At 41.7% G+C, this 72,089-nt stretch overlaps 1 protein-coding gene across 1 annotated transcript; it reads right to left on the minus strand.

Moving 5' to 3' along the window:
* Window positions 1–20,557: 20,557 nt before the first annotated feature.
* Window positions 20,558–23,329, minus strand: LOC115153539 (zinc finger protein 503). Its single transcript, XM_029699084.1, has 2 exons — window positions 22,780–23,329; window positions 20,558–22,166 (listed from the first exon to the last, which is right to left on the minus strand). Exons 1-2 carry the CDS (start codon window positions 23,032–23,034, stop codon window positions 20,724–20,726), a joined length of 1,698 nt encoding a protein of 565 aa, XP_029554944.1. The 5' UTR covers window positions 23,035–23,329; the 3' UTR covers window positions 20,558–20,723.
* Between the last annotated feature and the right edge of the window lie 48,760 nt (window positions 23,330–72,089).

A 72,089-nucleotide genomic window follows, 5' to 3' on the forward strand; every position in this document is an offset into this window, starting at 1 on the left:
TATCAGATTGCTTACAGTATACCTATCCCCAGGCACTGCCTTGCCTGGTTGCCAAGTTCTAAGTTTCAATAAGTTTGAGAGGTTGTACTGTAATGGATTCTATAGGGAGGCTGTCAAGGATAAATATTTGAGTCGTAATAGTCATACTTTTGCTGAAAGAGACGCCTCTTGCAAACTTCTGAAGATCAAATGAATGAGTATGATATACCATTACAACAGTAGATCACTATGTATTGTTTTGTGCCTGCTACTTGAGGGGTTGGTTCATTACGTAAGCCGGTCAGAATTTCGAGCAATAGGGGGGGGGGGGACATTATTTGGCATGACAGGCCCTCTATTTCATGTTCAGTTACAGTTAATGGACATTCAGAATATTGAGTTTACAATGGCATACATCAAGCTTACTAAGACTTACCCTTAAGTGGCAATACTAGACGCTATTATTACACAATACTGTGTTATAGAGTGGTTTTATGCCCTCCATAGTACATAACTTATGACATATACTTAGGGGAATTAAATAGATAAGTAGTCATATACTAAAGTGAGAGGGTGCGCCATACTATTTACTGGTTAAGGATGAATAAAAGGCCACACAGGAGAAATCAGTGGAAGTGTTTGGGTGTAGAAATCCAATATGTGCATTAGAACATTCATCAGCATGATACAGGGTTATTGTTCATGTTCACGTGGTCACATGTACCTGGGGCGGTAGGTAGCCTAGTGGTTAGAGCGTTGAGCCAGTAACCGAAAGGTTGCTGGATTGAATCCCGAGCTGCACAAGGTAAAAATCTGTCGTTCTGCCCCTGAACAAGGCAGTTAACCCACTGTTCCCCGGTAGGCCGTCATTGTGAATAAGAATTGATTCTTAACTGACTTGCCTAGTTAAATAAAAAAAATATGTTGACTAGTTTCTTGAGGTTGGTTGATGTCATATCTCTTTCGATTTTGGATAATGGGACAATACTTAGCGATCAGAATATTTGATGTGGACTTTCATACATACACACTAAAAAAGCCAACTTAACCAATTGCTTAAACAGCATTTTTATGTGAGTTGACTGGACTTCAAAAGGACAAGAATTTTAGCTAGTGTGTTAAAGTTTGTTTACTCAACAAACTGCTTGAAGAGAGCTGAATTTGAAAAAGCTTATTAAGTAAGATTACAAATTCATCTTTGCCTTAGGGAGGCAACACTGTATTTTGGTTCAGCTATATGCCCAAATGTTGAGCAAACTCTCTATCCTATTGTTGAGCAAACTCACTTTCCCAAACTCACTACTCACTATCCTATTGCAGCTTGGTTGCCTTACATTTTTGTAAAAAAAGATTTACAGTGCGGTAGGCCTACACTTTTAACTTATAGGCCAACAAAACTGAAGGTACACTTTGTAACACCAAAACTAGTGGCAACTGAGCTGCCACCAACACGAAGGAGATGAAACCTTAAGATGTTGTGAAACATGACTTGGTGTGTTGTAACCCCACTTAATCAAGTGACTGGGAGCCCTACTGGAAAAGGTTGAAAACACTATTTTGGTGTTTCGAGTTCTGTTTAGTGAAGGTTTAGATGCAGTTGAAGTCGGACGTTTACATACACTTAGGTTAGAGTAATTAAAACTTGTTTTTCAAACATTCCACAATTTTCTTGTTAACAAACTGTAGTTTTGGCAAGTCGGTTAGGACATCTACTTTGTGCATGACACAAGTAATTTTTCCAACAATTGTTTACAGACAGATTATTTCACTTATAATTAAATGTATCACAATTCCAGTGGGTCATAAGTTTACATACACTAAGTTGACTGTGCCTTTAAACAGCTTGGAAAATTCCAGAAAATGATGGCTTTAGAAGCTTCTGATAGGCTAATTGACATAATTTGAGTCAATTGGAGGTGTACCTGTGGATGTATTTCAAGGCCTACCTTCAAACTCAGTGGCTCTTTGCTTGACATGGGAAAATCTAAAGAAATCAGCCAAGACCTCATAAAAAGAATTGTAAACCTCCACAAGTCTGGTTCATCTTTGGGAGCAATTTCCAAACGCCTGAAGGTACCACGTTCATCTGTACAAACAATAGTATGCAAGTATAAACACCATGGGACCACGCAGCCATCATACCGCTCAGGAAGGAGACGCGTTCTGTCTCCTAGAGATGAACGTACTTTGGTGCGAAAAGTGCAAATCAATCCCAGAACAACAGCAAAGGACCTTGTGAAGATGCTGGAGGAAACGGGTACAAAAGTATCTATATCCACAGTAAAACGAGTCCTATATCGACATAACCTGAAAGGCCGCTCAGCAAGGAAGAAGCCACTGCTCCAAAATCGCCATAAAAAAGCCAGACTATAGTTTGCAACTGCACATGGGGACAAAGATCGTACTTTTGGAGAAATGTCCTCTGGTCTGATGAAACAAAAATAGAATTGTTTGGCCATAATGACCATTGTTATGTTTGGAGGAAAAAGGGGGAGGCTTGCAAGCCGAAGAACATCATCCCAACCGTGAAGCACGGGAGTGGCAGGATCATGTTGTGGGGGTGCTTTGCTGTAGGACGGACTGGTGCACTTCACAAAATAGATGGCATCATGAGGCAGGAAAATTATGTGGATATATTGAAGCAACAGCTCAAGACATCAGTTAGGAAGTTAAAGCTTGGTCACAAAGGGGTCTTTCAAATGGACAATAACCCAAAGCATACTTCCAAAATTGTGGCAAAATGGCTTAAGGACAACAAAGTCAAGGTATTGGAGTGGCCATCACAAAGCCCTGACCTCAATCCTATAGAAAATGTCTGGGCAGAACTGAAAAAGTGTGTGCGAGCAAGGAGGCCGACAAACCTGACTCAGTTACAGCAGCTCTGTCAGGAGGAATGGGCCAAAATTCACCCAACTTATTGTGGGAAGCTTGTGGAAGGCAACCCGAAACGTTTGACCCAAGTTAAACAATTTAAAGGCAATGCTACCAAATACTAATTGAGTGTATGTAAACTTCTGACCTACTGGGAATGTGATGAAATAAATAAAAGCTGAAAAAAATCATTCTCTCTACTATTATTCTGACGTTTCACATTCTTATATAAAGTGGTGATCCTAACAGAACTAAGACAGGGAATTTTTACTAGGATTAAATGTCAGGAATTGTGAAAAACTGAGTTTAAATGTATTTGGCTAAGGTGTATGTAAACGTCCGACTTCAACTGTATCTTCTCTTTTGATGACGTTTCCTATCTCTAATGCTTCTAAACACTTTTATGGTGTTTCAAATCCTGTCTAGTGCAGAATTACAGTGCCTTAGAAAGTATTCACATCCCTTTACTTTTTCTACATTTTGTTGTTACAAAGTGAGATTAAAATGTATTTAAATGTCATTTTTTCGTCAACTGTCTACACAAAATACTCTAATGTCAAATTGCAAGAATAATTTGTTAAAGAAATCATGAAAAATAAAACACTAATGTATCTTGATTCAACCCCCTGAGTCAATACATATTGGAATCATCTTTGGCAGCAATTACAGCTGTGAGTCTTTCTGGGTAACTCCCTAAGAGCTTTCCATGCCTGGATTGTGCAACATTTGCCCATTATTCTTTTCAAAAGGAACATTCATTGTCTTCTTTGGTAGCAACTCCAGTGTAGATTTGGCCTTGTGTTTTAGGTTGTTGTCCTATTGAAAGGTGAATTCATCTCCCATTGTCTGTTGGAAAGCATACTGAATCCTCTGCAATATTGCCAGCACTTAGGTCTATTCCGTTTATTTTTTATCCTGAAAAACTCCCCAGTCCTTAATGATTAGAAGCATACCCATAACATGATGCAGCCACCACTGTGCTTGAAAATATGGAGAGTGGTACTCAGTCATGTGTGTACTGTATTTTCCCAAAACATAACACTTTGTATTTGGGACGAAAAGTGAATTGCTTTGCCACCTTTTTTACAGAATTACTTTAGTAACATGTATTTGTAAAAATTTCAAAAAACATAATTCCACTTTGCCATTATGGGGTATTGTGTGTAGGCCAGTGACACAAAATCTGAATGTAATCAATTTCAAGATCACTTCTTCTGGGGTATTTTAATGTTTAAGATTGGTTTATGTATCTGATCATTTGCCAGTTTAACCCATTCTGGCAGGCATTGTTGAGTATAGTACTCAAACCACCAGCAGTGACTAGAGGTTTTACAATAAGCATTGCAGAATATTGTATTTGCCTCTACGATTAAAAGTTGGAAATGGGGGAATGGGTCGTATCATCATTGAATGTCATTTTGCCTGACGTTTTGATATCCGTTCATCATGATCCATTACACCTCATGGCACAACAAGCAGCTTAATGCTAATATAGATTATATTTTTCTTTCACCAAACATGCATAAATCATATGCATGTGTGTAAAATAATCATTAAGTCTAAAAATGTTACACGCAATGCTCTGAAAACGGATAGGAAGTGCAAGGAGATTAAAACCAGACTTCCAATGAGTTCAATCACTACATTATCTCTCTCTTTGGTTATCCTCATAGAATATACATGTTGAGCAACATATTAAGTAGGATTTATTATGTCTTTTTTTTGCTAAAATGAAATTAACAAATCATTGAAACAACTTGCATTCATTTGTATTAAGTATTTATTGGTTGTTGCTTTTTAAGTCAATTTCAATTCACCACAGAATAATTTATTTACAGTGTGTTTGAGTGTGTAAAATTTCAATTAAATGTACTATCTTTCTCCCCCAGAAGTCAGGGTACAATTCCTGTTTCCTACTTTCACTCCTTGTCTGTCTCCTCCTGTTTCTAATCTGTCTAAATAAAGCATTTAATAAATGAAGGTGGAATTCCACAAAAAATATTATCCCGATGCCCTTCTCAACAATTAATAATTAGGCTATAAATCATTTGCATTTCTTAACCATTTGATTATATGAGATGCTTTTTACATGCACTCAAACCCCCAAAACTGTTTTCACATCACACTCTTAAAACATCTACAGGTCTTTTTTTTAAATGTAACCTTTATTTAACTAGGCAAGCCAGTTAAGAACAAATTCTTATCTACAATAACGGCCTACCCCGGCCAAACCCGGATGACGCTGGGCCTATTGTGCGCCGCCCTATGGGACTCCCAATTACTTACATTGGGTTTACATTCAAACACCCTCCAAACACCAGATCTCATCTTAGGTACACTACTGTTCATGGTTTCATTACACAATCATGGTGTTTTGTGTCTTTCTATTTTTACAGTGTAGTATATTAAGTGATATAAGTGAATTCGGTGTTATAAGTGAATTCTTGCTTCTCAAAACCATGTCTTTATAAAATATGTGAAGATTTACTGAGAAGATAAACAAAACATGGCCTCTGATCTAGTCTCACAAATATGGTGTGCTCTAAAAACCAGCAAGTCATCCAGTCAGCCTTGGGTTGGGGTTGTGATCTCTGCTGGTTTCGCTACATCTGTTCAGGAACATACTCTGTTAATATATTAGCTGTGACTTGCACTGTGAGAGCAGGGCAGGTGTTTTCAGCTGAAGCCAGGAAACATCAAAGGCAGATTGGGCTCTAAACCTTCCAGTTCATGCAATTGAATTAAAATGTATGAGTCACCAGCAGCTTTCGCTGATAATAAAACACACATAATGTCTGTTGTCAGTCTGGCTGCATGAGGTGCAGGTGGGGAGGGATATATCATATGATGTGCCCCAAATGGCACCCTATTACCTACATAGTGTACTTCTTTTGACCAGAACCCTATCGGCTTGTAGGGAATAGGGTGCCATTTGCTTAGTGGTGTAGTTGCAACAAGCTGGAAATGTAACTGATTGCAGATGGGGGAGATAATAAATGAAATAGCTTGTCATATAATATCTTGATGAAAAACCGGCAGTATAGAAGATAGAATACACACTTGTAAATCAAATCAAATTGTATTTGTCACATGTGGAAAAAAAGGTTTAAGTAAAAAATAGATGAGTAGAAAATAGAAAAGAAAAGTAACAAATAATTAAAGAGCAGCAGTAACATAACAAGCGAGCCTATATACAGGGGGTACGGGGTACCGGTACAGAGTCAATGTGCGGGGTCACCGGTTAGTTGAGGTAATTGAGGTAATATTCACATGTAGGTAGAGTTAAAGTGACTATGCATAGATTATAAACAGAGAGTAGCAGCAGCGTTAAAGAGGGGACTGGGTAGCCATTTGATTAGCTGTTCAGGAGTCTTATGGCTTGGGGGTAGAAGCTATTTAGGAGCCTCTTGGACCTAGACTTGGTGCTCCGGTACCGCTTGCCATGCGGTAGCAGAGAGAACAGTCTATGACTAAGCTGGCTGGAGTCTTTGGCAATTGTTAGGGCCTTCCTCTGACACCGCCTGATATAGAGGTCCTGGATGGCAGGAAGCTTGTCCCGTTGATGTACTGGGCTGTACATACTACCCTCTGTAGTTCCTTGCGGTCGGAGGCCGAGCAGTTTCCATACCAGGCAGTGATGCAACTAGTCAGGATGCTCTCAATGGTGTCGCTGTAGAACCTTTTGAGGATATTTTCAGTCTCCTGAGGGGAAAAATCATAGTGGATAAGGGGGACTTGTGAATATTGGGATATTGGAAGAGTTATAAAACTGCTACAAAAAAAGCCGTCAAAAGCTCAAACTTACTTATGTGGCTGGTAAAAACAAAGTGACACACACACACACACACACCTGTACCCAAATCTGTTCTGGTGGGAAAATGTATTTCAGTCGTATTGTTGCTGATCTCAGCCTCTGGGTTTTTAACCAGGGCAGTAGAATTCCCACTCAGGCCATAGCAAAAATTCAGGGATACTCTACACTGAGCCATAGCCAGCCAACCACTCCCTTCAGCTCCACCACTGGACTTACTTTACATTTTTCTTCTCTCTTTTGTGTCTTGTTCTTTCCCATGTGAGCCCAGACAGCTTTACGTTATAATACGCAGCAATCTGTCTTTATAATATCCAGCAATCTGTCTTTAAAAGCCATCTGGTTTTAATTTCCTGCAAAGTACAAGATGGTGGGAGTGAGAGAGAGAGAGAGAGGTTTTTAAAACGAGCATAGTTTGAACTTGGGGGCTAATGTAGTGAGTGGGGACTCTGTCACTCACATTATTGCATGTTAATGACTCAGGGAAGGCAGTCTGTAAGCAGCCAGTGATTTATGGACGTCCAGTGAACTCTGGCAGGCAAAAGCCAATCCCAGAGTTCAGAACTGTCACAGGGACAACAGCAGGACCCTTTTGTTTTGGCTGGCTGCAGACCAGACCTGGTGGGTTCAAATACTATTAGAAATAATGTCCAATACTTTAACTGGGTTTAATTGAGCTTACCTGGCATAATGGAACCAATAAGAATAGTTGCAAGAGGACAAACCCTGCCCACCTGGCACTTTGGGCAAGCTCCCACAATCGCTCAAAGTATATGAACGATTTCAAATAGTATGTGAACCCAGGTTTGCTGCATACTTTCATGGCAAAGTATTTCGCACGGTAATTAGCTCTGTCCTAATTTAGTCTGCAGTCCCAGAGGGTTAGGAAAGTCATTCATCATCCTCACTACCTCTAATTATTCAGCTTCAGTTTCAGGTAGAGATGTTGTAATCTAGTCAGTCACTGGCTCGGTCGACTTGGTGTATTTTCCTTTTCCAATGAGTTGAAGTGGAGATACGTTCTTGGCTTGGGAGTCTGCTATTTGTCCCCGGCACTTGTCATATATCACATACCTTTTTGCAAGTGTTTAGGCTAAGTAGGGAAATGTCATTTCACATTACTCATTAGTGTAACTAAAGAGTTGGGAGTGAATGTAGTGTTGAAAAGGTCAGATTGCAGCTTGCAGTTTGGGAGGTCAGGTACGTTTGGTTCAACTGGCCGTGGAAATTAAGAGCACTTGATTCTAAAAACAAAAGCAGAGAAATAAAATAAAGCAAGATTGTCTAGTTAAACAGTTGTTGTATTTATGGAAGGCATATTGTATCAGATTTCGGGCCACAACAAAAAAAGCTAAGTTAGGTATAAACAAGCTATTAATGTTGAGGTCATGAGCAAAAATTCATTCAAGAACCAGAGAATTTTACATCCTATTTTAGCAAGAAAATACATCAGGTGAATGATAGTGGCTAGTAGAAGTAATCAACATTTTAAAATGAATATATTTGGCACACAGTTCCATTATTTTGACCACCCCAGAGTTCATTGGAAGAGGAAGTGTAAACTCTAACACAGCCTATTAGCTAGAAAGGTAATGGTATCTTGGTGTTCATTTGAAGCTAGTTTCGTATGGATCTGAGAGACAATTTTGCCATTTTAAAGCTAATTTCCTCCAATTCTATGCATTTTGCCATGACTAATGCTGTGTTCCTCTGCTCAAACATTAGAACAAAAGCAATCAGCATTTGCCCTGAATGCCCGGTTCAGGGCACATGCCCTGACTGTCTAGATTTTATTAGATTTTTAGCTCTCAAATATGGTATTATAAAAATATTATATAGTTCAATATTTTTTTCTGCATGCTTTCTATCTGGTTTTGGTCATTTAAGTTGACACTGAAACAGTTTTTCCATCCCGCCTATTCATTTTCTATACAGAAAAAAACATGTAATTAGCTCCAATGGCTGCAATTCCCTCCGTGTTAAAGGGATAGTTTGAACTTTTGTCAATTAAGCCCTTTTTTACTTCCTCAGAGTCGGATGAACAGGAACAGCGAGCATGCTAACTGTTTCTGTGAGGGGAGAAGGACCGCCCCTTCTCATTGAAGCCATGGAGGTTCAAAGCCGACCTCGGTACTGCAAGCATTGTTTGCAGAAAACAGGATCCCCCATTATAGTGAATGGAAAAACTGCAATCTACTGTATGTGTAAAAATATATATATTTTTTTAGAGACAATCATGGTACCAATAATGGCTTCTAATACACCAGATGTATGTCCTTGAAACTATTATTTAAAAATTGCACGCAGAAGTTATAAGGATAATTTAGTTGCTAATGGCAGTCTGCAGTACCCCGGTCGGCCTTCAACTTGACTTACTCAATGAGAGGGGGCAGCACTGAACTAGCCTGCATTGTCACTTCCTGGAGTAGCTCAAACTGCCAAGTATGGATAACTATGTACGTTTAGTGTGTCTGAAAGCGGGCGTTGCAACGTAAGTGGGAAGATCAACATAAGTGAGTGTATGGGAACATAACAGTTAATTGGGCAGATTGGTTGCCACTCAAGACTGTTTTACGTGGCTGCTTGCTTGAAGCATTTTTGCTAAGCCATTTAGTCAAGTTAGGATAATTAACGTGGGAGGTTGGAAAATGAAGGTGGCAGGTTAGGAGAATTAACTTGACAGGTTAGGATAATTAACCGGGCAGATTAGGAGAACTAACCTAGAAGGTTAGGAGAATGAGGTTAACGTTAGGAGAATGGTTAGGCTTAGCTAAAGTGCTACAAGAAAGCAGCAAACAGCCACGCAAAACGATCTTGAGTGGCAACCAATCTTCCCAATTAGCTGTTAGGTTTCCATACACCCACTTATGTTGATCCTCCCACTTATTTGCCAACACCCACTTTCAGACACACTCTGTGTATGAAGTTACCCATTACTCCAAACTGTGCATGTTATGTCTCCATCAGATGCTATACAAACTTAATTTGGCTTCAATGCGCTATTAAGTATTCACATGGGAATGAATGGTGTCACGTGATCGATGGCTTTGTCCATTCATACAGTATATACAGTCATTGGTTCCTGTAGACTGCCAGTCATTGCGCTCACGCTAGTTAGCGTTGAATCGTGGAACTATCTCTAACTTCCTTCACAATGGACGCAGAGACATATAAATTATATCCATGGTGGTATTCTGTTGTAGCTAGCAATATTAATAAAAATAATACTTTTTCACATTAAAAAAAAATTATAATTTGCACACCCCCTGCAGTACCCCAGTTTGAAAACCCCTGCTGTAAGACATGGTAACCATGGCACAGTAAGAAGTAAGTAAGAAGGCTGAAGACTTGGAGATCTCAGACCTTGTGAGACCTTGTGACACCTTGTGAGACCTCGTAAGACCTTGTGAGACCTTGTGGCACCCTGTGAGACCTTGTGGCACCCTGTGAGACCTTGTGACACCATGTGAGACCTCGTAAGACCTTGTGACACCCTGTAAAACCTCGTAAGACCTTATAAGACCTTGTGACACCTTGTGAGACCTCAAAAGACCTTGTGACACCCTGTGAGACCTCATAAGACCTCGTGACACCCCGTGAGACCTCGTAAGACCTTGTGAGACCGTGTGACACCCTGTGAGAACTCGTAAGACCTTGTGACACCCTGTGAGACCTCTTAAGACCTTTTGAGACCGTGTGACACCCTGTGAGACCTCGTAAGACCTTGTGACACCCTGTGAGACCTCGTAAGACCTTGTGACACCCTGTGTGACTTTGTAAGACCTTGTGACACCCTGTGAGACCTCGTAAGACCTTGGTAGAATAGTATTAAAGCCGATGGCATGTTGAACCATGCCCTTCTGTGAGTCAGTAAGTTGAAGCCACTGGAATATATAGCTTCCAAATGACTGCAGGGCATCATTAATGCACATATGTGTGCAGGCTGCTGCGTTTTAAAGACACACTGGATACAAATGCATTTTTTTGTGGTTGACAAACTTCTGCTTGTTAGCCTACTGAAGATGATCATTACTACACCACTTTACTTAGAGACTGCAGGGACATGTATAATGCTTTATAACTACTTAGAGCCTGCAGCGACATGTATAATGCTTTATAACTACTTAGAGCCAGCAGGGTCATGTATAATGCTTTATAACTACTTAGAGCCTGCAGGGTCATGTATAATGCTTTATAACTACTTAGAGCCTGCAGGGACATGTATAATGCTTTATAACTACTTAGAGCCTGCAGAGACATGTATAATGCTTTATAACTTCTATTAGCATGTGTTCGAGCCTTCTATTTGAACACATATATATATATCAGCAGAGTTTCCACAATACATAGAGAGAGAGAGAGGTTAATGGGAGTATCCGAGGGGACTAATTGTCAAGGTTATGTCTGGGAAGATGATTGATATTGGGCCAGGCTGTTTTTGTCAGCCTGTCAGGTGGCTGGAATGTTTAATGTTCTCATTATTGGTCGCTCTGTTGTGTATATTTCTCTGTCAGCGCCGTGTGGACCCATCTGAACTGCCAAGGCACTTCAAAGGCCTGCAGGTCATCCGTCTTCTTCCTGACGCCCGCAATGTTCAGCCTCAGCTGAGTGCCAGTGATTTGTTATGACTCCAGAGCCGCAGCTGACAGACAGGACAGTTCTCCTATATAAAAAAAGCACAGGAGCCATTTCCCTTTTGTCGTGCAGTGCGGTGGGTGAAAACATCACTGTGGATACATCTCCGGCGTAATGGGTGACAACTGACACAGTAGGCTGACACCTGACAGTTGTGTTGTCTTACTCATTTTCTGGAGACCGACTGGATGACTTGAGATGTTCTCATTTTTTTTACTCACTCCCTTGTGACACTCAGTGTAGACTTTGGTTATGGTGTCACGTGTGTCTGAAATGGCACCCTATTCTCTGTAGTGCATTCGTTTTGACGAGCCCTATTCCCTATATGCCTTGGTCAAAGGTAGTGCACTATACAGGGAATAGGGTGTCAAAAGCATATACAGGTCACCAATTGTTCTTAAGTGCCAGGGGGAATGTTTGTCGGTGAAGAAGGATCACTATGCTCAGACAAATGTACATGACATATTCATCAACAAGGACCTGAGTACAGTGTGCAATCTAAGAGGTGACTGAGCAGAGCACACTATGGCGATGCAGATAGCATTAGCCACGTACGTACGTACATACATACATACATACATACATACATACATACATACATACATACATACATACATACATACATACATACATACATACATACATACATACATACATACATACATACATACATACATACAGAGAGAGAGGAAAAGATTGATTGTTTTCTGTTGATCTGTTTTTGGAACATGGGAAAATAGTACATTTGTCTAAATGATGTGCTTTGTGGTGCAGATGGACATTTCTGAAAGCTGAAAAAGATTAAAGTGAATCACTGGTCCTTATACCTAATCACAAGCTGTAGATTATTCTGTCCATTGACCCAAATGGTAAGGCTTGATTCTGCAGCTCCTCCTGTATATAATAATGTGTGTGCTTATATTTTTGCTGTTTCTCACATGAACAAGTTTGTAGGCATTTTTTCATATCCCAACTCCCCCTGAGACACCCTCAGAGAGTGTGGTCATAGCCAGGGTCAGCCATTTTCAATGGCGACCCTGGGGCAATTAGGATTAAGTACATTGCTCAAGGGCACATTGACAGATGCTATTTCACCTTGTCGGCTCAGGGATTCGAACTAGCGCCCTTTCCGTTACTGGCCCAATGCTCTAACCTCTGACTGCTGCTGCCCCAGATAATTATATTTTACTTAGGTAAGTGAGATGTCCATCACCCATGATGGTCTTCCAGCTGGCATTATGCATGTTGTACCACTCTAATGACATAGCAACATTTTTTATCCTATACATTAATATGGAATATTTTAGTTTCCTACTGTTTCCATCATTGTCAATGCATGGCAAAACAATATTTTCACCTGGCAGGAAAGTAAAAAGTACAAACTTGCACAAACGTCCACAGCTAATTTCTTCCCATAGGTCAAGGCTATATTTCAGGCACTAAAGCCATCACTTTGGGCTAGGCACAGCAAGTTCGATAGCGACTTGATTAAGTTAGCCCGTCAACATGACTGCAAACACGGCAGTATGTTAGTTATAATTATAGGATGGAGGTAGGTGATAAAGTGTGGAAGAATGTCATTTGTCTGTTATGATTGAAATTCAACTAGATTTTGAATTTTGAAGCTGATTCAAAATTCCAAAGGCACTCAAACATCTGAGCTATCTTTGTTTCTGGTCCATGGTAATAATTGAATAAGAAACCTGCACACTGCTCTTGATAGTATCGCTGATCTTAATTAAGCTTTATGTATCGGCCTCGTCAGCACTGTTGTAGGTGAAAAACCCCCTGAGACAGTTTTGTACAGTACACATAAATGTTAAAGAATTCAACTAATTGCCTTGTCCCATATACAGTGCCTTCGGTAAGTATTCAGACCCCTTGACTTTTTCCACATTTTGTCAGGTTACAGCCTTCTTCTAAAATGTATTAAAAATATATATATTCCTCATTAATCTACACACAATAGCCCATAATGACAAAGCAGAAACAGGTTATTATAAATTCTTGCTAATTTATAAAAAATAAAAAACAGATATATGACATTTACATAAGTATTCAGACCCTTTCCTCAGTACTTTGTTGAAGCAGCTATTACAGACTCAATTCTTTTGGGTTTTGATTCTACAAGCTTTTCACACCTGTACTTGGGGAATTTCTCCCATTCTTCTCTGCAGATCCTCTCAAGCTCTGCCAGGTTGGATGTGAAGCGTTGCTGCACAGCTATTTTCAGGTCTCTTCAGAGATGTTAGATTGGGTTCAAGTCCGGGCTCTGGTTAGGCCACTCAAGGACATTCAGAGACTTGTCCTGAAGCCACTCCTGCATTGTCTTGGCTGTGTGTTTAGGGTTGTTGTCCTGTTGGAAGTTTGAACCTTCACCCCAGTCTGAGGTCTTGAGCTCTCTGGAGCAGGTTTTCATCAAGGATCTCTCTGTACTTTGCTTCGTTCATCTTTGCCTCGATCCTGACTAGTCTCCCAGTCCCTGCCACTGAAAAACATCCCCACAGCATGATGCTTCCACCAGCATGCTTCACACTAGGGATGGTGCCAGGTTTCCTCCAGGTGTGACGCTTGACATTCAGACCAAAGTGTTCAATCTTGGTTTCATCACAGCTTGTTTCTCAGGGTCTGAGAGTCTTTTGGTGCCTTTCGTAAAACTCCATTTGGGCTGTCATGTGCCTTTTACTGAGGAGTGGCTTCCGTCTGGCCAACTCTACCATAAAGGCCTGATTGGTCGAGTCCTTCAGTGATGGTTGTCCTTCTGGAAGGTTCTCCCTCTCCCCAGAGGAACTCTAGAGCTCTGTCAGAGTGACCATCGGGTTCTTGGTCACCTCCCTGACCAAGGCCCTTCTCCCCCGATTGCTCAGTTTGGCTGGGCGGACAGCTCTAGGAAGAGTCTTGGTGGTTCCAAACTTCTTCCATTTAAGAATGATGGAGGCCACTGTGTTCTTGGGGACCTTCAATGCTGCAGAAATGTTATGGTACCCTTCCCCAGATCTGTGCCTCGACACAATCCTGTCTCGGAGCTCTACGGACAATTCCTTCGACCTCATGAAAATACGTTGCACCTGAGCTCAATTTAGAGTCTCATAGCAAAGGGGCTGAATACTTATGTAAATAAGGTATTTTTATTTTTTATAAATTTGCAAATATTTCTAAAAAGCTGTTTTCGCTGTTATTATGGGGTATTGTGTGTAGATTGCTGAGGATATTTTTTTGTTATCCATTTTAGAATAAGGCTGTAACAAAACAAAATGTGGAAAAAGTCAAGGGGTCTGAATACTTTCTGAAGGCACTGTAACTATGTTTAAAAGTGCTGGAAACTCTTTAAAAAAAAGCAGAAGAACACATGCCTGCCAGGCCAGTATCTCAGAAACACCCTACATGAACATGCCAAGCCTAATTTTAAATCAACAGCGGGGTAGGACCTTTGGCTGCAGTTTCCAAACCCGAGATCACGAACAGTGCAGGAGCACAATGCCAGTATGTCATATATTTAAATACTGTTAAATTACAGCCTGTTTACAGTTCCTGAAAAGACCATTCATCTTACTCAACGTTGGTCTGCTTCTTACACATTTGTCAGTAAGAGCTTCCACATGCCAAGGTTTCTGCAGGCGGGAGGGAGGAAAGAGTCCAGGTTATCAGGAAAGATTTTCATAGCGTGTCTTCACTCAGTCTGTAGTTAATTAGTGGGCCTCTACACAATAAGGCCATAACTCATTAATCATGGCCCTAGCACCAGTCAGCTCGCTGAGACCTGGGAGATGTCCCAAATGGCCCCCTTATTTCCTATATAGTGCACTACTTTTGGGCCCATAGGGTTCTTGGCAAAAGCAGTGGACTATGTACGAAATAGGGTGCCATTTGGAACGCAACCCCAAGACAAGGGGGAGGGAGACAAAAGTTAGCTGTCTCTAGACCCCAAAAACTGAAATCTTGACCTGGAAGCCAGTTCCACTGCTTTTTTTAATTGTTCCCTACTAATCACGGACTGATTTAAACGTAGGACACCAGGTGGGTGCCATTAATTATCAGGTAGAACAGAAAACCAGTAGGCTCCGGACCTTGTAGGCTAAGTGTTGAATACCCCTGCTCTATACGCTATGATTGTTGGTCTTCAGTTGATATGAGCCCTGGTTGCATGACTGGGCTGCCAGTAGACTAGAGTATAAATTAGTGGGCCATGTTGAGTGTTGACAGACAAGGGCCCACTTTTCCACTCACTGTTGCACTTTCCTTTCTGGGGTTTCTGTGTTGACAGATTTTCTTCTGCAAGGGAAATATTCTACTTTGTGCTTTACTTAAGCCAAAATACACGCATGCACGCACGCACGCACACAGACACGCACACACTGCCTTATTCACTACCGAATAATGTGTACAGTATTATCTTGAAGGTAGTCAGCAAAATTACGATGCATGAGTAGCACCGCAGATTTTGCGATGCGCAAGATACAGGACTTCACTCTCACAAAGTACCTGCACATGTGCACTTGTTCGCTTCACACTTTTACAACAGGACCAAAAACAGAAACGAAGTTTAGCCTTGCGCACCAACACTCTTAGTTGTTGAGGAAATTGACCCAACCACTATGCTATTTACTATGTGCATCTATGTCATATCGCTGACCTTTAATATATGATATGCTATGCATGTAATATCAATCAACTGCTATGGATTTTGGATGAATATACAGTACATGTCTCACTAAGAATAGAATAGAAGAATAGAATAGAACCATTTTATTCTATAGAATTGAATATGAAGGAGACAGCAGCATGCCATTGATCCAGAGTGATCTGTTTGATGTAAAACACAGGTTTAACTTCGCTGTTTTGAGGTTGGCTAGAGTCCCAAATGCCAACCTATTCCCTACGTAGTGCACTACTTTTAACCAGAGCCCTATGGGCCCTGGTCAAAAGTGCACTATATAGGGAATAGGGCACAATTTAGGACACAACTAATTCACTCTGCCCTGTCAGAATCAGGAAGTGATAAAGGGGTGATTAATATGGCTCTTGTTTGGAGAGCTAAAGTCATTCTCCAGCTAAAATAAACCAGCACTTCTCTCAAGATGATTGAATACACACTTCTTAGTGAGTTGATTGAACATGCAAAAGGCAATCTATTTCCTATGCCTTTGTAAACAGTGACCCAGCACGCAGTGAAGCAGTGAGCAGTGAACAGCCATCTTTCCAGGACCATCAGTGTACATAACCATTGTGTAAGGTTTATCCAAGCAGGCCAGCCAAACCGCCACTGAAGTTTAGGTAAAAACAGGGTTTCTCTTGATTAGGTCATTTATACAGAGGACTATAGGATTGTAAGAATGTGTCTCAAATGGTACCCTATTCACTATATAGTGCACTACTTTTGACCAGAGCCCTATGGGCCCTGGTCAAAGTAGTGCTTTATGTAAAAAATAGCAGGGTGCCATTTGGGACGCACACAATACAAAATCCCAAATCCCAACCGCATAAAAGTAATTGTGCCAAGAAAATGTGTCCGGAGTCCAATAATGTTGTATTGGAAGTTTCAATCATTATTTTTATTAGACAGGTTACTTAAAGCATTTGTGGATAACAGCAGAATGTAGCTTTATACATGAATGATATCATGAATGATCCCATGAATGACCCCATGAATGATCCCATGAATGATCCCATGAATCTCACAGCAAGTACCCTATCCCCCCGATAAAAAAAACCCAACAACATTAAAAAAAAACAGGCATGCATCCTAAATGACACCCTAGTCCCTTTATAGTGCACTACTTTTGCACTAAAGTAGTGCACTATAAAAGGAATAGGGTGCCATTTGGGATGCATCCAGAATTAAAATATTTTCATCAAACTGTTTAAGGTGTCACCAGAGCCTTTCAAACGGCATTACCTTAGTAGTGTTTATGACGTCCCAATGCCTTCAACAATAACATCTAACAGACATTGACTACACTACACACCCACAACCACATGGTGTGCAGCTGTGCAGCACAAATGATGGTCATGCCCATAGCATACAGCCCGGCCTGGCCTGGCCCTTACACCATTCTTAATGTCAGCATTTGTCTGTGACCCGTCATGGTACACTGCTATGTTCTCTGGGCCAAAAGGCAAAACGGACAGAAATCTTCCTAGCATTGAAGTTCAAAGCAAAACAGGCGGTAGGTTGGAGAGTGATTAAGCAAGGCAGGAAACCATCTAGTCTCTCATGTACAGACTATATTTCACTTTGAGAACATGTGGAAAAGCAGATTCTGTCATTTCAGTGCGATTGAGAGGACCATGACCCAATGGTAGGTAGGATGGGATGTGAGAGAAAAGAGTGGAGGTGAGGAAAGGTCATTCAGTACATTCTATGGGGAAGACTATGGGAGAATCTCAACTGCATACTCCTCGTGTCCTCTCTCCTCGCCTCCTTCTCAAAACCCATTGGAGGAGAAGGTCAGAGAAGAGGGACCTCTGGCTTTCTCATCCAATGGGTTTCGATGAGGCAAGGAGAGAAGACAAGAGGGGTATGCAGTTGAGATTCCCCCAATGTATTGAGCAGAGATGTTCAGGGTTATCCCTAAGTTTCTGGACCAGACCCTTTACTTTGCTCAGGACAGACATATGATATTATATATATATATATATATATAATATATATAATACATAAAAATCTGATTTTCTTTTGAACAGTTTATGTATGTATTTGTATATGTTATAGGTCTTGGAACTGCTTCTCCCATCATACAGTTCAACCTCAAAACGTCCCCAAAACCAGGAAGTCCCGAAAGCCAGGAAGTCCCCAAAACGTGAAAAGATACATGATCAACACGAGTGACATAATGTAAAAAAAAATGTTTTTCTCCATATCACATTGATGTGCCATTTGTATGAGGCCCCGCATATCGTCAGAACGGTCTGGTTGGGATGGTGAGTTGTGGGCTAGAAGCGTCATTAACATGCATTATGGGAGAGAGCGATGGTAAAGAATGAATCTGTTGAAAAGATGCCGTCGATTTTATGTATATGACATGTGACCATTACTGATGTTGATTTTATCTCTTGGGAGTAGCTGTGATTTACTTTGGGATGGGTAATGACATCGTTTGCTTGATTCTGTAGATGTGGCTAAGGAGATGATTAAATGTGTTAGGCCTTGCTTCATTTCATGCTATCTGCGTTATACACCTTCATTACTGCAATCATAAAAGCTGTAGAAATGTCCCACATTGGATGACATCATAAATCATTGTCTATCACAGCTGCCATTTATTTCACTTTGCCATTTTGTTCTTTCATAATACAATATGGTGTAATCCATTATCTCATAATTTGGCAATGTTTAAATGAAGGAATGCAGTGTTGCAAGAGATTTAATGTATGTGTTTATATTGACACGCACACACACACACAATTATATATAACAGGTGTAATGTTGCCTGATGCATCATACAAGTGGAAGTAGGTGCACTGCCTTGTTGCCTGATGTGTGCGTGTGTATAGGCCTACTGTACATACAGAGGCTTCAGCAGCGGAGCCGTCCGTTTCTTCAGGAGCAGGATGGAGACGTTTTGGTTTTCCAGATTATACAATCATCAAACAAGTGGAACCTCTTCGCTCCCAGTGTGTTATGTAATAGACAAAACAATCCTCTCAACCCAGTATAGGCCTACTCTTGATGTGACTTATTAATGTGTATGATATGAGAATTATCAGGCAGATATACAATCTTTAATCCCGCTCATTTTGGTTTATTATGTCATCTTGTGTGCCTCGGGTATTTCGTCTGTGCAAGAATTGTATCGAAAATACATGCGTATTTATGGAGCGGTCCATCTGATTTAAGATGTTGTAGTCTCAATAATTTGATTGACATTTAATAACTGTAGGTTGAAAATATAAACGTGTGCTGTCTTGACATATGGTATGGAGCAATGCGGCAACGTATCTTCCAGAACGCGTTTGGTTTTCTTTAGAACAAGCTGATGAAATATAGACCTAACGTTTAAACGCAATAGAATAAAGACAACCTAAAACATAGCATTTCAAGTAAATCAAAAATAGTATGACTCCACGAGAAATGAGTTGATTTAGTCAGTGAAATAGTCAATGTGCAGAGAAAGACGTTGGCTATTAAACCCTATAACCTACACAATAACCGAAATATTTTACCCTGACCAAAATTATAGGCCTAATTGTTTCATAGCAAACTTATAGATGTATCCCATAACCTCTTCTCCTTTATGATAAACTCTCTGCTCAGACAAATAGGGCTAATTTTATCTGAGAACAAGACGCAAAACAATAATTCATGTTGTTTGGCTTGTCACTTTTGAGATGTAATGTTATTTCCCAATGTGCTGGTGATATTGCATGTTTTATAACTGCACAAGCGGATAACTTCCTTATTCTGATGTAATCAGACTGACACCATCATTCGTTCGAAGGTAGGCAAAATATGATCTGTGAAAAACAGTGCTGAATTTCATAATGGCGTGTTCAAATGAATATCAGAGTTAGATTATTACTGCATGAATATCAGAGTTAGATTATTACTGCCTAAATTACTCCAACGATAAATTACTCTAATGCTAATCGGGTGGCGAAATACATCTGTGTCAGATGATAGTAGGCTGCAATTTGGCTTAGCTATTTAAAACGTTTAGCAAATATATTTTGCAGTCTTAAAGGTATCGAAATGTGATTCAAATGTTACTCAAGTGTATACGGCACAGACTTCAAATGGAAATAGGCCTACACCGGTCTTAAATGCCATTCCCCAAATTAAATGGCGTCGATTCTTTAACAGACCAATTATGCTCATGTCTCACATATTCAAGTGTTTATCATTATAAGTAAAGTATTACTGTATATCGAATTATTTATTCCATAAACAACCTACCAGATTCATAAGCCTTAATTTAGCTTGTCGAATTAATAATGAAATGTATGAAGAAATATGAGAGAGCCCAATTTGCCATCAAAATTAACTAAACATGTAATTCTAAGGTTTAGGCCAAAGTTGAAAAGTTATTTGCGATGTGTGGTAGCCGGTAGACCTACATAGGCCCACCAGACTCCAAAATAGGCTACGGCTTTCCAATAAAAATAGAATGAATAGGCCTTTTGTATGTAGGAAACATAAAACTCTCACAATGAGCATTTTAAAAACAACATACGTCTTCTAATTTCAATATAACATCTCAAATGACACGATCCAATATAGCCTGTATCTTAATTGTAAAAAAAGAATGCACCTTGAGCCTCTTACAAATTATATTATAATTATTTTTATTTTTGTCACGCTTGGAGCTATCGCAAATAAATACACTGAGCCCACGGATCCCGTCCTGCATGAAATACAACCAATATAAAAGTCATTTAGGCCTAAAATCTCCTTATAAATGTATAGTTATTATGTGTCTGTCTGTATCTTCTACTGGTATCCTAACGCCGATGCGGTGGTGAGTCTCTGTCCATACAAGGCATAGGGAGAATAATATGGACCTGTGGCAGCGGGCATCTGAACCGACGCCCCGGGGGGCAGGGGGCTCTTTGAATAGGGGTGATAGCGCGTGCTCAATCCCAGAGGGTGATGCGGGCTCCTGAGGGTGAGCGTTCCAGGGCTGCCCGGGGCCGCATTTGGAGGCATGTGCATATGGCAAGCCATGGCGGCCGCGGCAGCGTTGGCTAGCGATGATGAACCCGGGTATCCTGATATCAACTTCTCCGTCCCCGCAAAAGCAGTGTGAGTCCTTAGGTGATTGAGAAGCTCTTCTGAGCAAGAAAACCGTTTGTCGCAAGGTCCGTTAGCCGACACCCAATTACAGACGTGTGGCAGAGGGTCATTTGGGAGCATAAAGCCATAAGGGTATAACGGGTGTCCAGCAAAAGATGGCGGCGAGGAATGCACGCCGTGCAAAGGGTGAGTTGGGTACATGAGAGGGTATCCTGACTTCAGAGCCGAGGACTCATGGCACTGCGAGGCACTGGAAGCACCGGATAAGTGGCTTGCGCAGTGGTAACTCAGGCAGTACGGGTCTCTACACAGGCTAGCAGACATTAGGGACGGAGGAGAAGCCCTGGACAAGGGGCTCCCAGCCTTATTGCACTGAAGTTGGCTGGCAGCGGCAAACTGAGCGCTAAGTAGTTGACTGCTAGATTTCGTCGGGTCTAAAGTCATTCCGTGAGGGAGAAAGTGTTGGGGATAGCCTGCGTATGCACCTGCTAAACTTCCAGGGTAGGACATGCCAGCAGGCGGTAGAGGGAAAACGGTGTGCCCAGGTTTATAGGGGGAGACTGGCGCTACGAGTCCTCCTGAACCCAGAAGTTGAACAGATGATGCAGAGGAGACAGATGTGAGTGAGTCTGATGTGATAGCCTTTGATCCAGAGGTGGTCTCCTGGTGTTGGCTAGCCTCACCGTTAATCCCAGATATCCGGCTGTGACTACCGCTGCCGTTTCCCTCCATTGTACTGTTTTTATTGCTATCAGATTCCTTATTCTTTTCCTCCTTGTCTCCCTGCTTCCCCTCAGATGGCAGCGGAGACACAGAGTGGCAGGAGCTGGGGCTGCCTGTCCTGGGGGTAAACGGCTGGCAGGTGGCGCTAGGCACTCGGAAACTAGCTTTATCTCCACTCAGACTACCACTGCTGGACGAGGAGTCCTTGTTCTTCTCCGATGATTTGGAGTAGGGCTTGAAGCTAGATTTGTCTTCATTTCCAATGTCACTCATTTTTAGTGGTCCGGATTTGGTCTCTTTGTCACTAGATCCATTTGAGGTTACAGATGAGAGTTTGGAAGAGGACGGAGGATCTGGTTTGCCGATTTGTGAGCAGGTCTGTGCCAAGAGAGCCAACGGACTTTTCTTGGCATCCAGCTGCAAAATAAGATAACATCATATTTGTTATTCAAGTTTTCACTGCAATGTTTTTTTCATGGGGTGTTTCAAAACCAAGCAATATGTTCCTGTTTACACAGTGTGTTATGTGCCCTTGGAGAACTCCGTTAATTACGCACGAGTTTAACGCATTGCGTATACGGTTATTATAGCCATATATCTGGCTATAATAGAACCAGCAAGGGTTCTATGATTGTTTCATATATGGCACCCCATAAGGTTCTATATAGAACCGACATTTGTTCCATATACAACCCTATATGGAACCAATTTTGGTTCAGCGAAGAAGAACCCCTTGGGTTTTGATCAAAGGGTTAGAATCTTTAGGGGTGCCATATATGAAGCAATCAATAGAACACTCCTGGGTTCTATCCAGAACCTTTTTTTCTAAGAATGAATTTCAATTTACAATAACTATATGATAATAAACGTATATAGATACAACTCAAATGTCCTAATAGTACCATTTTTTTAAAATCTGAAAACATAGACAGAAAAACGTTCATTCAAAAGTAATAACTGCCCAAAATCACACTTTTACAATCCCTATTTTATCCCGTCCCCTGTAGCCTGTGGCCAGCGTAGTGCTTACCTCGATGGGACTGATAGGAGTTGATGGCAAAGGTTGAAGGTACTCCGGGTGCAAAATGTGTCCTCCCCGTGCGGTAAGCATTTTCAAAATCTTTATGGGTATACGATTAGCCTGCCGTAAAGGGTTTGAGGGAGAGACGAGGTGAAGAAATGGATTGTTTATTCTCGGTGCGCCCTTCTCCCCTGAATAACTGTTCTCCCACACCGGAATCGCGGTACTATTTCTCAGGACAGAAAATGCGGGCGATGTGATCATGACCCAATTCTCATTGAAATGGAAGAAAAACAGCCTACATTTGTTCTTTAGGAATAAAAATCTAATCAAAGTAACATGGCATTCTATAGCACCACAGTTCGAAATAAAACCAATAAATAGATCAACTTTTTATAATCCTTATTAGAAGCGGAGAAGATCAGAACATATCCCGTTCATATCGCAGCAGGAGTGAATGTGTGGCTCAGATGCATCCTTCCTCAATGTCGCTGTGTGTGAGTGTGGCAGTGACAGTAGCACGTCTGTGCGCTTGCTCTCTCTACGTCGGAAGTAGCCTATACTCTCCTCCCTTCATCAGCATCTGAATTAGTCTCGAGATTAAAGCCTTTGCTGCCTTCCAATCAAATGAGCCCCTGAAGTGATTGGAGGGTCAATGGAATGTGACGTCATCTCAAATGGGTGTACTGTATTATTTTGCCAACTCGATGGAGCTTATTTTATTGTTGTGTTTTATATGCGCGTTTGCACATTTACATGTAGGGAGTGTATGGGAGGACTATTATGGGTGAAATAGACTGTTTTCATAGGATATCCTGGGAGTGACTTAAACCATGGACATATGAGTCTGTAGTTTTATGGCAAGTTGTGTTGTAAACATGTTATGCATGTAATGTAGATGTAATGTAGATGTAACATTTAATATTATTTTAGGCAAAAGTCTAGCACAATTTGCACTAATGTAATTTGATTGTCCTAAAACATATAGTCTATCTAGGTTATAGGATTTGCCAACACATAGATATGCTTATAAAACATTGAAGATAAATACTTGGGGCTTTTCAGTATGGTTAGTTATTCTCCATTCAAACACTTGCTGACACCAGTGTGCTGTGGCACTACAGTGGAATGTGCATGTCCCACATTGTCAATATAATTTACTACCCCCCCACCCCCTCCCAACACCTCTTTCAAACATACTCTCTGTCTTCTGTCCATTTCGCCCTACACTAGTTATATGTCAGTTGTCTAAATTCAGGTAATCTGCAGCAGTAGCAGTCACAGTGGACGAGGAAGAGAGGAGATAGAGGGTATACACCTTTAGGGAACCCTTTCTCGATCTGTGGAGTACTGTTTTATATTGGTTCTTTGAATATCCCTTTGTATAACCATTTGTATGGCTATTTATTAGAATGTTAGAACCAGAGGGTTCTTCATTACGCTGTTACAACCAGAGGGTTCTTCATTACACTGTTACAACCAGAGGGTTCTTCATTACACTGTTACAACCAGAGGGTTCTTCATTACGCTGTTACAACCAGAGGGTTCTTCATTACACTGTTACAACCAGAGGGTTCTTCACTACACTGTTACAACCAGAGGGTTCTTCATTACACTGTTACAACCAGAGGGTTCTTCATTACACTGTTACAACCAGAGGGTTCTTCATTACACTGTTACAACCAGAGGGTTCTTCATTACGCTGTTACAACCAGAGGGTTCTTCATTACACTGTTACAACCAGAGGGTTCTTCATTACACTGTTACAACCAGAGGGTTCTTCATTACACTGTTACAACCAGAGGGTTCTTCATTACACTGTTACAACCAGAGGGTTCTTCATTACACTGTTACAACCAGAGGGTTCTTCATTACACTGTTACAACCAGAGGGTTCTTCATTACACTGTTACAACCAGAGGGTTCTTCATTACACTGTTACAACCAGAGGGTTCTTCATTACACTGTTACAACCAGAGGGTTCTTCATTACGCTGTTACAACCAGAGGGTTCTTCATTACACTGTTACAACCAGAGGGTTCTTCATTACACTGTTACAACCAGAGGGTTCTTCATTACACTGTTACAACCAGAGGGTTCTTCATTACACTGTTACAACCAGAGGGTTCTTCATTACACTGTTACAACCAGAGGGTTCTTCATTACACTGTTACAACCAGAGGGTTCTTCATTACACTGTTACAACCAGAGGGTTCTTCATTACGCTGTTACAACCAGAGGGTTCTTCATTACACTGTTACAACCAGAGGGTTCTTCATTACACTGTTACAACCAGAGGGTACACTGTTACAACCAGAGGGTACACTGTTACAACCAGAGGGTTCTTCATTACACTGTAACAACCAGAGGGTTCTTCATTACGCTGTTACAACCAGAGGGTTCTTCATTACACTGTTACAACCAGAGGGTTCTTCATTACACTGTTACAACCAGAGGGTTCTTCATTACACTGTTACAACCAGAGGGTTCTTCATTACACTGTTACAACCAGAGGGTTCTTCATTACACTGTTACAACCAGAGGGTTCTTCATTACACTGTTACAACCAGAGGGTTCTTCATTACACTGTTACAACCAGAGGGTTCTTCATTACGCTGTTACAACCAGAGGGTTCTTCATTACACTGTTACAACCAGAGGTTTCTTCATTACGCTGTTACAACCAGAGGGTGCTTCATTACGCTGTTACAACCAGAGGGTTCTTCATTACGCTGTTACAACCAGAGGGTTCTTCATTACACTGTTACAACCAGAGGGTTCTTCATTACACTGTTACAACCAGAGGGTTCTTCATTACGCTGTTACAACCAGAGGGTTCTTCATTACGCTGTTACAACCAGAGGGTTCTTCATTACACTGTTACAACCAGAGGGTACACTGTTACAACCAGAGGGTTCTTCATTACACTGTAACAACCAGAGGGTTCTTCATTACGCTGTTACAACCAGAGGGTTCTTCATTACACTGTTACAACCAGAGGGTTCTTCATTACACTGTTACAACCAGAGGGTTCTTCATTACACTGTTACAACCAGAGGGTTCTTCATTACACTGTTACAACCAGAGGGTTCTTCATTACACTGTTACAACCAGAGGGTTCTTCATTACACTGTTACAACCAGAGGGTTCTTCATTACACTGTTACAACCAGAGGGTTCTTCATTACACTGTTACAACCAGAGGGTTCTTCATTACACTGTTACAACCAGAGGGTTCTTCATTACGCTGTTACAACCAGAGGGTTCTTCATTACACTGTTACAACCAGAGGTTTCTTCATTACACTGTTACAACCAGAGGGTGCTTCATTACGCTGTTACAACCAGAGGGTTCTTCATTACGCTGTTACAACCAGAGGGTTCTTCATTACACTGTTACAACCAGAGGGTTCTTCATTACACTGTTACAACCAGAGGGTTCTTCATTACGCTGTTACAACCAGAGGGTTCTTCATTACGCTGTTACAACCAGAGGGTTCTTCATTACACTGTTACAACCAGAGGGTTCTTCATTACACTGTTACAACCAGAGGGTTCTTCACTACACTGTTACAACCAGAGGGTTCTTCATTACACTGTTACAACCAGAGGTTTCTTCATTACACTGTTACAACCAGAGGGTTCTTCATTACGCTGTTACAACCAGAGGGTTCTTCATTACACTGTTACAACCAGAGGGTTCTTCATTACACTGTTACAATCAGAGGGTTCTTCATTACACTGTTACAACCAGAGGGTACACTGTTACAACCAGAGGGTTCTTCATTACGCTGTTACAACCAGAGGGTTCTTCATTACACTGTTACAACCAGAGGGTTCTTCATTACACTGTTACAACCAGAGGGTTCTTCATTACACTGTTACAACCAGAGGGTTCTTCATTACACTGTTACAACCAGAGGGTTCTTCATTACGCTGTTACAACCAGAGGGTTCTTCATTACACTGTTACAACCAGAGGGTTCTTCATTACGCTGTTACAACCAGAGGGTTCTTCATTACACTGTTACAACCAGAGGGTTCTTCATTACGCTGTTACAACCAGAGGGTTCTTCATTACACTGTTACAACCAGAGGGTACACTGTTACAACCAGAGGGTTCTTCATTACGCTGTTACAACCAGAGGGTTCTTCATTACGCTGTTACAACCAGAGGGTTCTTCATTACACTGTTACAACCAGAGGGTTCTTCATTACACTGTTACAACCAGAGGGTTCTTCATTACACTGTTACAAGCAGAGGGTTCTTCATTACACTGTTACAAGCAGAGGGTTTTTCATTACACTGTTACAACCAGAGGGTTCTTCTTTACACTGTTACAACCAGAGGGTTCTTCATTACACTGTTACAACCAGAGGGTTGTTCATTACGCTGTTACAACCAGAGGGTTCTTCATTACACTGTTACAACCAGAGGGTTGTTCATTACGCTGTTACAACCAGAGGGTTCTTCATTACACTGTTACAACCAGAGGGTTCTTCATTACACTGTTAAACATTTCCCAGCTACTGGTTGCAGGGAAAATACGGTAAATAAGTTACAATATGTTTAGAGCTGGATTAAGGTATTATTGCTTTAAGGGATAGTATGCTGCTCCATTCTCACTACTTGGGAGTCAACCTCTCATGGGATTTGAAGTCACAACCTATTGGTTGCCAGGGACCTGACTTTCCTACTACACCACCAAGTCTGTTAATATGATAGAGATTGTTAATAGATTAGAACCAATAGACATTCTGCCATTTATCCCTATGAGGGAACCCTTCTGAGAGAACCCTTTGATTTTTTTAGAACCCCCTCACAAGGAATCCTTGTGGGGTTCTCTGTTTTGTCCCTCTAGGGCAACCCAATTGGGTTCTACACAAAACCCTCTCATGAAGAACCCTCTGGTTCCAGGGTTTTGTCATCTGTCCCTATAGAGAAACCCTTTTGGATGCTACATAGAACCCTTTGATTTGTCCCTGTAGGGGAACCCTTTTGAGAACCATATAGAACCCTCTCATGAAAAAAAACTCTAGTTCCAGGTAGAACCAATGATAAGTTCTACAGCTATACTTATAGGATACTTCAGATGTGTTTATAGCAAACACTGTTAGGTAATCACATGGTACTGGTCAGTAACTTAAAGGATAAATGTGTGCAAAATTTAGTATAAAGGTATTTTTTCTACCCAATATATTAAATATTAAGGTACAATCATTACTGTACTTTGAAATGTAGGTGGGGGCAATGTGCTGGTGGGGGCTCATTAGCATATTTGGGGCATGGTCTAAAATATATTGTATTTGTGCCAACCGTTAATGGAAGTGCTGTACCAGTTTAAGTCGTTTTATTGTTATATTGATGAAGACTGACCACCGCATTTGTCCACTCCCAGTTCTACAGTCGTTGTAAGAGCTTGTGACAATCAAGAACTGCACTGTTAAAGGTTACTGTGCATTTTCCAGGAAATTCCTGTTTATTTTCCAATAATTTACTCTCAGCTTGTGGTTATTGTAAGATTTACTGTAACTTACTGTGGCTGATATCTGTCATGCTCACTGGTCTGATTGTGTGGCAGGAAGGTCAGTTTCCTGCAAACTAAGAGATTGAGGCCAGGTGCGGCTGAGTCCCAAGTGTGTTCACCACAAAGAATGCTTAGTAGTTGTCAACTAATGCTAAGCTATATCTTGTAATCAAAAAAGTTAATTGAAAGTACAGTAATTTACGGCCAGCTAGTTGCAAGTAAGTTAATAGCAGTTAACCTTTGACAACATGACCACTTGGTACACCACTTCCACTGACAGTTGGCACTGCAACCAGTAGCCTGTAGTGTACTGTACAATTACAGGAACCTTTTAACAGTGTAGCATTTCATGGCAGAAAAGGAAAACATGGCAGAGAGGGAAATAACCGGATGGTCCTTCACAACCATCACAGCAGTAAAGGACCCTTCCTGATATGCAAAACAAAATGTGTTACACATATCACCCTCACCCCTGACAAAGAACCCCTCAAGAACCTTTTTTATTTTTTGTTTATAGTGCACTATTTTTGACCAAAGCCTTATGGGTCATGGTCAAAAGTGGTGTACTAGGCAAATGTAGGGAACAGGGTGCTGCTTGGGACTCACACCAATCCCTCAGCCTAAAGTAGACAACTCTCATGTCATCATATTTCACCAACACTGAAGGCTGACACATTCGATTAGGCAGCACAGCTCCAAGGGCCAGTAATTCAGGGTTGATAAAAAAATATCTAATATTTTGGGTGGGTTTTGAGTTGAAAAGTTTACAATGTTTGATTATATTGACTGTGGTTCAAATGACAGTTATTTACATCGTTTTTATAATAGTGTAAAATGTAGTCTACTCTTGCTTGTCTTTTTCATTATGTGCAAAAAGGTAAAAAAATAAGAACTGATGCAAAAGTACCCAGAATATCAAACTCCTTATTTTCAGTTTATCTGAGGCCTACAATGGAATCCCTAACAGCAGTAGTTTGACATTCGATTTAGATTGAGGTGCGCAATTTGCTCAATCAAAATTATGATGAACATAAATTGTCACATCTAAACAAGATATTATGAATGCAACCCGCCCCTATTAGCATAGTTTCCCCGACAACTTGCATAATAAGTCACTCACATGATAAGATGCTTGTGACATTTTACCAATTCCACAAGCTAAACGGCTCAAAAACAATTAGTCATTAATTTCATTTCCCTTTTATCACATCGGATTATTCCTATATTTCCAAAACGTCATAGCCTATATCACCTAATTTAAGCGTCCTGCTGATCCGAAAAAAAAGTAAAAATTATGCAAGGGGATTTTTTAAAATTGATACCAGGGGTGCTGTTTTCAGCAATGGCTGTCAAGCCCCCGACACAGCGCGTGAGTTATTAGGGCGTAGAAGGGCGACCATAAATTTCCACCGTCAGGCAAAACTCCTTTTATTGTCCGCGTGATGGATAGCCCATTGCACCAGACACCAAGTACTCGGCATTAAACGGGAACACATTTTTTGTTGCCATAATTCATGACATTTAAAATAGAACGTTTGAAATCCTGCCCATATTTCACACTAGTGACATGTTTATGAATCACTCCCTACATGCAAATATAATTATTTACAGCACAGACGGTCCATCAGGGATCTTTCACCCCTTTTCTGAGGACAGCCACGGTGGTTGGAGACCAATACATGATTGGTAACTGATTCTCTCCTACAATATAGGTCTACAGAAAGCTTTTTTTGTGCATTTGTTTTATAGTAAATGTTTTATTTTATTATATGACATGACCGCTATATTTGACGTTGCTTTGAAGTCCAATATTGATTATTTCAATTAATTTCTAAATTCTCATAAACTAAAACTCGTATATAGCTGCTAAGCCTTTATAGTGTTGTTTTGATATGATGTAGCTTAAGTTCCACTATTTCAACAGCTAAAACTGCCCTCAGAATAAGCTATAGTGAATATTTGGGTTCTCAGTTATTTTTTCCGATTTAGTTTTGGAAACATTCCCTAAACCGCAGAGACCTTCAATATAGGAGCAATTTGAAGACGTGACGCCGTAAATTATAAACTTAACATTATATTTTATAGCCTTTTAACCTCCATTATGAGTTGGACTGTCTCCTCCACTATGCGAGAGACAAGATACATTTTTAACAGTTGGCTTAATTAACAGGGGAACTGATTGGAGATAAGAGTTTATATGACAGGTGCTGTTATTATGACTGTAGTCGTGTATTGTACATGACCCTACAGACATATAAGTGCAAATATCATTTACCGCAGTTTTTACTATTCATGAGTACAGTAGTGGTTCATTTGTTCTCAACTCATCATGTCTCTATTCTCCAGTTAACGTAAAACATGCAACGAAACACACGCATGCAACCGATCCCAATGACACAGTTGTTCGTTATGTACATAATAATTACACAATTAATAAAAACGAATCTACTTCTGAATTGCTGTTTTTATTCATGTAAGTAGCTTTTGCCTCTACCATCTTTGAACTGTAGTGTTATCTAATAACATGTCTTTGTCTGGCACCTCGAAATATCTAGGAAGTGGCAGCAAGGCCTAATGTATCAGCTTGTAACCATCATGCAAAAACCAAAGTATTCATTAGAATCATCTTAATATACTGTGTCTGTCATTTCAATGAAGGATGCCATATAAAAGCCCCTGACTAGCACATCTAAGCCTTGCTGGGCCTGTATAAATAATCGGATCGATAAATGTGACATGATAATGTTGAGCAAATGGAGAATAAGACATTTCTTTGACATGAATATTCATGTTGTGGCAGAGAGGCTTGCTGTTTACCATCTCAGCAGATGGACAGAAAGGTGGACTATTGGATCTGACAGGTTAAAAGGGGAGATGAATCATAATGGTTGGAAGGTGCTGTTGTTTCATACCTCTTTTCCTGACCTGTCAGTGAGTGTAGAGCACACAGAGGCCTTAACTCTTTGTCACATAGAAGCAGTCCTAAGAGACACTTCAAATACAGTTACATTTTTACAGACACTCTTACCCAAAGCAACTAGGGTTAAGTGCCTTGCTCAAGGGCAGATTGGCAGATTTTTCACCAAGTCAACCCTGGGATTCGAACCAGCAACCTTTCAGTTACTGGCCCAACGCTCTTAACTAAGCTACCTGCCACCCTTTCAAATGTTTTAGCTGTGCTTGATTGAGCTTGCCTGGATTAAGGGAGCCAATCGAATATTCCCAAAACTGGAAGCCCTACCCATCTGGCACAGTAGGCAGGCTAAAGCAAATGCTCAATGTATTTGAATCCAGGTCTGACTCTTGGTCATATGGAAGCGGTCTTAAGTGTTATCCATTCCAGGGCCTGGGACTGAGTATGGATAGAGATTGCTCCTGTTTAATTAATTGGCTTTGCACTGAGGCCTGTCACATTAATAATGGTTAAGTATGTGACCCTACTGTGTCACACAGAGTGGCGTGCTTATCAGGAAATTAACAGCCCTAGCTAATGAACTGAACTGCAGTGTCTTTGGAGCCATTGCAGCATTGCCACCATATTCCCTATTTAGTGCAGGGCTCTGTTCAAAAGTAGTGTACTATTTAGTGCATTTGTTGTGATTTGGGACGGGTGAAAGAGGCTGCATTGGGAAGAGGACACCCTTGGAAGATGTTTGTGGTGCATTCACTCATAACAGTTTTTGACATTATCGTCTTCACAGTTGATAAGGTAAGCAAATGCAAGTATTATTCTCATGAATATGTCCCATACGTTCAGTCTTTGTACAAATTAGATCAATGGCAAAAAGGCAAAAAGACAGATTGAGGCCTTCAATAAAACAGAGGACAGAGAAATATGTGTGTACTAGGTCAAGGCTTCTTGCATGCATGAGTAAAAAAAAGAAAAAAAAAAGATATATTTTATTTAACCTTATATTTAATTAGGCAAGTCAGTTAAGAACAAATAGTTTTTTACAATGATGGCCTACCAAAAGGCGAAAGGCCTCCTGCAGGGACGGGGGCTGTGATTAAAAATGTAAATAAATAAAATATAAATATAGGACAAAACACACATCACGACAAGAGAGACAACACAACACTACATAAAGGGAGACCTAAGACAACAACATAGCAAGGCAGCAACACATGACAACACAGCATGGTAGCAACACAACATAACAACAAAATGGTAGCAACACAACATGATAGCAGCACAAAACATGGTACAAACATTATTGGGCACAGACAACAGCACAAAGGGCAAGAAGATAGCGACAACAATACATCACACAAAGCAACCACAACTGTCAGTAAGAGTGTCCATGATTGAGTCTTTGAATGAAGAGATTGAGATAAAACTGTCCAGTGTGAGTGTTTGTTGCAGCTCGTTCCAGTCACTAGCCGCAGCGAACTGCAAACTAGGAGTGACCCAGGGATGTGTGTGTGCTTTGGGGACCTTTAACAGAATGTGACTGGCAGAACGGGTGTTGTATGTGGAGGATGAGGGCTGCAGTAGATATCTCATACGGGGGAGTGAGGCCTAAGAGGGTTTTATAAATAAGCATGAACCAGTGGGTCTTGCGACGGATATACAGAGATGACCAGTTTATAGAGGAGTATAGAGTGTGGTGATGTGTCCTATAAGGAGCATTGGTGGCAAATCTGATGGCCGAATGGTAAAGCACATCTAGTTGCTCGAAAGCACCCTTACCTGCCGATCTATAAATTATATCTCCGTAATATAGCATGGGTAGGATGGTCATCTGAATCAGGGTTAGTTTGGCAGCTGGGGTGAAAGAGGAGTGATTACGATAGAGGAAACCAAGTCTAGATTTAACTTTAGCCTACAGCTTTGATATGTGCTGAGAGAAGGACAGTGTACTGTCTAGCCATACTTCCAAGTACTTGTATGAGGTGACTAACTCAAGCTCTAAACCCTCAGAGGTAGTAATCAGACCTGTGGGGAGAGGGGCATTCTTCTTACCAAACCACATGACCTTTGTTTTGGAGGTGTTCAGAACAAGGTTAAACCTGGCGCAATTTAGATTTTGGCCACTAGATGGCAGCAGTGTATATGCACAGTTTTAGACTGATCCAATGAACCATTGCATTTCTGTTTAAAATGTTGTATCAAGACTGCTCAAATGTGCCTAATTGGTTTATTAATAACTTTTCAAGTTCACAACTGTGCACTCTCCTCAAACAATAGCAATGGTATTCTTTCACTGTAATAGCTACTGTAAATTGGACAGTGCATTTAGATTAACAAGAATTTAAGCTTTCTGCCAATATCACATATGTCTATGTCCTGGGACGTTTTCTTGTTACTTACAACCACATGCTAATCGCATTAGACTACGTTAGCTCAACCGTCCCGAGGGGGACCCACCAATCCTGTAGAGGTTAAATTTGTGGAAAATTGGCCAAAGATTTGCTACAACTGTTTGACAGAAACCTGTTTTTTTTGGTAAGGGTGTGCATCCCAAATTGCACCCTATTCCCTATCAGTGTGCTACTTGACCAGAGCCCGGTCAAAGTAGTGCACTACTGTACTGTATATAGAAAATAGGGTGCCATTTGTGATGCATTCACTGTAGATGTTTTAAAAAATATATATATGTGTTAGTGTAGAATGTTCCCAGATTATGCATTGTTTGATAATCAAGAACGAAGGTTGATGTTTGTCAGTATGTTTTAAGGGTCTAAGGCTAATGCTTTGCTTATGGAACTACAGTCCTGAATGAACCGGCAATAGGCTGAGGATAAACTCAGTAAAGCCTAACTACAATAACAACATAATATGTATTGACTACAATAACCATTATAAGAGGGTATATGCTGACTACAATAACGTTTAGGAGGGCTACATGCTCTATCATAGAGCTAAGTTCTATTGGTCTTGTAAAAGTGCCTCTGACTGATGAGCTAGATGTGAAACTCTTTGCAATCTCTCTGCGGCTGCCTGCCTGGCTAGCTGTCTGACAGATCTAAATTGCAGTCTCTGATGGTCTTGATAGCATGTTATTGCATCCTGTGGTAGACATCCCTGTCTTTAAGTGTGGGAATTAGGCTGCGAGTTAAGAGATGCCTTTCAATGTTAAATGGCAAGGAACTAGACTGCTTTCTTCTGTTCTGCACCCAAAGATACAAAATAGAAACCCTCACAGAAGCTGTCAGGGAAAAGGTTGGGTGGATGTGTCAGAAAGTATTACAGATGTTATGCATTCAGGACAGGACATTTCAGATCCCTAGAAGGAATATTCTTCATTACATTCCTTTCAACTGTCTGCACGGTGCATGGAAGATTTTTACCCTCTAAATAGCACCGACATAATTTGTAAAAACTTAACTCGGAGAGAGCCGACATACGTGAAATATCATGATGTCCCTCATGATGCCTTTCAGAAGTGAAACAACATGAGATGAGGTGTAGTCAGTATGACATGACTGAAACAGAGTTAGAAAAGTTGAGGTGAAAACCTAGAACATTCCGGTGAAGGGTATTTTTCATGGTGTCTCATCAATTAACTAAAGCTGTGGTCGGAAGAGCCTTGGGGTGGGTTGGACGGAAGTACAGCCTGGAGAGGAGATTATGGTGTCGGTCTGTCGGTCGTCCACTTCTTGCCACCAGGTAGATGAGGAAGAACTTGGCAAGCTGCAGTCATGGTATAGAACGGATCTGACTGGATCTGACTTCACCTCCCCTCCTTGTTAGGACTGGAACGAATGTGTGGTACGGCTGGTGCATCACAATTTGACAGCTGCCATATTACTGCCCTTAGAACTTTGTGGAAACTTCAGGAAGACGCATTTAAGACCGATCTCCTAATAGTCTTACAGGAGATAAATGAAATGGAATCAGACTTCAGTTCTAGACATCAAAGCATGGATGGCATGGCACCATGGTGTGTGATGCTTCACTCTGAAGGACTGAAGGAACTTTATCGGTAAGTTTTAGGTGCATTTTCTATTATTTGATAATAAGTTCAATAACAACACTACATGGAATGATCACAAAGACACCAATAATAACATCTTGCTTTTGAAATGTGTAATTCCATGTATTTTCAAATGTAATTCAATATTATACCGTACAGTTCACAAGTACAGTTCACATGCTGAATTCAGTGAGTAAAGCATGGTTTGTTAGTTTGCTGATCCCATATTTATTTACTAATTTAAGATTTAATTTATGAGAGTTGAGCCGGGCTGGAAAGGTAGCAGGTAGCATGTTATGACAGTGGAAGGAGTGGTGCAGGTTGGGATGACTGTCGGTGATAGGCAGATTATTCAGCCTAAAGTAGTCCTGAAGAATGATCTTGTCACATTTCACAGGCCGGATTAAGGATAACCAGGAGGGGCGCTTCAATCAGGACTTAGTGTCATGCGGTGGGGGACAGGATAGCAGGCTGGCAGGCAGGCAGGCAGGCATCCAGGCATAAAAGGCATTTATGATGGCAAAAACTGGAAGGCAGGGTTGGACGCTGCCTTGCAGCAAGGTGCAGCTGTTTTGGGATTTTCCTTTGGGAACAAATACCTAGCCTGGACCCAGCACTGTTACAGCTGTCTTTCTAACTCCGATGGTTATTGTTTGGTGTGACAATGACAGATCAAACAGACTGGAACCTGACTTGTGATATACCTTGATTGGTGGTTATTTGTTTATAAAGCGGATCGTCATTCCTTTCATCAGTACACTCTTAAAGTCATTTTACCATCGTGAGAGAGTGATGCACTTGACAACATACTGCTCATTTCATTCTGTATTGAGTAGATAATAGTATACTACCTGTATCCATCGGTAATGGCAAGCATTTTGCATTTTAATGAAAATATCACGTATGCCATCTTGCATTTTAAATGAAAGTGCTTTAAATGTCCCTCTGGGCTGTGAGATGTTACTTCCCTGATGGAAAGAGAACAAAAAGACAAAGTAAGATCGTCTGGCATAGAGTGACAAATTAAATGGGATAGAGTGACAAATTAAATAATGTCTGGTCCCAAATGGAACCATATTCCCTATATAGTGCACTACTTTTCCCAGAGCCCTATGGGGCCTGGTCAAAAATAGTGCACTAAATAGGGAGACATTTGGGACTTACCCAAAGTAAGATCATCTGGAATAGAGTGACAAATGAAATTGAACCTCGTGTGACCTGTCAATGGTGTCAGTTGATATTAATATCTAAAGCACATTATGGTTTATTGCAATGCAGATCCTAGTTTACTCATCTGTCACCTCAGATTCATCACCATTTTTGACCGTTTCTTTTAAGTCGCAAGTATCAGAATGAGGAGGACCCCTTTAATTGGCAAATGAGTGGCACAGACATGGGCCATCGGGGATGCTGCTGCCTTTATTCCAGTACCAAATAGAGATGTAGCATGCGTCTGAAATGGCACTTTATTCACTATTTAGTGCACTACTTTTGCACTATAAAGGGAATAATGTGCCACTTTTGACCAAATGTTGTTTTTGATGAGCTATTATTGGCGTAGGAGGCAGTAGGAGAGAGCAGTCTATCTAGAAATGAGAAGTGGCAGCAGACAGAGGACTGGAGACAGTCAGAGGCTAGCTTAGGGCTCTGTCAAAAGTAGTGCACTATATAGGGAATATGGTGCCATTTCAGATGCAGGCCATTGCCAAACGTATAAACTTTCATGTATATTTGAACCCTGAATTATTATTGCACAGTGTTTGTCCAACTGTCATTTTACCATGTAGAAAAACAGGGTAACTAGAGATATATTAGAACTTTTACATCTACATTGACATTTTACCGCCGTATCATACTGTGCTATGATTGGTTAAGACCACTCAGATGGTTAGGTCATGGTCAGTTGATCATGGTTGGAGATACGTGAACATGCAAGTTGTAGTTAGCTAATAAAGAGCTACGTTAAGAAATATCCTGTAGTACTGCATTTTATTATTTTGTACAAAGTGTGCAAAACAAGACAGGGTGTGTGTCAGTTTAAGCACAGTTCAATAGGACCTCTTCAATAATCACAATAAAGGCTGCTTAATAGCTTTCACTTAACACATGGCCAAATGCTTTTCTTTTAACTGTCCCAAACCCCTCACCACCACACACAGGTATCATACCAAATGGCACAATGTACTAACTTTTGACCATGGCCCATCGGGCTCATTGGGCTCGTTTCATACAGAGGGTAATATGTTGTCCCAAAATGGTATAATGCCATGCCATGCTGTTTTCACGGTTTCATGGTTTGAACAGACCAATAGATTAATTATCTTGGTTAATTATCATGGTTCTTTGACATCCTTTCTGCTTCGTGTGTGTTTTCTAAGTACGTTTGGGAAAAGATCACATATCACATCTTTCCCATGGAGATTTGCTAGACAAAATGGACACTTTTCCAATTAGTGTTCCTAATTTACTACGCAGAAGAGTGGAAAGAAAGCATTGTTAGTTTTCTCAAGGGCTTTTTACAGAGAACCCATTTATTTACCATAAACTCAAGACTTCATGTTTGGTTTCATAAAGCAATGTTTTAACACTTAATGCTTTATAATTCTCTCTAGAATGTGGTGCTCGTACATGATTGAATACTTAAACACCCAGTTAAATTGTTGCACTTGTCATGACGTTGGCCTGTGGGTGAGGTTTATGACCCCCCCCATAAATACCTTTCTCCCTTTCCTCTCTCTTGACTCTACAGAAGGACTCTTGAAAAGCCTTTGTTAAACATAGAGAGTCTGGGAACATCAAAAGGTGGGGGGAAAGGAACCATATTTTGGTAATCGAACCAGTTGAAAATATGCGTTGGTACTTAATGAATATGATGCCAGATCAGTTTGCGTCTGAGACATTATTACTGATGATAGGACGACATAAACTGTATCTTGGAAAGTCTACACATTCTAGTTCAGATTCATATGGAATTATTGTGCAATTTAAATGTTTAAATATGAAACTATTTGTGAAAAGATGAAATGTAATTTCAGCTTCCAAATGAGAGAATTGGGTTTTCAAAAGGTTAAAGCTCTGCTCACTCAGTGGCCCCGCCCATGTGAAGAGATATTGGTTGTAAACTATGAAACATGCCCTCTCTCCTACCACTATATAAAGCCCCTGACAAAATGTAACGTTATTTTCCGAGGACGTTAGGGCTCAGATAATAAGCTGTTCCAAGGACGTGTGGACTTGAGGTCCCCACGTTGAAAGGACAAAGACCACCTACAGAACTAAGCCAAACCTTAGAGAACCTAACGAAATTAGCATCGAATTTCAATGTGAAGGTGACGACCTACACCCCGGAAGGATGAATTTGGACTATACCAGCGAGAATATAGCATGAGCTTAAAGTATGTCAACTTGGTATGAACTTTGAACTCTTATTCACTAAAGAAGTGATACCTCCTAGCCGTTGCGTTAGCGCAGCAACTGTAGACGTGGGCTAGGAGAGGACGGACAGAGTATCTGTTCTACCACACGACGATGGTACTACCAATTATCCATTCTACCACCAGATAATCTTCAGAGGACCAGAGATCCATGCTGGACCACCCGGCCTCCCATCTACCGAAGCGCAGCTCAGAGTAAATATTTATTGCATTCTCCTTTTTCAAATAGGCGGTAATTCAGAATGCATAAGATACTGTATTTACGATAGCATAGCTTCTCCCTTTGTTCCTCAGTCTTCCCGCTCTTTCACTCAAACCCAACCCCCCTCTCTTTGTGTAACCAGCTGTCATGTCGGCTCCATCCACCAGGGACGTTTTCTTTATGACATAATTTGTAATCAATGTATGATCCATTCTGTGTATATGTAATTCTGTGTGATTAGTTAGGTATTTAGTAAATAAATAATTAAACCAAATTTTGTATTGCTGATTCAACTTGTTAGCCAGGATTCGTGAAGATAACCAAGAATTTACAACTTTCAGATGAGACTAAATAAGGTGACGATTAAATATTGACTGCTATTGATGTAAAAGATTACTCGGTATTTAAGAGTTTATTCGGAAGATAACAGCTCTATAAACATTATTTTGTGGTGCCCCGACTTTCTAGTTAATTATCTACCTGATTAGCTTAATCAGGTAATATTAATTACAGAGAAATGATTTTATAGAATAGCATGTCATATCACTTAATCCGGCATAGCCAAAGACACTACACATTTCATTATGGGAATTTCTTTTCAGTATTTATTTGGTGGTGTGTTTATGGTTACATGGGTGTTGTCAGTTAGTAACCTGTGAAGTGAAGTGAAGGATGGCGCTAAGACCAGCTTTCAGATGCTGGCACTATCTCCTGGTTCCTGGTGAGAGACATGTCTACGTCCAAAATGGCACCCAATTCCCTATATAATGTACTACTTTTGACCAGGTCCTTTAGGGCTCTGGTTAAAAGTAATGCACTATGTAGGGAATAGGGTGCCATTTGGTTAGAAACCATAGTCATACCTGGATGACTCTTCTGTCTTAACATAAACGTTAGCTGAACAGCACACACACACCATATTTGTTTCTGGGTTTCTAGATTACTTAATACTTAACATGATGGATAAAAATTGAATCCCTTCTCCACTTCCTCAGTCTCCTGTTCTGTTATTGGAAGTGTGTTGAGAGAGTGAGAACAGAACGATGGGGAAATTTGGGTCATTGATATTTAGCATGATTTAATAGTAGACTAAGCCTCCAACAATCTGGAGTGTGGAATGTGGTTTATGTGGACATTATTGCCAACAAATGCAGAGAATCTATTAAATCAGTAGATTCATACGAGCAAGCCTTATAAATATTGAAAAATGGACAAGATGGAAACAAAATGGAGATGAGAGACAGACAACCCCGCATGGCAGCAGGAGACAGGGAGATGAACTTAGTGAAACAATAACATTTCGATAACACTAATGTTCATTTTGCGTGTCAGTATGTGTACGGAAATGGGAAAGAATGTTTAATTTAAAGGGGATCGTGAAAGGATCAGGATACAAGGCAAGATACCTCTGACTTTTATCTCAGTTGGTTTCTCGGTGACCCTACTGCATTTGACTAATGTACACCTATACTACCTTTACATTTTCTTCAGTCAGACTTCTGTGTCCTTATTACCAGGTAATCTGCAAGGAAAGTACAATGCATTATATTTCCATTGGTAATCTTCACTTTGAGTGTTCCTTTAACCTCTCTTTAATAGCTTATACAAAAGGAAGATCCTCGTGGAATTAAAGTTTACCACGGCCATTTGGGGTTGCCTCTGGAAGTGGAACACAAACTATGGAGGTGTATTCTCTAAGTTACTGTACATACATTTACGTCTAAAATAATGATTGAGGAAGTTTTTTATTAAGGTGCCGTCGTCACTGATTGTAAGTGGATTATAAATGGATAAGAGTGTCTGCTAATTGACAAAAATGTACAATGTAGTAGTTGCTTTATCTGATGGCCTATCTAGCCTTTCTCTGGGGCCTATCTAGCCTTTCTCTGGGGCCTCCCTCTCTCACACACAAACACACACACACAAAGAGAGAGTGTGAGAGAGAGAGCCATTTGCAGGGGTTAGGTAGATGATCCCTAGGAGGAGGAGCTGGTGGTGCTTCACACAAAATCAATTCTGGCATTTGGTGTTGGCAAGCCAGCAGGTTTGGGGTGGGGGGTACTGTTTGAAGGTTTAAAACCTCAGAGGATTCTTGGGGCGATGAATGAGTATAAAAAAGGGTACTGTTGCTTAAAGAGGCAATCTGCAGCTGCTATATATATTTTTAGACTAATAAATTAATTATATGTACCCACTGATTCTTGATTAATATTACTTACAAATGCCTCATGAGTTTAGTTCAACTGTCGTACCCCATCAGAAACGAAATATACGTTTACTCCATGTAAGCAAACACTATACTGCATATCCTCAAAACATGTTTAAAACAATTATTTTAATATCATGGATGGTCAGTCCTTTCATCCATTGCTCTGTCTATGAATTTGAGAATGGTTAAATTTCTCCAGCCCTAATAATCCCTCAGCTATTTACTGAAACAGGGGCAGGGAAAATGTGTTTATTATTGTTTCAATTGCTGATTGCCCCTTTAAAGTTGAGCCGCCACATCATCAATGAGGAAGACTTGGCGGTTTCATGATTCATTATTCAAATAAAAAATATAAGGAAAGACAACAAAATGTCATTGCCTGGTGTGTTAGTCAGGAGAGCTAGCTAGCTAATTTAGCACAGTCAACTACACAAGACAGTAGATTAAAATAAATCTAGTGAGGGGGAACAGTTCCCCATCTGCAAGTCCCTTAAAGGAATAATGCCCTCAAAAACAATCTCCAATATGGAGGCAGAGGAGGAGCATAACCTCCAACCAGGAGGCAGAGGAGGAGCATGACCTCCAACCAGGAGGCAGAGGAGGAGCATGACCTCCAACCAGGAGGCAGAGGAGGAGCATGACCTCCAACCAGGAGGCAGAGGAGGAGCATGACCTCCAACCAGGAGGCAGAGGAGGAGCATGACCTCCAACCAGGAGGCAGAGGAGAAATATGACCTCCAACCAGGAGGCAGAGGAGGAGTGTGACCTCCAACCAGGAGGCAGAAGAGGAGCGTGACCTCCAACCAGGAGCATGACCTCCAATCAGGAGGTAGAGGAGGAGCATGACCTCCAACCAGGAGACAGAGGAGGAGCATGACCTCTAACCAGGAGACAGAGGAGGAGCATGACCTCCAACTAGGAGGCAGAGGAGGAGCATGACCTCCAACCAGGAGACAGAGGAGGAGGATGACCTCCAACCAGGTGCATGAACTCCAATCAGGAGGCAGAGGAGAAGCATTACCTCGAATTAGGAGCATGACCTCGAATCAGCAGGCAGAGGAGGAGGATGACCTCCAACCAGGAGCATGACCTCCAACCAGGAGGTTCCAAAACTCCCCAATGTGTATACTACATACTATTTAGAACATATTATTTAGTAGAAATGTATGCAGTGAGCCACAAATATTAACATACTAGTTTCACCCATAATGAGAATGCGTCATCTACCCTAAACAAAAATATAAGGTTTTACAATTTATTTAAGGAAATCAATCAATTGAAATAAATTCATTAGGCCCTAATCTATGGATTTCACATGACTGGGAATGCAGATATGAATCTGTTGGTCACAGATACCTTAAAAAAATTGTAGGGGTGTGGATCAGAAAACCAGTCAGTATCTGGTGTGACCATGATTTGCCCCATGCGGTGCAACACATCTCCTTCGCATAGAATTGATCAGATTGTACAGATGTTGTCCCACTCCTCTTCAAAGGCTGTGCAAAGTTGCTGGATATTGGCGGGAACTGGAACACGCTGTCGTACACATTGATACAGAGCATCCCAAACATGCTCAATGAGTGACATGTCTAATGAGTATGCAGGCCATGGAAGAATTGGGACATTTCAGTGCATTATCATGATGAAACATGAGGTGATGGCAGCGGATGAATGACACGACTATGGGCCTCAGGATCTCGTCATGGTATCTCTTTGTATTCAACTTGTCAAAGATAAAATGCAATTGTGTTCGTTGTCCGTAGTTTATGCCTGCCCATACCATAACCACACCGCCACCATGGGGCACTCTGTTCACAATAAGCAAACCGCTCGCCCACATGACGCTGTCTGCCATCTGCCCAGTAAAGTTGAAACTGGGATTTATCTGTGAAGAGCACACTTCTCCAGCGTGCCAGTGGCCATCGAAGGTGAGCATTTGCCCACTGAAGTCGGTTGCAACGCTGAACTGCAGTCAGGTCAAGATCCTGTTGAGGGCTACGAGCACCCAGATGAGCTTCCCTGAAACAGTTTCTGATGGTTTGTGCAGACATTCTTTGGTTGTGCAAACCCACAGTTTCATCAGTTGTCCGGATGGCTGGTCTCATACGATCCCGCAGGTGAAGAAGCCAGATGTGGAGGTCTTGGGCTGGCATGGTGACACGGGGTCTGCGGTTGTGAGGCTGGTTGGAGATACTGCCAAATTCTCAAAAATTACATTGGAGGCGGCTTACGGTAGAGAAATGTACATTAAATTACCTGGCAACAGCTATGGTGGATATTCCTGCAGTCAGCATGCCAATTGCATGCTCCCTCAAAACTTGAGACATCTGTGGCCTTGTGTTGTGTGACAAAACTCCTAATTTTAGAGTGACCTTTTATTGTCCTCAGCACAAGGTGCACCTGTGTAATGATCATGCCGTTTAATCAGCTTCTTGATATGCCACACCTGTCAGGTACCAACACTTTACATGTTGCATTTATATTTTTGTTCTGTACAATAATCAGTTGTGTTAATTCCCACAATTCGTTCATTTTGGTATAGTGTGTCACCATATCTGATTATCAGCTGTTGTCAAACACATGTGGGTCCCGAAAGACGATTCTCTTCCTCAGTAGTGTGCAATGAATTTTACTAAATGAAAAGCCAAATGAGTATGACATCCTGGCATAGCATATTCAATGTTTGACATTTTACATACCATACATAAATGTTTTTTGCATACCCAAAATGCCTACTATTTAGAATGTATTTATGGGTATTTGGACATGTCCAGTGTTAGTTTGCATTTACTTTGTTTACCAACATCGGAGTAAAACAATCTCGCATTTGGGGTTCTGATGGGGTAGGACAGTTGAACTAAGCTCATGAGGCATTTATAAGTAATATTCATCAAGAATCAATGGGTACACATAATATATTTATGAGTCCAAAAATGGATGTAGCAACTGCAGATTGCCTCTTTAATGAGCAACTATTAACATTACAACAAAGAATTGACAGTTAGTACAGTACAAGACTTTCCTCTACATCCCAAATGGCACCCTATTCCCTATGCAGTGCAGTGCTTTTGACCAGAGCCCCGTAGTCCTTAAAACCTCTTAATCCTTCAGCATGCTTCAGTTTGACTGGTGCCTAGCCGAGAACCGAACGATTGTGCTCTTTGCGTATTCCCTTAAAATACCTTCGCTTGAAAAATGAGAAAGAAGCAGCAATAGTACTGTTTGTCCATTTTGATAAACCATAGATAACTCAAGAAATCTGTCCTTAATTTTGACATGCTTTTCGAAGAGATCTTCGTTGCACAATTTTACATCTAACTAAGATGTTTGGTGCAGTATTTTTCAATAAAAAAATGAACACGAATGCGAGTCGTCTCTCGATGAATGACAACAAAGACTTAAAATCCCTACTGCTGACCAATCACCGACGAAGGGGCATAGGCGGCTCTGAACTTTGGCCTTCCTTCAGAATATTGTTTGTGCACCCGAACAACCAAAAAAACCCTCACTAAAGTCCAAAACTAACAAAAATGTCACAAAATGTCGTCTGCCGAACTGTTTCAGCAGGGAGGCATGTGGACGCCTTCAGATGTAAGGGACCTGCATGGTTCTGGTACCGGTTCCAACCAACATTTTTGCTTATAAAGAAATCTGTGGACACCGTAGATCAAAATGGATTGCAGTGAGCGGTAGCCCTGGTCCCCACGGACACAGTATTGTTTTTTTCTGAACCTGTGTCACTTCGGATGCGAAATATGAAACCACTTCAGCTGGGATGTCCCTTCTATAATTGTATTCACTCTTTCAACTGTCCATCAACTCCTGTCTGAACCCTACATCACATCCAGAGACAAAGCACATGCCTGCAATCGTTACATCATAGCGCAGAAGGAGAGAGTGGTAGCATCACGGTAGCACATTCAGAGATTAATTTATGGCCATTAATCTAAAATAATTAAGAGATTTTGAACAAAAACCACTTTCTTTTTTGTCATAGACGTATTAATATGAGCATAGTAAATAATTTTCCAGCACCCCCCTGTCGACACAACATTCTCACTCCCAAACTACTTCACGCAACTATGATTATGAGATGAAAGACGAGTTACCAATGAGTTCAGGAAGCCAAGCTAGAGTGCTGTGAGAATTTCACAGCGATGGGGGCAGTTGTTTTAATCAAGAGAGACCTTTAGAAAATATGCATATTTTCTCTAACACTAGACATGGAAATATGTATTTTACAGTTATAAGGAAGGTGAAATCCTATAGTTAGCTGTTTTATAATTTGATTGTGCTATATTTAGGAAGCATATAAACTCAGCAAAAAAAGAAACGCCCTCTCGCTGTCAACTGCGTTTATTTTCAGCAAACTTAACATGTGTAAATATTTGTATGAACATAACAAGATTCAACAACTGAGACATAAACTGAACAAGTTCCACAGACACATGACTAACAGAAATTGAATAATGTGTCCCTGAACAAAGGGGGGGGGGGGTCAAAATCAAAAGTAACAGTCAGTATCTGGAGTGGCCACCAGCTTCATTAAGTCACCTCCTCATGGACAGCACCAGATTTGCCTGTTCTTGCTGTGAGATGTTACCCCACACTTCCACCAAGGCACCTGCAAGTTCCCGGATATTTCTGGGGGGAATAGCCCTAGCTCTCACCCTCTAATCCCAGAAGTCCCAGACGTGCTCAATGGGATTGAGATCCGGGCTCTTCGTTAGCCATGGCAGAACACTGACATTCCTGTCTTGCAGGAAATCACGCACAGAACGATCAGTATGGCTGGTGTCATTGTCATGCTGGAGGGTCATGTCAGGATGAGCCTGCAGGAAGGGTACCACATGAGGGAGGAGGATGTCTTCCCTGTAATGCACAGAGTTGAGATTGCCTGCAATGACAACAAGCTCAGTCCGATGATGCTGTGACACACCGCCCCAGACCATGACGGACCCTCCACCTCCAAACGCGAATCTGACCATCACCCCTGGTGAGACAAAACCGCGACTCGTCAGAGAAGAGCACTTTTTGCCAGTTCTGTCTGGTCCAGCGACGGTGGGTTTGTGCCCATAGGCGACATTGTTGCCTACCTTACAACAGGCCTACAAGCCCTGCCTTACGACCTGCCTTACAACAGGCCTACAAGCCCGCATTCCAGTCTCACTCAGCCTATTGCGGACAATCTGAGCACTGTTGGAGGGATTGTGCGTTCCTGGTGTAACTCGGGCAGTTGTTGTTGCCATCCTGTACCTGTCCTGCAGGTGTGATGTTCGGAGGTACCTATCCTGTGCCGGTGTTGTTACACATGGTATACCACTGTGAGGATGATCAGCTGTCCATCCTGTCTCCCTGTAGCGCTGACTTAGGCGTCTCACGGTACAGACATTGCAATTTATTTTCCTGGCCACATCTGCAGTCCTCATGCCTCCTTGCAGCATGCCACTAGCGGTTCTGGGGGTGGGGGGGGGGGGGGGGGGGGCGGTGGGGGAGGGGGGCAGTGCCCCTGTGCCCTAAATGTGGAGTATGAAATAATTTTTACATAACTAATTTTTGCTATCATTCTGTTTTTACATCCGTTATTAGACAGTGGCAATGATGATAATTATGAACATGGTCTTTTGCCTGCTAATGCCTGCAATGCAGTGAAGAAAATGATATGACAACAATGAAGTCTAATGCAACTGGCCCCTCTAACAGTACAACTGGCCCCAGCTTGGCCCCCCCAGTTTAAATGGTCTAGAACCGCCACTGCAGCATGCCTAAGGCACTTTCACGCAGATGAGCAGGGACCCTGGGCATCTTTCTTTTGGTGTTTTTCAGAGTCAGTAGAAAGGCCTCTTTAGTGTCCTAAGTTTTCATAACTGTGACCTTAATTGCCTACCGTCTGTAAGCTGTTAGTGTCTTAACGACCGTTCCACAGGTGCATGTTCATTCATTGTTTATGGTTCATTGAACAAGCATGGGAAACAGTGTTTTAACCCTTTACAATGAAGATCTGTGAAGTTATTTTGATTTTTACAAATTATCTTTGAAAGACAGGGTCCTGAAAAAGGGACGTTGCTTTTTTTGCTGAGTTTAAGTCATTTCAAGCCTCGTTCATACAGATTTGTTGTGTAGGAAACACTGGACATCATACAGTATAAAATCTATTTTATACTTTCATTAATATGGATTTGTTACAGCCCCCGTTCTTCTGGGAAGGTTTTCCACTAGACGTTGGAACATTGCTGAAGTGACTTGTTTCCATTCAGCCACCAGAGCATTAGTGAAGTCGGACACTGATGTTGGCCAATTAGGCCTGGCTCGAAGTCGGGGTTCCAATACATCTCAAAAGTGTTCGATGGGGTTGATGTCAGGGTTCTGTGCAGGCCAGTCAAGTTCTTCCATACCGATCTTGATAAACCATTTTTGTATGGAGTTTGTTTTGTGCACGTGGGCATTGCCATGCTACAACAGGAAAGGGCCTCCCCCAAACTTTTGCCACAAAGTTGGAAGCACAAAATCGTATGGAATGGAGAAGACGGCTGACGTTTTACGTGCTCCTAACCAACTGTGTTTTTTTTTGCATTTGTTTGTAACATATTTTTTTATTTAATATGTACATAATGTTGCTGCTACCATCTCTTATGACCAAAAATAACTTCTGGACATCAGAACAGCGATTACTCACCACGAACTGGCAGAAGTTTTTTTTTCCTTTCACGAGTTCGACGAGCCTGACGTGAAGGACATACTGCTTTCCCAGGAACAGGCCCAAATCACCGTCATTTGCGTAAAGAGAAGACGGAGAAAAAGAGGACGGAGATCGGGCTGCCTTCTGAGAATTCGTAGGCGATCGAATAAACCCCCACTGCCTTCCATTCTACTAGCTAACATGAAATCATTGGAAAATAAAATCGATGACCTACGAGGAAGATTAAACTACCAATGGGACATTCAAAACTGTAATATCTTATGCTTCACGGAGTTGTGGATGAACAATGACATTATCAACATACAGCTGGCTGGTTATACGCTGTATCGGCAGGATAGAACAGCGGCGTCTGGTAAGATCAGGGGTGACGGTCTATGTATATTTGTAAACAACAGCTGGTGAGCGATATCTAAAGAAGTCTCAAGGTTTTGCTCGCCTGAGGTAGAGTATTTCACGATAAGCTGTAGACCACACTATCTACCTAGAGAGTTTATCTGTATTTTTCGTAGCTGTCTACATACCACCACGGACCGATGCTGGCATTAAGACCGCACTGAATGAGCTGTATTCCGCCATAAGCAAACAGGAAAATGCTCATCCAGAGGCGGCGCTCATAGTGGCCAAGGACTTTAATGCAGGGAAACTTAAATCCGTTTTACCAAATTTGTGCAACCAGAGGGGAAAAACTCAAGACCACCTTTACTCCACAGACAGAGACATGTAGAAAGCACTCCCTCGCCATCCATTTGGCAAATCTGACCATAATTCTATCCTCCTGATTCCTGATTACAAGCTAAAATTAAAGCAGGAAGCACCAGTGACTCGGTCAATTAAAAAGTTGTCAGATGAAGAAGATGGTAAGCTACAGGACTGTTTTGCTAGCACGACTGGAATATGTTCCAGGATTCTTCCGATGGCATTGAGGAGTACACCACATCAGTCATTGGCTTCATCAATTCCTGCATCGATGACATTGTCCCCACAGTGACCTTACATACATACCCCAACCAGAAGTCATAGATTACAGGCAACATTTGCACTGAGCTAAAGGTGCCGCTTTCGAGGAGCGGGACTCTAAAACAGAAGCTTATAAGAAATCTCGCTTTTCCCGCCGACGAACCATCAAAAAGGCAATCCTGTAATACAGGACTAAGATCATATCGTAGTACACCGGCTCCGACGCTCGTCGAATGTGGCAGGGCTAGCAAACCGTTACAGACCACAAAGGGAAGCACAGCCGAGAGCTGCCCAGTGACACGAGCCTACCAGACGTGCTAAACTACTTCTATGCTCGATTCGAGGCAAATAACACTGAAACATGCATGAGAGCACCAGCTGTTCTGGACGACTGTGTGATCACGCTCACCTCAGCCGATGTGAGTAAAACCTTTAAACAGGTCAACATTCATAAGGCCGCGGGGCCAGACGGATTACCAGGACATGTACTGCGAGCATGCACTGACCAACTGGCAAGTGTCTTCACTGACATTTTTATCCTCTCCCTATCTGAGTCTGTAATACCAAGATGTTTCAAGCAGACCACCATAGTCCCTGTGCCCAAGAACACTAAGGTAACCTGCCTAAATGACTACCAACCCGTAGCACTCACGTCTGTAGCCATGAAAAGCTTTGAAAGGCTGGTCATGGCTCACATCCACACCATTATCCCAGAAACCCTAGACCCACTCCAATGCCGCCCTAACAGATCCACAGATGATGCAATCTCTATTGCACCCCACACTGCCCTTTCCCACTTGAACAAAAGGAACACCTATGTGAGAATGTTATTCGTTGACTACAGCTCAGCATTCAACACCATAGTGCCCTCAAAGCTCATCAATAAGCTAAGGACCCTGGGACTAAACACCTCCCTTTGCAACTGGATCCTGGACTTCCTGATGGGCCGCCCCCAGGTGGTAAGGATTGGTAAAAGCACATCCGCCACGCTGATGCGCAACATGGGGGCCCCTCAGGGGTGCGTGCTCAGTCTCCTCCTGTACTCCCTGTTCACTCATGACTGCATGGACAGACACGACTCCAACACCATCATTAAGTCTGCGGATGACACAACAGTGGTAGGCCTGATCACCGACAACGACAAGAGAGCCTATAGGATTAGGTCAGAGACCTGACTTTGTGGTGCTAGGACAACAACCTCTCCCTCAACATGATCAAGACAAAGGAGATGATTGTGGATTACAGGAAAAGGAGGACTGAGCACGCCCCCAATCTCATCAACGGAGCTGTAGTGGAGCAGGTTGAGAGCTTCAAGTTCCTTAGTGTCCACATCCCAAACAAACTAACATGGTCCAAGCACACCAAGACAGTCGTGAAGAGGGCACAACAAAATATATTCCCCCTCAGGAGACTGAAAAGTTTTAGCATGGGTCCTCAGATCCTCAAAAGGTTCTACAGCTGCACCATCGAGAGCATCCAGACTGGTTCCATCACTGCCTGATATGGCAACTGCTCGGCGTACGGCTCAGTATCTTACTGGGACCAAGCTTCCTGCCATCCAGGACCTCTATACAAGGCGGTGTCAGAGGAAGGACCTAAAAATTGTCAGACTCCAGCCACCCTAGTCATAGACTGTTCTCTCTGCTACCACACGGCAAGCGGTACTGGAGCGTGAAGTCGAGGTCAAAGAGGCTTCAAAACATATTCTTCCCCCAAGCCATAAGACTCCTGAACATCTAATCAAATTGCTGCCCAGACTATTTGCATTGCCCAACCCCTCACCCCCTCTTTTAAGCCGCTGCTACTCTCTGTTATTATCTATGTATAGTCACTTTAATACTCTACCTACATGTACATATTACCTCAATTACCTCGACTAACTGGTGCCCCAGCACATTGACTCTGTACCGGTACCCCCAGTATATGGTCTCGCTATTTTTATTTTACTGCTCCTCTTTCATTACTTGTTCCTCTTATTTCTTATTCTTATTCATATTTTTTAAAGTGCATTGTCATTTAGGGGCTTGTAAGTAAGCATTTCACTGTAAGGTGACACCTGTTGTATTCGGCGGATATCACTAATAAAATTTGATTTGATTTTGATTTGATTTGATTCAGCACTCGACGGTCCAGTTCTGTGAGCTTGTGTGGCATACCACTTCATGGATGAGTCGTTGTTGCTCCTAGACATTTCCACTTCACAATAACAGCACTTACAGTTGACCGGGGCAGCTCTAGCAGGGCAGAAATTTGATGAACTGACTTGTTGGAAATGTGACATTCTATGACGGTGCCACGTTGAAGGTCACTGGGCTGCCAATGTTTGTCTATGGAGATTGCATGGGGTTGTGCTCGATTTTAAACACCTGTGGCTGAAATAGCCGAATCCATTACTTTGAAGGGGTGTCCACATACTTTTGTAAATATAGTGTATATCTATGACAGAGGTAATTCATCTGCAGCCACAAAACACATCAACTTTAAAAGACAGCTCGCAGACCTCTATGCTTGTTAGGGCCAGATCAGCAGTCCAGATGCCGGCTATGTAAACTCATGAAGGGATGATTAATTGACATGTCATGCCTGCCTTTGACAGTAGTTATAAATCTGATTTTGCTGTATCACGGGAGGCCACGGAGAAGGGCAGGCATTTGGACATTAAAGAATTCAAAGGAATGATATCAAGAGGAGTAACTCATGACTCACGGATGGTACTGCCAGAAATGTGTAAAAAGTTCTAGCAGGATCTAAGGATGTATGTCTTTGGTTGAGCCCAAAATGAAACCTTATTCCTAATATACAACATAGTGCACTACCTTTGACCTATGAGCCCTGTTCAAAAGTAGTGCACTAAATAGAAAATATAGTGCCATTTGTGATGAAGCCTGTGTGCGGCGTTGAGGGTTTTTTTGACGCTTCAAAGAAAAACATTTGGCCGTGTTTTGTACTCGCCTCTCAAACCCCCATTCCCCTCCTGTTATTTCCAAGATGGCGGCATCAGTCATGTGAGGCCCCTTGGAAATTGAGAATGCAGGGAGGGTGTCAAAGGAGCTATTTACTGGTAGATTGATGGGAACAGGCGATAAAAGGTGGTCGGTTGGTGGTCCCATCCTGTGACCATCTGCATGGGAGTCATGCTAATTATTCAGATAGGACACAGATGCTACAGAAGAAGATGAGATCTTCTACTCACCAGAGCTGCTATCTACACACATAGGCTACGTCTCAAATGGCACCCTATTCTCTGTATAGTGGGAATATGGTCCCTGGTCAAAAGTAGTGGGACCTTAATTGGGGAAGACGTGCTCGTGATAATGGCTGGAGCGGAATAGGTGGAAAGGTATCAAATACATCAAACATGTTTTCATGTGTTTGATGCCATTCCATTCGCGCCATTCCAGCCATTATTATAAGCCGTCCTCCCTTCAGCAGCCTCCTCTGTTGTGTAGCATAAAATTAATAAGATCAATCAATCAATGTATATGGTCCTGGGCTGGTGTGGTTACATGTGGTCTGCAGTTGTGAGGCTGGTTGGATGTACTGCCAAATTCTCTAAAACGCCATTGGTACAGAAACTTGTGGTACAGAAAACTAACATTAGATTGTCTGGCAACAGCTCTGGTGGACATTCCTGCAGTCAGCATGCCAATTGCACGCTCCCTCAAAACTTGAGACATATGTGGCATTGTGTTGTGTGACAAAACTGCACATTTTAGTGGCCTTTTGTCTCCAGCACAAGGTGCACCTGTGTAATGATCATGCAGTTTAATCAGCTTCCCAATATGCCACATGTCAGGTGTCACATGTCACATGTCAGGTGGATTATCTTGACAAAGGATACAATTCTGACTAACAGGGATGTGAACACATTTGTGCACAACATTTGAGAGAAATAAGATTTTTGTGCCTATGGAACATTTCTGGGATCTTTTATTTCAGCTCATGAAACATGGGACCAACACTTTACATGGTGTGTTTATATTTTTGTTCAGTGTAGTTTTGATTCAGTACCACAAACATTTGAATTAATAATGACTTTTCCTTGACTTTGAGTTCAACTTACTAGAAGTATTTGAGTTAAACATGCCTTGGGGTTTACAGTGTATTGGAGAGGTAAAGGAGGATCAACTGCCATGAGATCCTTTAGGAGGGAATAAAATGTATCTCTACATCAAACAGTTATATCACTTGATCAAAGTCGTCTGTAGGGTAGGGGTTTGTGTAGGTGGCAGCGACAAAACCGAGTGTGTGTGTCGGTTTCTCTCTCTCTTTCTGTGTGTATATTTGTGTGTGTCTGTGTGGTTGGAAACTGGTGATGAATTGCTCAAATGTAGCCCTGTTGTGTGACAAGAACTAAAGAGAACCTTACAAGACTCAACAATTGTTCTTGATGTAGCTGCATTGTTATAAAGATATGAACCTGAAAGGTACATTGAGTACACCAAGACAAAAACAGAAGGTTTTTAAATAGACAATAAGCAGAAAATAAAAGTGATTAATCAAGTTTGTCGTGGTGACGTAAGAGTTAACAGTCCCAGTTATTACAGTAATGTGAATGTAACCACCCGTCACAGAGCAGACCTGGTTTCAAAAACTATTAGAAGTAATTTCAAATACTTTTATCTGTGCTTGATTGAGCTTGCCTAGCATAAAATGAACCAATAAAAAGGTTCTAAAACTGTAACCCCATCATTTTTGGCAATCTAGGCAGGCTCAAAGTATTTGAATGATTTGAAATTGTATTTGAACCCAGGTCAGTCGCTGAGAAAGGCATCTGAACCACAGCTGGTCTGACTGAGTGAGTCCAGGTCATCTAGGGGCCAACAGGGCTCTCTCTCTCTGCTGATCAAGGCCCCGCTCTGCTCTCTGTATATGACAGACAGACAGGGGGATGAATGATGGCCGGAGAGTAAATGCCAAAAATGCTATACATTTTATCCTGCACTGACCCAAAGCTCCTCTAAAAGGTTATTTACATTTTCACATAGCATCCACAAGGCATCCACAAGGCAGGATGAATTAATTAGTAACCCGGTTGAAGCCGCTGCAGTAGCATGCTTTCTGAGACACACAGTACACACATAGCAGGGAAAGTTAATTCCCCCGCCTCTCTGACATGCCCTGTGCTGTGTGCTAGCTGCCTGAACTGAAGAGTACGCTGTAAGGATCTTTCATTAACTTGTCTATCCTTGTTATTCATCTGAAGCCGCCTGCAGAATCAACTTGATCCAGAAACACTGGGTAGAACCGGGTATAGTCTAACGTCAAAGCGACCCTTGAAATACAACCTAGGCCCATAAATTACTTACAGTAATGAGCAAATGTCTGCAGAAGAAATGGCTGACACATTTGTATATGTGGAAAATAAATAAATAAGCCCATGCAACACTCTGCGGTTTTAAACTTTCCAATGGGGTTTGCAGGCAAAGGAGAGGAAGAGTTAGAGGCAGGGCAGTGTTTGTTTGATGTGGAAGCCTAGATTAAGGCTGTGTCCCAAATGGCACCATTTTCCCTTTATAGTGCGCTACTTTTGAACAGAGCCTGTAGGACTCTGGTCAAAAGTAGTGTGCTATATAGGGAACAGGGTGCCATTTGGGACGTAGTTTAAAAAGAAATTGGACAGTCACAGGCTGAGTTGCCAGGCCTTTTGACGGTCCAGAGAACACAAACCACCACAGAGGAGGGGACTCTCTGTCCTAGGGAAGGGGAACAGCAGGGCAGCAGGACCCAAATGGCACCCTATTCCCTGTATAGTGCAGTACTTTTGACCAGGACGTAGCTCTGTCACCTGGGAGAGAATAAGAAAGGCCCAGTGTTGTGGTTACCCAGGGCTACCCACTGGGTTCAAAAATAGAGGTTGTGTGTGTGTGTGTATGCGTGTGTGTCCGTCTGCCCGTTCAAAGGCTTAGCAAAGGCAGCTACCTAGAGCCAAGCTCATAATTGCTTTGAGTCTCTACAACCACATACTACAGTAAGTACAAACGAAGTTAGCTCTTCTAATGCACAAAGTCAAACCCATGTGTTATACATTTACGCTTAACAATATACTGCACCACTTATTCAAAATCCCCAAAACACACACTTCTTATTTCCGTCAACGTGTGTATGACAGTAGTGGCTAAACCAAAGCACTACAGCCACAGCTAGAAAGTTGGTGTTATGAAATTATACATATTATTTCAACAGAGACCTGCCAAAAAGAAGAGGAAACTATACACTGTGATATATTTCATGGAGGGAAATGAAAAAAATTCAACAAATCCTTGCTCCCATTTTGTGGTGTGGCATGGGTGGTAGGGAAGCATGGCCTCATTTGAGAAAGGGAACATGCTTAAGTTATTACAGCAGCAAGACTATCTGTCAAAGCCTGGCTGTTTTGGCATGGCGCATACCGCTGCTGAGATCAGAGGTAGATTCTGCTTGAATTTACTGCTAAAGGACCTTGGATGGAGGCAGACGGCTATTAATTTTCTCTCTGCATCCTTGGCCTCAGACACGTTGACAGGTTAGATATGGGGTGCGTCCCAAATGGCACCCTAAGTAGTGCACTACTTTTGGCCAGCACCCAATGGGCCCTGGTCGAAAGTAGTGCACTGTGTAGGGAATAGGGTTCCATTTGGGACATATATTCTCTTCTAACACGGAGAAGATTATGTCTCTACTGGCCAAACCTTACAACTGTGGTGTAATATACCATCATTAGGGTAATTTGTATCACTCAGTATGCAGCTCTTTCTCAATTACTTCATGTGATATGAGAATTTATCGTGAAGGGAAGATTTGAGGGCAGTGTTTCAGTTTAATGCAATTATGTTATTAGTAGTGGAAAGTTACTTCTAAAGGAACGGCTTGGATTTCTCAACGCATCCTGTAACATCCAAACATTACTGTAATAACTGGGACTGTTTTTAACATTTTTTTTTATTTAACTAGGTAGGCTATTTGAGAACAAGTTCTCATTTACAACTGCGACCTGGCCAAGATAAAGCAAAGCAGTGCGACACAAACAACAACACTGAGTTACACATGGAATAAAAAAGCATACAATAACATAATAATAAAAAAAGGAAGTCTATATACGGTGTGTGCAAATGGCGTGAGGTGGTAAGGCAATAAATAGGCCATAGTAGCAAAGTAATTACAATTTAGCAGATTAACATGTTAACCCTTATGTCACCGCGACACACTCGAATAATACTATTATATGAACTTTGACATAGAAACGTTAAGAACACCTGCACTTTCCATGACATAGACTAACCAGGTGAATCCAGGTGAAAGCTATGGTCCCTTATTGATGTTAAATCCACTTCAATCAGTATAGATAAAGTGGAGGAGACAGGTTAAAGAAGTATTTTTAATCCTTGAGACAATTGAGACATGGATTGTGTATGTGTGCCATTCAGAGGGTGAATGGGCAAGACAAAAGACTTAAGTGCCTTTGAACGGGGTATAGTAGTAAGAGCCAGGCACACCGGTTTGAGTGTGTCAAGAACTGCAACGCTACTGGGTTTTTCTTGCTCAACAGTTTCTCGTGTTTATCAAGAATGGTCCACCACCCAAAGGCCAACTTGACACAACTGTGGGAAGCATTGGAGTCAACATGGGCCAGCATCCCTGTTGAATGCTTTTGACACCTTGTAGAGTCTATGCCCCAACGAATTGAGGCTGTACTGAGGGCAAAAGGTGTGGTGCAACTCAATATTAGGAAGAGGTTCCTAATGTTTTGTATACTCAGTGTAGAGGCATATACAAAAGAGGACTAGCTAAAGTATCAGAACTGATTGTAGATTATACATGTATGATTTTCATGAAATGTGATGAAATTTGGATGAAACCAGATCAAAGTAGGACTACAAAAGTATGAAAAATGACTGTTGCTTCTAAATTGATCAAGTTTGATCATAAAATTACTGGTCCCCTCCCCCATACCAAACACTTGGATTCAAGAGGCGAGATGGAGGCAGGATTATTAAGGGCTTTTTGTGACATCACAAAAAGCCTCATTTTAATACACCAATGGTAACATCTTATTCTCTTACCTAAATTAAATAAGTACCTCCTTGTAATCAACATCGCAGAAGGTGTGTTCGTAGAGGGGTGTGGTTTACATAGATAGGTAGCTGTTCTACTGGTTCCAAAATTTGACTGCGTGTCTGCAAACATAATTAGAGTTTTCCCCAAAGAGATAGATAGAGGACTCATCTTTGTATTTGTGCCATTATAGCGTCTGTGACAGCATGGACTACTTCTACATTTTGAAGTAGCACATTTTCATCTTTAAGATTGGCTGATCCTCCTGATGACCCGTTCAGAAATGACTCCAACATGGTCACCAGGAGGGATCAGCCAATGAAGTTCCATGTCCCACCCAGGTGACTACATTAAAATGGTGGAAGCTCTCAATGACACTACCTATGGTAATACAGCCTTTTGGCCGCTAGAGGCCTCTATCCTTCTCTATGGGTTCCCCATTCATCGGAGGCAAATATAATTATAGCTTTCTGCTTTCATCTGTGTCTGGTGTTAGCTAGTTACTGGCTAGCTAGGTCTTCAGCCAGCATGGAACAAAAGCAGGGGAAGGGTTGCCCAAAACGCTGATGCAGTTGTCATGTTGTTACATCAACAGACATGCCAAACAGGACATTCATACAAACTTTTTGACGTTATTGATAGTCATGATATGTGAACATTTTCTGACAGTCAATATACTGTATATATGTAACGTACCTAGACCTCACCCTGCAAAGTTTCAACTAAAATTGTCTAAGATGAACTAGCTTGATAAACAGTGCAGACAATTCCATTCGGGCTAGCTAGCTAAATTGTATAGGCAACATTTATATATTGATGCTGTTACAATAACCAAACAGTTCGATAAACAAATAATTTGTGAAACCGTGATGTATGACAGGATTGGATGTTGCATTCAATTTCAATGTTGTTTGAGTCGCTGTGTTCATCAGAAAATTTGCTTGACATAATCTCACTACAACACTGTGTCCATGTTGCTTGGCATAAGCATTTTCAAAGAATTGTCAGTCAAGTTGAGCTCCCCGCCATCTCAGCCTACTAGCTCCCAGACCACTCAGTCTCTTTTCAGACTTCCTGGTAGTTAGACATAAGAGAAGAAAAAAAAATGCTAAAGTTTTGAGCATTTGTATCCAGAAAAAATATTGTGGGTAATGTTTTAGTCACTCAAAAGGCTATTTTACATGGGAATGAAAATTACTGTTTGGGCCCTTTACCTTTTTGTGAGTTTTCTTCACTCTTCAGTAGTTTTTCCCCAAGCCAATACAGCCACTAGAGATATATCTAAAAATCAAGAGGTTGAATTTATTCATCCAAATTCATCCATAACACAATGTGCAGCATTGTAAAGCTAAGTCAAAACCTGATAAAGGTTAGAAAGTCTCTAAGCAAAGTGACATTTATGGTAAATGACTCCTAGAAATGTAGCGAAATAAGTGTTTCTTGTTTAATTAATGTACAATTATTATAAATTCAGTTCAATTAATCAAAAACACTATGAACAAAAGTTCTGAGCCACTGACGTTTTGAAAATAAGACAACATGACAGCCTTGTGAAAGTAAATCGACAAGCGTTGAGATATGATCATTTGAGATGCACACAAGATGCTATTTTCTCTCTCTCTTCACTGAAAGCAGACATTGTTGTCCACAGAGATTGTTATCATAATTCATGGCAGTTCAACCAAAGTTCATAACAGAACTTCAACAAACACTTAGGTTGTGTCCCAAATGGCACACTATTCCCCATATAGTGCACTGTGGGCCCTGGTCAAAAGTAGTGCACTGTACTGTATACAGGGTGCCATTTAGGAGGCAACCTTCTCCATTTCCTAATCAGATGATGCTACAGAGATAAAGTCCTTGTTTAGACATGTGGTGAAGTGTGTCCACATCCCAAATGGCCAGATAATGAAGATTTTATTTCCATCGTGTTGAGTCCCAAATGACACCCAACGTCCATCAATCCCAACTACTGTAGGTCTACGTTGTTAGTACGGCATATCAGGGCTCATATGCACACAGTGTCTCCGAGTAGGAGTGCTGATTTAGGACCAGGTCCATCGTCTTCATTATCCATTATGATTTAAAAGGCCAAACTGATCCTAGATCAGCATTTAGTGAATATGGGCCCAGAACCTCGGGAATAGCGCCTACACTCTCCTACACCTCCATCTTTGTTTGAAGCCGTACATACCCCAAAACTGGCACTTCAATCCCTTCCTTCCTTCCTTCCTTCCTTCCTTCCTTCCTTCCTTCCTTCCTTCCTTCCTTCCTTCCTTCCTTCCTTCCTTCCTTGCCTTCCTTCCTTCCGTCGTCTCTCAGAAAGAAGCTTAGAGACCTGGTTGGTGTGATCAAGGCTTATCCCTCTGCTGACATGTTATCATTGGACAGACCGCTGGTTGAGCAAAGGATTAGCTAGCACACTCATGCTAATGCAGTCAACCTGTCACGAAGATCAAAGCCGTTCACTACAGATTAAGACCAATTAAAGCAGGTGGCCCTACACAAATGAATAGCTAAATAGCCGGGGCACTCACCTGTTAAACAGAGAAACAAACAGCTAGATAGCTGGGACACTCACCTGTTACACAGAGAAACACACAGCTGAATGTCTTTGTTCTATTTAGCTAAATTATGTGTTTAAAGGGTGAAAATGCCTGACTTCTCACCTTTTTGGACTAATAAATGCTGTTGTTATCATTGTTGTTATCATTATTTAGAATGGATATTTTAGATATATGTGACTTATTTACTGTAAGAAGAGAATAAATAGGCACTAAACATACTTATAATATTTACAAAATATTAAACAGGACTAATAGCAACACAAGTCAGAGCACTGACATAAAGCAGGGCCATGTTCAGGTGACAAACGTTTTTGAAGGTTGCAGATAGAAATGCCATGAATACAGGCGATGTGATTCCTTATTCTACATGTCAGAGAGGCATGTTTGATCTACATAGCCTATTTCTATTTGAACGTTCCAAAACATTCAATCCTGCTGAAAAAATGACAGATAGCAACATGAGCAATAATAAAGTATAGCCCAACCTTTCATTTCTGGCCACAACAGGGATGTATTCATTACGATGAGAGAGCTGTTGCAAAATGTTTCTTAAATGGAAGAAAAGGTAATGAAACGGGGAGGGACCTACCTGAATTTGTCCAAAATAAACTTTAGGTTTCATTGCAAAACTGATAGAACTAATGATTACAGTACACCCTAGGAAATGAGCGTTTTAAATACATTTTACCCATAATGCCTTCCATAATTTTGGATAAATGCTGAAAATAAGGTCTGTGGTAAACACAGGCTTAGGAGATCTTATAAGTTTTGTTCTATGAGATACAGTAATCTTCATAAGCTAACGTCACTCTATAGAGTTCGCCTCGAAAAAACAGATATTCATTTTCTTTGGTTCGTTCAGCAATTCCTATGGGGAAAGAATATGGTTTAGGGATACCACAGGCTTAAGAGATCTTATACATTTTGTTGTTCTATGAGATAACATCAGTCAGTTAACATGACCTTTATGAATTATGAAGCCTTCATGTGCTTTATGCGCATTTTTTTATTACATAATGGTTCAAAATTCACAGAGTGACGTTAGCCGATGAAGATTATCTCATAGAACAAAACGAATTAGATCTCTTAAGCCTGTGTTTACCACAGACCTTATTTTCGGCATTTATCCAAAAACCCTACAAAAACGAATTTCCCTATAGGCTTTGTCCAATGAACCATGGCAGAGTTAGTGCCTACAAAAATATGCCATTACTATTTCTCTCTGTTTGGGGTGGTCCTGCAAGTGGGAATGCTTGTATCTGCAGGAATGCCTCTTTATACTTCTATCAGTCCATTTTTTATCTAGGACTCCAGTACACAGGAGAAGGGCGTAATTGCAGACCACAATTCGTTTTCTGATATGGCCGTTTCTTGATGTCAAGTTACACCCATTGGCGCTCACCATTGGTCCGTGGTCGTTTCTTTGGCTTCGGGGACAACAGTTGTCTACAACAGTTGTTGACAACTGTAGCATTGTAGCTAAGCCCAACCCTAACTGTTTCCTAACCTTAACCTCATTCTCCTAACCTGCCACAGTAATTCACTTAACATGCCACGTTAATTATACGAACCTCCCACGTTAGTTATCCTAACCTGCTATTTAAACAAATCATCTGTGTTGAGAAACCATCAGTCTCATAACACCGGAACTGACCAATGGCAGGTATCAATGGACTGACCAATGGCAGGCACCAGTAATGGTCGTTTCCTGATATCAAGGAACGCACACATCAAGAAACGCTCCGAATTGCGGTCTGCAATTACACCATATTTGTACACAGGTGGGAGGCGAGTGCTCCAGAACTGTAGGGGGCGGTAATGCACCATAACGTTGGATGCCAACCACCGACTAACCCCACAGAAGAAGAGGCAGGGGCGACAACGGTAGACAACGGTGTACTTTGGGCGAGGTTGGAGAAAATGGCGGAGCGAATGTTTGAATCAGATGGCGTGTCGAGTGAAGATGAGTGTGAGAAGAATTGCATTCCAGTGGGGAATACAAAAGGGAATACGAGAAGTAAAGTGGTAGTGGAATCTATTAAATCCAAGCCTAGTTGTGAGTCTTATTTGGAGGGAGTAAGGGTTTTGGATCGATGTTGTTACCTGGGAGATCTGTTTGAAGTCCCTATAAAAATTGTAGATGCGTTGGATGAGATGGCGTTGATGAGAGTAATGAGAAGTGGGTGTATTATGTTTTTTTGTGTATCTTTGGAAAAGAAAGACAAGCTCTGAGCCTCAAGAAGATATCGGATTCTAATGTGTCTTGTGGGGATCTTTGGGGCCTATCAAGGGGGTTATCTCTGGGGTGGCGTTAGAAGTAAAAGCAAAGGATATATGTGAAGAATTGGATCAAGTGGTTGGTGCACACCGACTGACCCACATGGTGGATGGAGTGAGGAAGCCCACCCCATCCAAATCCATATTTGGGTTTTATGAGATACCCTGTGAGAGCCTTCGTGCCCAAAATATTTAATCATTTAATGTAGACGGGAGAGGTATCATATGCCAGCTGAGCCTAAATCCAACAATTGTGGTGGTGAACATGCACCCGCATTTCTAAAGTGTCCTGTTAGGGTGAAGGAGACGGAGGTGGCCAGATTAAGGGCTGTCCAGGATGTCTCCTATCCGGAGGCTTATCCCAGTCTGCTGTCCCCACATGCTTCAGGAGGACCACCATTGTTCCTGTTCCTAAGAAAGCTAAGGTAACTGAGCTAAATGACTACCGCCCCGTAGCACTCACTTCCGTCATCATGAAGTGCTTTGAGAGACTAGTCAAGGACCATATCACCTCCACCTTACCTGACACCTTAGACCCACTCCAATTTGCTTACCACCCCAAGGTCCACAGACGACGCAATCGCAATCACACTGCACACTGCCCTAACCCATCTGGACAAGAGGAATACCTATGTGAGAATGCTGATCATCGACTACAGCTCAGCATTTAACACCATAGTACCCTCCAAACTTGTCATCAAGCTCGAGACCATGGGTATCGACCCCGCCCTGTGCAACTGGGTCCTGGACTTCCTGACGGGCCGCCTCCAGGTGGTGAGGGTAGGTAACAACATCTCCACCCCGCTGATCCGCAACACTGGGGCCCCACAAGGGTGCATTCTCAGCCCTCTCCTGTACTCCCAGTTCACCCACGACTGCGTGGCCATGCACGCCTCCAACTCAATCATCAAGTTTGCAGACGACACTACAGGGAGGAGGTGAGGGCCTTCGGAGTGTGGTGTCAGGAAAATAACCTCACACTCAACGTCAGCAAAACAAAGGGGATGATCGTGGACTTCAGGAAACAGCAGAGGGAGCACCCCCGTATCCGCATCGACGGGACCGTAGTGGAGAAGGTAGAAAGTTTTAAGTTCCTCGGCGTACACATCACGGACAAACTGAAATGGTCCACCCACACAGACAGCGTGGTGAAGAAGGCACAGCAGCGCCTCTTCAACCTCAGGAGGCTGATGAGATTCGGCTTGTCACCAAAAACACTCACAAACTTTTACAGATGCATAATCGAGAGCATCCTGTCGGGCTGTATCACAGCCTGGTACGGCAACTGCTCCGCCCATAACCGTAAGGCTCTCCAGAGGGTAGTGAGGTCTGCACAATGCATCACCGGGGGCAAACTACCTGCCCTCCAGGACACCTACACCACCCGATGCCACAGGAAGGCCAAAAAGATCGTCAAGGACAACAACCACCCGAGCCACTGCCTGTTCACCCCGCTATCATCCAGAAGGCGAGGTCAGTACAGGTGCATGAAAGCAGGGACCGAGAGACTGAAAAACAGCTTCTATCTCAAGGCCATCAGACTGTTAAACAGCCATCACTAACATTGAGTGGCTGCTGCCAACATACTGACTCATCTCCAGCCACTTTAATAATGGAAAAATTGATGTAATAAATGTATCGCTAGCCACTTTAAACAATGCCACTTCATATAATGTTTACATACCCTGCATTACTCATCTCGTATTTATATACTGTACTCTATACCATCTACTACATCTTGCCATCTTGATGTAATGTATTACTAGTCACTTTAAACAATGCCACTTTTATATGTTTACATACCCTACATTACTCATCTCATATGTATATACTGTACTCTATACCATCTACTGCATCTTGCCATCTTGATGTAATGTATCACTAGCCACTTTAAACAATGCCGCTTTTATATGTTTACATATCCTACATTACTCATCTCATGTGTATATACTGTACTCTATACCATCTACTGCATCTTGCCTATGCTGTTCTGTACCATCACTCATTAATTTTTTTTATGTACATATTCTTATTCATTCCTTTACACTTGTGTGTATAAGGTAATTGTTGTGAAATTGTTAGGGTAGATTACTCGTTGGATATTACTGCATTGTCGGAACTAGAAGCACAAGCATTTCGCTACACTCGCATTAACATCTGCTATCCATGTGTATGTGACAAATACAATTTGATTTGATTTGATTTGAAGAGTGGAAGAAAGGAGTGAAGTTGAAGAAATAATGGTAGTAGGAGTAGAGACACCAGATAATTTCCCTTGTCAACAGAGGGATCCTGATATGTTGCATGTTAAGAAGGTGGACTTTGTAGCGTTTATTGCATTTGTTATCAACTGCACAGTGCAAACGGAGAGGAAATCCTGAGAAAATAGGCGTCATTGTGAGTGCGGCCGAGCGTTTTTTGAGAATTGGGGATTTTTCAGCAGATACATTACAAGGAATCTACATTGTTGGTTAAGGGATTGTAAGCATTTCACTGTAAGGTCTACACCTGTGACAAATAAAATATAATTTGATTTTTGAGTCCTGTCTATGAACGCTCCGTCCTCACAGGCACCCAAGCCTGTTTAGGGATTGGATTTGAATTTTGACTGAAGGAGTGGGATGTTCCCGCAATGGAATATTTTTTGTTTTAATACCCATACCAATAGGTGTAGTCTGCTATAAAACTGTAAAGAAGAAGACTGTGTCCTTCACCTAGGGATAGGTAGCTAGCTAGCTAGCGATAGCTAGGACACCAGTAGACAGTGCCCTTTTTCCCCGCTGGTCTGTTAACGACGGCGAGGGCAGGTATTTGGCAGGTGTTAGCGAATGACATTAGGCGCTAGCTAGTTAGAATTTCAGTCTTTAATTTAACCTACTTTGATTGCATTGTCTGTGAATAGCTGAAATTGCATCTAGGTAAAGTTTTACATTGTTTGAAATAATCTCACCAGTGCTCTTCTGATCCCTCCTGTCTCAGCCTCCAGTATTTATGCTGCAGTAGTTTATGTGTCGGGGGCTAGGGTCAGTCTGTTACATCTGGAGTATTCTCTTGTCTTATCCGGTGTCCTGTGTGAATTTAAATATGCTCTCTCTAATTCTCTCTTTCTCTCTTTCTTTCTTTCTCTCGGAGGACCTGAGCCCTAGGACCATGCCTCGGGACTACCTGGCATGATGACTCCTTGCTGTCCCCAGTCCACCTGGCCATGCTGCTGCTCCAGTTTCAACTGTTCTGCCTGCGGCTATGGAACCCTGACCTGTTCACCGGACGTGCTTGTTGCACCCTCGACAACTACTCTGATTATTATTATTTGACCATGCTGGTCAGTTATGAACATTTTAACATCTTGACCATGTTCTGTTATAATATCCACCCGGCACAGCCAGAAGAGGACTGGCCATCCCTCATAGCCTGGTTCCTCTCTAGGTTTCTTCCTAGGTTTTTGGCCTTTCTAGGGAGTTTTTCCTAGGGAGTTTTTCCTAGCCACCGTGCTTCTTTCACATGCATTGCTTGCTGTTTGGGGTTTTAGGCTGGGTTTCTGTACAGCACTTTGAGATTTCAGCTGATATACGAAGGGCTATATAAATAAATTTGATTTGATTTGCTCTCACCAAATTCATGTAAGTAGTATTGAATATGGACAGCTTCATATTCTCCTCTAGATGTCAGCTAAATACAGCGTCCTGGCTTGGCTAGCCACCAAATATCCTCACCTCACTGCCTCTGGCCCCTCTGGTCCCTTCAAAGCCATCTTTAATTAGTCCTATACTTTCATTTGTTTCCTTCCTAAGCCCATTTGGCTGCTCTACCATCCATCAGCAAATAGGAAGGAAAAATATGAGGTGTTTGGGGAGTGGACGGCACGGCATTTGAAGCTAGGTGACTCCCCACTGGTCGTGAACACAAGGTAAGAATTAATCAAATGTTCATAGTGCCATGGCCATCACCAGCTGGCAGGGACAGATTCTGAGCTCTCCGAGTTAGGGAGTCCACAGAGAGGCCCTCATGGCACAGCTGAGTTTGTCTTGTAAAAGTGCAGCTGTCCAAAACATGACAGCTACAGCATTAGCAGGGCCATTAAGAGGTGTAGAACATTTCCAGGGAAATTATTTGAAAAATGACAACCCCTGTCTACGGTGAGATATTAATTATACTCGGCACCCCATGGCAAATAACACTTTCTAAAACGGTTGGGAGGACAAAGATTTGACTTGTTTTCCTTCTCTCTCTCTCTCTCTCTCTCTCTCTCTCCCTCTACGGTATTGTAAGGCGTGTCACTTAGGTTTTAGTAAAAATATATATACACTCAGTGGCCAGTTTATTAGGTACACCCATCTAGTACCGGTTTGTCACACCATTCTTGGTAAACCCTAGACACTGACACGCGTGAAAAGCCCAGGAGGCCAACCATTTCTGAGATACTGGAACCAGCGCGCCTGACATCGGTGATCACACCATGCTCAAAGTCACGTAGGTAACTAGTTTTGCCTATCCTAACATTCAATCGAACAGTAACTGAATGCCTCAATGCCTGCCTGCTTTATATAGCAAGCCACGGCTACGTGACTCACTGTCTGTCGGAGCGAACCATTTTCGTGAACTGGGTGGTGTACCTCATAATCTGGCCACTGAGTGTATAATTCTACGGTGGGAACCTGCAAGTTGTTTCCCAACTGTATCTTTATATTTATAAATAACAGACATTTAAAAAATATCTGCCCTTCTTATTATATGAAATAAGCCTCTCAACTTGTAAACTAACATAAAGGAGTGGTAACATAAGCCTCATTAACAAAAGTGGCCGCCTGACGTACCGCTTAGATATACTATTTACTTTCCAATGTGTCGTCAGTCTGGCAGCTATTGATCCAGTCGTATAGCTTGTTAATTCTCCTCACTTTATTTCTGTTACAGTGTACGTACGTAAAGCTGTGAGGCCAAAATAAAAAGGTGCTTGTCACATTTAATTGCTGAAAACTGTTCAGTTGTGCAGGTCGTAAAATTGACTTAGTGCTTCGCTGTGAAAGACGAGCCATTTTGTTATACATTTGCACCAAGCTGTTGCTAGAGTTCTGTGGGGAGCTATAAGGGGTATGGTAGTAGGGGTCATGCCTGGGCTAGCCTTACAGTAGCCCTGTGGGGAGAAAGATGGAGACAGACCCAGGCCAATGTGTTTTTCCCCATGTCACAGCTTGAACGGTACTCAGTTTACAGTCATTGATTCCCCCCCCCCCCTTTAGTAGCTACTGTCTTGTTTGGTAATGAATTAAATCTGCTCATTCTTTTAATTGGGGAATTCATTTGAATTAAGTCAGACTTGTTGTTCACTAGAATCCTAATTAAAATCACAGGTTCTGTAGGCCCCCTGTGACTATACTCTATTAATTGGTCGTATACGAAACTGTGTTTAGGACTTGTTTACTGTCAAAGTGAACCTGGTGAGAATAGATGGCAGTATGTTTAGACTTGTACATATACAGTGCCTTCGGGCAAGTATTCAGATCCCTTGACTATTTCCACATTTTGTTACGTTACAGCTTCATTCTAAAATGGAATAAATAAATAACAATCCTCAGCAATCTACGCACAATATCCCATAATGACAAAGTGAAAAACGATTTTTTTGGCAAATTTCGCAAATTTATAAAAAATGTAGAACAGAAATACCTTATTTACATAAGTATTCAGACTCTTTGCTATGAGACTCAAAATTGAGCGCAGGTGCATCCTGTTTCCTTTGATCATCCTTGAGATGTTTCTACAACTTAATTGGAGTCCACCTGTTGTAAATTCAATTGATTGGACATGATTTGGAAAGGCACACACCTGTCTATATAAGGTAGAGCGCCAAGACAGGATTGTGTCGAGGCACAGATCTGGGGAAGGGTAGTAAAAATGTCTGCAGAATTGAAGGTCTCCAAGAACACAGTGGCCTCCATCATTCTTAAATGGAAGAAGTTTGGAACCACCAAGACTCTTCCTAGAGCTGGCCGCCTGGCCAAACTGAGCAACAGGACAACGACCCTAAGCACACAGCCAAGACAACGTAGGAGTGGCTTCGGGACAAGTCTCTGAATGTCCTTGAGTGGCCCAGCCAGAGCCCGATTTAACATCTTTGGAGAGACCTGAAAATAGCTGTGCAGCAACGCTTCCCATCCAACTTGACAGAGCTTGAGAGGATCTGCAGAGAAGAATAGGAGAAACTCCCCAAATACAGGTGTGCCAAGCTTGTAGTGTCATACCCAAGAACACTCAAGGCTGTAATGGCTGCCAAAGGTACTTCAACAAAGTACTGAGTAAAGGGTCTGAATACTTATGTAAATGTTATATTTCAGTTTTTTATTTTTAATAAATTAGCAAAAATTTCTAGAAACCTGATTTTGCTTTGTCATTATTGGGTATTGTGTGTAGATTAATTAGGAAAGAATTAGGCTGTAATGTAACAGAATGTGGAAAAAGTCAAGGGGTCTGAATACTTTCAGAAAGCAGTGTAGATATGAATACCTCTCACATGGTCTTAAAGGGGATGAGAAGGAATTATGATAGCCACATAATATTTACAAGGCTCGTAAATAAGGAGTTGCCCCTCGGTGCAAACGATGTTCATTACAGCTGCTAGAACATCCACGTTGCCCCCCTGTGAGTTACTTATGCAGATACATGCACTACCATTTATCATTACTATCTCTTCATGAATACTATTAAGACCATATGGCAGATTAGACCTTGAAGATGGGACTTCTTCAGTACGGTCGGGGGAGCAGTATCTATTCAGTTCATGAAAAACATGAGCAATCACACCCAGTATCTTCTCTCACGTTTATATCATAATGTCTTATTTTACATGTCATTTTCTTGCTCTCCCATCACCTGCCCTGTGGCCATGGCTCATAAAGAATGTTAACAGAAGCTGCTTCTCTCTCTCTCTCTCTCTCGCTCTCTCTCTCGCTGTTGACTAGCAGAGAAAGAGGAGGTGCTTTTTTTGTACTGGTTTGCAGAGATATAGTAGAAGGGGCCACGGAGGAGCAGGGGCTCATGAGAAGGGATGATATATGTAGAGCCTGTGTCCCAGCTCTCCTTTGGCCCTTTGTCATTAATCATGGCCATTAGGCTTTTTTCCTCCCAGCTCGCCATGTCTACAGCCTAGCCATCAACGCTCTCCTCCTCCTCCCTTTTGTCTCATATCCCATGCTAAAGACTAGATGATCCCTACAATCTTAGAAAAAAGGGTTATTTGGCTGTCCACATAGGAGCACCTTTTTTGGTTCCAGGTATAACCATTTTGGGTTCAATTTAGAACCCTCTGTGGAAACCGTTCTTCAAAGGTTTCTCCTATGGGGGACAGCCGAATAACCCTTCTAGATTCTAGATAGCACCTTTTTTCTAAGAGTGTAGGATGTTTTTTGGTAAGGGAATTACAAGTCATAAGTTATACTTAAGCAATAAGCCCCGCGGGGGCGTGGTATATGGCCAATATACCATTGCTAGGGCTGTTCTTAACCACGACGCAACGTGGTGTGCCTGGACACAGCCCTTAGCTATGGTATATTTGCCATATATCACAAACCCCTGAGGTGCCTTATTGCTATTATAAACTGGTTACCAATGTAATTAGAGCAGTAAAAATACATGTTTTGTCATACCTGTGGTATACGGTCTGATATACCACGGCTGTCAGCCAATCAGCATTCAGGGCTTGAACCACCCAGTTTATAATGTGTTTTTTATTCTATTATTCTTATTCATGACATGAAAGGCGTAATACTCTCACTTCATCTCCCACAGCAGGAATACTACAGCAGGTTTTGGTTAGGGAATTACAAGTAATACGTTTTCCCCTTTATACCCCTTATTTTGGGGGGGTTCTTTGCTTCTTAGCCATAATGGGACTTCAAAATTCCATACATTTTGCTACATTGGCTGCAGTATCATTTCACTGCTTAGTGTGTGTGCCTTCATTTAGCGATGACAAATTCACATTGTTCTCTTTTCGTCTTAAAGATTACATTTTCACATTATTATCCCATTGTCTTAGCCTTGCTCCATCGTACTAGCTGTTTCCCAAATAATACACTATTTCCTATATAGTGCACTACTTTTGTCCAGAGACCTTTGGGCCCTTGTCAAAAGTAGTGCACTTCATAGGAAATAGTGTGCCATTTGGGATGTACTCACTAGCTAATTAGCCGTCACTACCCCACACTCTTCACTCTAGTCTCTCCATCATTATCTCTCTCTCTCTCTCTCTCTCTGTACCTATGTCATCAAAACTGAGATGTCTGATATGATAATATGTGTGATCTGAAATGTGACAGCAATTCATATAGTATTTTCTTTCAGAGGGAGCTTTTAAATGTTTGATTTGCATAACTACAGACAATGATATTAGATGGGCATATTGATTTAATTTCATCCTAGAGCATTGTTAATTACGGTATGATAAATGTGTCATCACTTTATGATCTGTTTCTGAATGGGGTTGATGGTTGCATTAGCAAGGGACTCGCATTATAATTCAATGGGAAGGGTATAACAGAGTAAGTCGGATGATGTTGAAGACTTTCAATGATTTCATTTAATGGGATATTGAGTGTTGAAGTTACTGTATACTATAACATGGTCTGGCAATATAATATAATATGTACTTTGATGCAAGTACAGTACTTTAACCTGACAGATGAAATGGGCTTATAGCCTACTTTATAGTTTTGCCCAAAGCCAGCTCAGTCAGTAGGCTGATATTGGATGTATATTTCTCTTAAATGGCCCTTGATGAGAAGGGATATCGTTTAGTTTCTCGTGTGGGTCTGTTCTTTGATTTACCTCACAACCTTTCAGGGAATTACAAGTCTTACATTAGGATACTTAAATAGGTATTGTATTTTGGTAAAAGTAAGTCAAACCAGAATCACGTGTCTTATAAAGTTCTTTGTGTGTATTTTTATGTAATGACGAATGCAATCTGAATCTAGGGAGCATGGTGTTTGTATGCATTTCCCACAGCTCTGAAACACAACTTATATATATATCACTTCAACATATTTGCAAAATATTTCTATAGGAACATTTATTTTTGCAGTAAAACATTGCATCAGTCACAGTATAATATAATGAACCCAAGTAGTTCATTCTGAGGATAGGAATGGGATGCTACCCAGGACAAATTAAGTATCCTCTTCTACCTCCAGCTGAATTCAGATCTTTACAAATGGATTCCCAGAGTGCAATTTATCTAAATGAGCAGAGATCATTATTCCAGATCTGCCCCATCCTTTAATTCAACAGCATTATTGAGCAGGAGGATATCTCTTTAAACAAATGGGTGGTCTGGGTGGGCTTGAAAGGAAACAGAGCTTGAGTGCATTCATTACCCCCTCTCGATCTTCTCTTTCCTCTCACCCTCTTCAAGGTAACACAAAGCCGTGCATAATGTGCAATCTGATAAGTGTTTTCTCTCGCGTGTGCCAGCCTCCCTCCCCAATCCCCTCCTCCTTGTCCTATACATCACTGGCCACCCGAATCAGCTGTGGGTTTGGTTTTGGGTTGGCGAGAAGGGAGCAGTAGTGAACTCTGGGGTAGATTGGTGGTGGCTGAAGCGGTGTGTCTGAAGTTGATTAATGGTCCTGCGAGGGTGAGAAACTCCAGGGCCAAGCTGCAGGGTCCATCCCTGTTGCATGTGACGCTGATTGGCTTTGTCCTGTGCGGGCGCGGCGGAGGAGCAGACATGAAGATTAAGTGATGCTGTCGTGTCGGGGAGCAGTGCACTGCATCATCCCGGGCCAGGAGACAGCTGCGCTGGTTAATCCTTCATCACCGGGGGAGCGCTTCCTGCCAGAGAGAGCACAGATATACAGCCAAAGATAACCCTCCATAACTTCTCCTAAAGATCAGGAAACTTTGAGTTCCATTGCATTGTGAATCATCCATCTGGTGCCGCCAGTCCTTACTTAAAAATTAGCAATGAGCTAGAGATGTGTAAACAGAAATACAGAACAAATTAAGTAAAAAATTATCAAATAAAAGAAAGGGAAGAGGAGAGATGGGATAATGAATCTGCTCAATAAATCAAATCCAGATGGAATAAATGTTAGTCAGGGGTTAGAGGTGAACCCAGTGCAACTATATTCATACTGTATTGTTCATCATTCATCGCCTGTCCTAAAAGAGACAAACAAACAGGCATTAAATGGACCCATGTTATTTCCCTCATGTGACTGACTGCATGGCTAACTGACAGACAGATGTATACTTCATCACACATTCTGTCGGCACATTCTGTCTGTATCCTAAACTGCACCCTATTCCCTACATAGTGCACTAGTTTGATCACTACAAAGGTAGTGAACTATATAGGGAATAGGGTGCCATTTGGGATGCAGATATTCTATGTTCTGGCCTGGGAATTCCCATAACATTAGATGGAAAATCTACACTAGCACCAGTGGCATAGCTAAAGTAGTCTGCATTTATGTGCGTACAATATACATGGCATCAGCATA

Source organism: Salmo trutta, chromosome 18 (assembly GCF_901001165.1).
Source record: "Salmo trutta chromosome 18, fSalTru1.1, whole genome shotgun sequence".
In the NCBI taxonomy this organism is placed as follows: Eukaryota; Metazoa; Chordata; class Actinopteri; order Salmoniformes; family Salmonidae; genus Salmo; species Salmo trutta.

Excerpts from the sequence above, each read along its gene's own strand:
- LOC115153539 (XM_029699084.1), bottom strand. The coding sequence starts at position 23,034 with ATGATCACATCGCCCGCATTTTCTGTCCTGAGAAATAGTACCGCGATT. Across the intron at positions 22,167-22,779 it reads CTCCTATCAGTCCCATCGAG|CTGGATGCCAAGAAAAGTCC; the intron begins GTAAGCACTACG and ends CTTATTTTGCAG.